Consider the following 72,089-nt stretch of genomic DNA (forward strand, 5'->3'; position numbering starts at 1 on the left):
GAGGAGAAGGAGACGACAGAGAAGAAGGAACCCGCCGAAGGAACCAAGACCCCGAGAGAGAGAGGAGAGCCCCGGGGCTCTCCCGCCCCCGTCGGAGAGAAGCCGGGAGGCTGCCAAAGTGCCGGCCACGTCCCAGGAGGGGCGTGGTCACCTCAGGTACGTTCGTACCACAGCTGGGGGTTTGCTAGAGGGTGGTTGTTAGGGAAAAGGGGAGCCAAGGGAAAGGAAGGGAGGTCCTGCCGGGAAGGGGAGGCCATATAACAAAGGCCCCTAAAATAAAACCTAACCCCACAAAAACCACCCACCAGAGGATTTCTACAAGGAGGAGAAGGTCTGAGAACACCCATAAGGGGGGGGAATCACAAACCAACAGGCAGTTAAACCCTTACTTCCCTTCACTTATACCAACCCCCCCCCTCACCGCCCTACTAACCCTATATACTTACTTTATATATATATCCCACTTACCTGTTTTGTTATCCTCCTTTCTATTTTCTTTGGAGAGCCGGGCCCCTGACGAAGAGGAGGACCGGAGACCTTCCCAAGGCTGGACCGCGTTACTCACGGACTACCACCAAAACCCTGAAAGAGAAAAAACAAGGGGGAACTTTTTTTTTTTGTTAATTATTTCTGGATTGCAAGTGCGTTATCCGTGTGAACAAAACAAGGGATAAAAAGCCATCCTTAAAAACCAAAACACGAATAAAATAACTAAAACCTACCTTCTACGCCTGTTATCTTATTCCAATATCCCTTTTATGTGCTTCAGGGATAAAGAACCCATTACAGTGGTGTCAGAAGTGGGATATTGGAATAACTACAGGTAACCAAAGACGATGGAGGGCACACCCAGCCTATCGGAGATGATGCAGCAGCTAGCCGCAGGGCAGAGGCATCTGCAAGTAGTATGGGAAGAGCAGCAGAAGGAGGCTAAAGTGGAAAGGGAGGCCCTACAAAGCGCTCTGAAAAGTCAGGCCACTATCATGGCCAACAATCAGTTGGTCCATGAGACTGCAATCAAAAACCTCACGGACACTATTGCCACTACCCGGGTACATCCGAACGTACCCAGTTCGGTCCTGCAGCGATATCAGGAAGGCGAAGACCCGGATGCCTTTTTCACGAATTTCGAGCGGGTTGCTACTTCCGCCACCTGGCCCCCGGATAGGTGGGGCCAATACATCGCCCCGTTATTGACAGGAACTCTCCAAGCGGCTTATCAAGCGGTAAACCCCGGCGGAACGACACCCTATCAGGATATTAAGAAGAGTATCCTGGAGCGGGTGGGGTTTGATACAGAACATTATAGGGTCCGGTTTAGGAAAGCCAAGTGGGGACCCTCCGAGAATCCCCGGGCCCTATATTTTCGAATTAAGGACTTAGGACTCAAGTGGCTAGGTCCCATTGGGACCAATAGGGAGGATATCATTGAGGTTGTTCTCCTAGAACAATATCTAGATGCTCTACCTACCAATACCCGTAATTGGATCAAGCAACACCCAAGTCCAGACACTAACACCACTATTGAATTAGCCTGTGCCTTTCACCGCTCCCTCGAGTTCAAAATCCCTCCCGTACGGCCAACACTTAACCCCCTCCGACAGAACCTCGGACCCTCCCCATCCCTAGGGCGAAAACCAACCGAGGATCCGGGAAAATTACGAGGTCCAGAAAGACCCTATATGCAACAACCACAGTGTTTTAGCTGTGGAGAGTGGGGACATATCGCCCGGGTTTGCCCACTGAAGTCAGAAAAGTCAGAGCCGATGGAAATAGGAGTCACCAGGGGGAGAGTCTTCTATACAGGGGGAAAGGAAACCCGATACAAGAAGAGACTTGTTATCAATGGAAGAACCACAGTAGCGCTCATCGACTCAGGGTGCAGCCAATCTGTAATTCGTGCTGATTTATTGGAAAAACCCCTTTTTGCTTCAGGGCTTACAGTATCCATATGTTGTATTCATGGAGATACAAGAGAATACCCCCTAATCTGGACAACTTTGTCCTGGGATGGAAAAGAAGTCCCCATCAGGATGGGGGTGGTGGAACGATTAGTCGAAGAAGCTATCATAGGAACCGACTTCCCTGACTTTTCGGAACTTCTTGACAGTACAAAAGACTCTGAAAACATGAGCACGTGGTGGAAAAGAGCTCCTTTTTCTAGTACACCAATAACACCACCGGTGCTTAAATACCGACCCTCCCGAAAAGAAAAGAGAGAAACCCGAAGAGTCTTTGCCCAAGGAAACATGAGTCCAGATAGGGTAATTACAAAGGTCCTTACTCTTACTGACCTTCCCCCATTCCGTAGTTGTCAAAGGGAAGATCCGAGTTTGATCCATGCCTGGAAAAATGCCCGACCCCGGGAACCCCAAGACAAAAGCCCCTCTTTTACCATAATCAGAAACCTGTTGTACCGTGTCACTGGTAATAACCGAGAAGAAAAGAAGCAGCTATTAGTCCCCGAACCTTATAGACCCCAAGTCCTACACCTAGCCCATAGCCAGCCAGGGGGGGGTCACTATGGCAGGGAAAAAACGGAAGAATATCTGTTGAGGAAGTTTTACTGGCCGGGGGTCTTTTCACAGATTAGGAGGTTTTGTCAGCAATGTCCCAAATGCCAAATGATTGATCCTGGTCCCAAAAGAAGAGCCCCCTTACAACCGTTGCCCATTATAGACATCCCTTTTTCAAGAATAGGAATGGACATTGTAGGTCCTCTCCTACCTTCTTCTAGAGGATACCGTTATATACTGGTATTAGTGGATTATGCCACCAGATATCCAGAAGCCATCCCACTCAGCAGTATTAACTCCAAGAGCGTAGCTCATGCAATGATAGGGTTCTTCTCCCGAATAGGCTTTCCCCGAGAAATTTTAACAGACCAAGGTACCCAGTTCATGTCCAACTTGATGTCACAAATATGTCAACTTCTGGGGATCAAACAGTTACGGACAGCGGTTTATCATCCTCAAACGGATGGTTTGGTAGAAAGGTATAACCGCACTCTGAAAACTCTACTAAAGAAATCTATTTCAGAGACAGGTAAGGACTGGGATAGAAAACTCCCCTTAGTGTTATACGCTATCAGGACCCATGAACAAGCTTCCACGGGCCATAGTCCATTTGAATTATTGTTCGGACGACAGCCCAGGACCTTGTTAGATATGGCTGCCGAGTTGTGGGAGGAGGAGGACGGAGAAAAATCCCTCTTAGAATATACCCAGGAGTTAAAAACCAACATCCAAAATGTGTGGGAAAATGTAAGGGAGCATATGGAAAAGGCTCAAGAAAAGCAGAAAAGATATTACGACAGGAATACCCAATTAAGGACCTTTACCATAGGTGATAAGGTGTTAGTGCTTCTCCCTAGCTCAGACAACAAGTTGCTGGCAAAGTGGCAGGGACCTTATAAAGTGATAGGGGTAATAACCCCCGTGACCTATAAGATCCAGCTCACAGATAGTTCCAACCGGTCCCAGATCTTTCATGTCAATCTATTGAAAAAGTGGGAAGAGCCACAGGGAGAACCAACCAGGGGATGCCTAGTTAACACCGTTAAGGAGTTAGAGATAGGGTGGTGTCCCACTGAGCATCCTAGCGGAAACGAGGTGCCTCCCATAAATAGCGAAATCTCGATCCAACAGAGTGAGCAATTAAATCAGCTCCTCCATGTTCATGCCCATGTGTTCTCCTCGATACCAGGCAAGACCAAGCTGGTACATCATCAAATCATAACCCCACCTGGCAAGGTCATACGCTTACGACCATATCGTATCCCAGAAGCCAGAAAGATCCTGGTAGAAAACGAAATAGAAAAGATGTTAGACCTAGGCGTTATAGAGCCTTCCCAGAGTCCCTGGTGTTCCCCGGTGGTATTAGTGCCAAAGCCAGATGGGTCCATACGTTTCTGTATTGACTTTAGACAAGTCAATTCTATATCCCAGTTTGATACCTATCCCCTTCCAAGGGTAGACGAACTCTTAGAGAAGTTGGGAAAAGCTAGGTACATGTCTACACTCGACTTGACCAAAGGCTATTGGCAGATTCCTTTGACGCCAGAAGATAAAGAGAAAACGGCCTTCTCTACCCCCTCTGGGTTATACCATTTTAAGGTTCTCCCTTTCGGGTTACATGGGGCACCCGCCACCTTCCAACGTCTCATCGACACCATTCTACGACCTCATACCAGATACGCTGCCGCGTATCTGGATGATATCGTTATCCACAGCGAGACTTGGGAGGACCACTTGACACATTTAACCAAAATCTTTACAGCGTTACGAGGGGCTGGGTTAACAGCCAATGCCTCCAAAAGCCGATTGGCGTTCAATGAGATCTCTTATCTAGGATATCATATAGGGAAAGGTATACTTAGACCACAAATGAGTAAAGTTGAAGCCATCCTACGGATAGAGGCACCCACAACGAAAAAGGAGGTCCGCTCATTCTTAGGCTTAGTAGGCTACTACCGAAGATTTATACCCCATTATTCTACCGTGGCCGCTCCCCTAACCGATCTCCTGAGGAAAGGACAGAAAAAAAATATCACGAATTTAAACCCCGTACAATCCCATAGTTACCGTACCCTCCAAAGATACCTCACTACCCAACCGATTTTAAAATGTCCTGACTTCACTGTCCCCTTTCACCTCCAAACGGATGCCTCAGACGTGGGTCTGGGGGCCGTGCTTTTTCAGAAAGATGGGAAAGGTATTAGTCACCCCGTGGTCTTTATTAGCCGTAAACTGTTTCCCAGGGAGCGAAACTATCCCATTATTGAGCGAGAATGTCTCGCCATCAAGTGGGCACTTGAGAGCCTCCAATATTACCTCCTGGGAAGATCCTTTCTATTATATACGGACCACGCTCCCCTCACCTGGCTATCGAGGTATAAAGATACTAACAGTCGCATATTGAGATGGTTTATGGAGCTTCAACCTTTCTCCTTCCAGGTTTGCCATCTCCCTGGTGATCTTATGGGACAGGCTGACTATTTATCCCGGTTCCCGGGACCTTTGGGGCTCGCACAGCCCCATTCAAGGGAGGGGATGTGTAACCGGACGTCTCCGGACGCCGGTTTCCAGGACATTGTGCGGAACGGACGCGAGCCTGTGACGTCAGACGCCTTCGGCGTCTGGACGACAACCGAAAGAAAAGACGGACCAAAAGAGAACGAAGAGAGAGAGGAGACGGAAGTGGTGTCTCGACGTGCGCGACCGGAGGAGAAGGAGACGACAGAGAAGAAGGAACCCGCCGAAGGAACCAAGACCCCGAGAGAGAGAGGAGAGCCCCGGGGCTCTCCCGCCCCCGTCTGAGAGAAGCCGGGAGGCTGCCAAAGTGCCGGCCACGTCCCAGGAGGGGCGTGGTCACCTCAGGTACGTTCGTACCACAGCTGGGGGTTTGCTAGAGGGTGGTTGTTAGGGAAAAGGGGAGCCAAGGGAAAGGAAGGGAGGTCCTGCCGGGAAGGGGAGGCCATATAACAAAGGCCCCTAAAATAAAACCTAACCCCACAAAAACCACCCACCAGAGGATTTCTACAAGGAGGAGAAGGTCTGAGAACACCCATAAGGGGGGGGAATCACAAACCAACGGGCAGTTAAACCCTTACTTCCCTTCACTTATACCAACCCCCCCCCTCACCGCCCTACTAACCCTATATACTTACTTTATATATATATCCCACTTACCTGTTTTGTTATCCTCCTTTCTATTTTCTTTGGAGAGCCGGGCCCCTGACGAAGAGGAGGACCGGAGACCTTCCCAAGGCTGGACCGCGTTACTCACGGACTACCACCAAAACCCTGAAAGAGAAAAAACAAGGGGGAACTTTTTTTTTTTGTTAATTATTTCTGGATTGCAAGTGCGTTATCCGTGTGAACAAAACAAGGGATAAAAAGCCATCCTTAAAAACCAAAACACGAATAAAATAACTAAAACCTACCTTCTACGCCTGTTATCTTATTCCAATATCCCTTTTATGTGCTTCAGGGATAAAGAACCCATTACAGTAGGCCTAGCGCCCGCGACAGGAAACGCCCCAAAGCGCAACGTGGACACATCCAAAATTTTGGAAGAAAACAGAGGTGTTTTTTGCGAAGTGCCTACCTGTAGATTTTGGCCTCTAGCTCAGCCGGCACCTAGGGAAACCTACCAATCCTGTGCATTTCTGAAAACTAGAGACCTAGGGGAATCCAAGGAGGGGTGACTTGCGGGGCTCGGACCAGGTTCTGTTACCCAGAATCCTTTGCAAACCTCAAAATTTGGCTAAAAAAACACATGTTCCTCACATTTCTGTGGCAGAAAGTTCTGGAATCTGAGAGGAGCCACAAATTTCCTTCCACCCAGCGTTCCCCCAAGTCTTCCGATAAAAATGATACCTCACTTTGTGTGGGTAGGCCTAGCGCCCGCGACAGGAAACGCCCCATAGCGCAACGTGGACACATCCAAAATTTTGGAAGAAGTACCTACCTGTAGATTTTGGCCTCTAGCTCAGCCGGCACCTTGGGAAACCTACCAAACCTGTGCATTTCTGAAAACTAGAGACCTAGGGGAATCCAAGGAGGGGTGACTAGCGGGGCTCGGACCAGGTTCTGTTACCCAGAATCCTTTGCAAACCTCAAAATTTGGCTAAAATAACACATGTTCCTCACATTTCTGTGACAGAAAGTTCTGGAATCTGAGAGGAGCCACAAATTTCCTTCCACCCAGCGTTCCCCCAAGTCTCCCGATAAAAATGATACCTCACTTTGTGTGGGTAGGCCTAGCGCCCGCGACAGGAAACGCCCCAAAGCGCAACGTGGACACATCCAAAATTTTGGAAGAAGTACCTACCTGTAGATTTTGGCCTCTAGCTCAGCCGGCACCTAGGGAAACCTACCAAACCTGTGCATTTCTGAAAACTAGAGACCTAGGGAAATCCAAGGAGGGGTGACTTGCGGGGCTCGGACCAGGTTCTGTTACCCAGAATCCTTTGCAAACCTCAAAATTTGGCTAAAAAAACACATGTTCCTCACATTTCTGTGACAGAAAGTTCTGGAATCTGAGAGGAGCCACACATTTCCTTCCACCCAGCGTTCCCCCAAGTCTCCCGATAAAAATGATACCTCACTTTGTGTGGGTAGGCCTAGCGCCCGCGACAGGAAACGCCCCAAAGCGCAACGTGGACACATCCAAAATTTTGGAAGAAGTACCTACCTGTAGATTTTGGCCTCTAGCTCAGCCGGCACCTAGGGAAACCTACCAAACCTGTGCATTTCTGAAAACTAGAGACCTAGGGGAATCCAAGGAGGGGTGACTTGCGGGGCTCGGACCAGGTTCTGTTACCCAGAATCCTTTGCAAACCTCAAAATTTGGCTAAAAAAACACATGTTCCTCACATTTCTGTGACAGAAAGTTCTGGAATCTGAGAGGAGCCACATATTTCCTTCCACCCAGCGTTCCCCCAAGTCTCCCGATAAAAATGATACCTCACTTTGTGTGGGTAGGCCTAGCGCCCGCGACAGGAAACGCCCCATAGCGCAACGTGGACACATCCAAAATTTTGGAAGAAAACAGAGGTGTTTTTTGCGAAGTGCCTACCTGTAGATTTTGGCCTCTAGCTCAGCCGGCACCTAGAGAAACCTACCAAACCTGTGCATTTCTGAAAACTAGAGACCTAGGGGAATCCAAGGAGGGGTGACTTGCGGGGCTCGGACCAGGTTCTGTTACCCAGAATCCTTTGCAAACCTCAAAATTTGGCTAAAAAAACACATGTTCCTCACATTTCTGTGGCAGAAAGTTCTGGAATCTGAGAGGAGCCACAAATTTCCTTCCACCCAGTGTACCCCTAAGTCTCCCGATAAAAATGATACCTCACTTGTGTGGGTAGGCCTAGCGCCCGCGACAGGAAACGCCCCAAAGCGCAACGTGGACACATCCAAAATTTTGGAAGAAAACAGAGGTGTTTTTTGTGAAGTGCCTACCTGTAGATTTTGGCCTCTAGCTCAGCCGGCACCTAGGGAAACCTACCATACCTGTGCATTTCTGAAAACTAGAGACCTATGGGAATCCAAGGAGGGGTGACTTACGGGGTTCGGCCCAGGTTCTGTTACCCAGAATCCTTTGCAAACCTCAAAATGTGGCTAAAAAAACACATGTTCCTCACATTTCTGTGGCAGAAAGTTCTGGAATCTGAGAGGAGCCACAAATTTCCTTCCACCCAGCTTTCCCCAAGTCTTCCGATAAAAATGATACCTCACTTGTGTGGGTAGGCCTAGCGCCCGCGACAGGAAACGCCCCAAAGCGCAACGTGGACACATCCAAAATTTTGGAAGAAAACAGAGGTGTTTTTTGCGAAGTGCCTACCTGTAGATTTTGGCCTCTAGCTCAGCCGGCACCTAGGGAAACCTACCAATCCTGTGCATTTCTGAAAACTAGAGACCGAGGGGAATCCAAGGAGGGGTGACTTGCGGGGCTCGGACCAGGTTCTGTTACCCAGAATCCTTTGCAAACCTCAAAATTTGGCTAAAAAAACACATGTTCCTCACATTTCTGTGACAGAAAGTTCTGGAATCTGGGAGGAGCCACAAATTTCCTTCCACCCAGCGTTCCCCAAGTCTCCCGATAAAAAGTATACTTCACTTTGTGTGGGTAGGCCTAGCGCCCGCGACAGGAAACGCCCCAAAGCGCAACGTGGACACATCCAAAATTTTGGAAGAAGTACCTACCTGTAGATTTTGGCCTCTAGCTCAGCCGGCACCTAGGGAAACCTACCAAACCTGTGCATTTCTGAAAACTAGAGACCTAGGGGAATCCAAGGAGGGGTGACTTGCGGGGCTCGGACCAGGTTCTGTTACCCAGAATCCTTTGCAAACCTCAAAATTTGGCTAAAAAAACACATGTTCCTCACATTTCTGTGGCAGAAAGTTCTGGAATCTGAGAGGAGCCACAAATTTCCTTCCACCCAGCGTTCCCCCAAGTCTCCCGATAAAAATGATAGCTCACTTGCGTGGGTAGGCATAGCGCCCGTGACAGGAAACGCCCCAAAGCGCAACGTGGACACATCCAAAATTTTGGAAGAAAACAGAGGTGTTTTTTGTGAAGTGCCTACCTGTAGATTTTGGCCTCTAGCTCAGCCGGCACCTAGGGAAACCTACCAAACCTGTGCATTTCTGAAAACTAGAGACCTAGGGGAATCCAAGGAGGGGTGACTTGCGGGGCTCGGACCAGGTTCTGTTACCCAGAATCCTTTGCAAACCTCAAAATTTGGCTAAAAAAACACTTGTTCCTCACATTTCTGTGGCAGAAAGTTCTGTAATCTGAGAGGAGCCACAAATTTCCTTCCACCCAGCGTTCCCCCAAGTCTTCCGATAAAAATGATACCTCACTTGTGTGGGTAGGCCTAGCGCCCGCGACAGGAAACGCCCCAAAGCGCAACGTGGACACATCCAAAATTTTGGAAGAAAACAGAGGTGTTTTTTGCGAAGTGCCTACCTGTAGATTTTGGCCTCTAGCTCAGCCGGCACCTAGGGAAACCTACCAATCCTGTGCATTTCTGAAAACTAGAGACCTAGGGGAATCCAAGGAGGGGTGACTTGCGGGGCTCGGACCAGGTTCTGTTACCCAGAATCCTTTGCAAACCTCAAAATTTGGCTAAAAAAACACATGTTCCTCACATTTCTGTGGCAGAAAGTTCTGGAATCTGAGAGGAGCCACAAATTTCCTTCCACCCAGCGTTCCCCCAAGTCTTCCGATAAAAATGATACCTCACTTTGTGTGGGTAGGCCTAGCGCCCGCGACAGGAAACGCCCCATAGCGCAACGTGGACACATCCAAAATTTTGGAAGAAAACAGAGGTGTTTTTTGCGAAGTGCCTACCTGTAGATTGTGGCCTCTAGCTAAACCGGCACCTAGGGAAACCTACCAAACCTGTGCATTTCTGAAAACTAGAGACCTAGGGGAATCCAAGGAGGGGTGACTTGCGGGGCTCGGACCAGGTTCTGTTACCCAGAATCCTTTGCAAACCTCAAAATTTGGCTAAAAAAACACATGTTCCTCACATTTCTGTGGCAGAAAGTTCTGGAATCTGAGAGGAGCCACAAATTTCCTTCCACCCAGCGTTCCCCCAAGTCTCCCTATAAAAATGATACCTCACTTGTGTGGGTAGGCCTAGCGCCCGCGACAGGAAACGCCCCAAAACGCAACGTGGACCCATCACATTTTTTGAAAGAAAACAGAGGTGTTTTTTGCAAAGTGACTACCTGTAGATTTTGGCCTCTAGCTCAGCCGGCACCTAGGGAAACCTACCTAACCTGTGCATTTCTGAAAACTAGAGACCTATGGGAATCCAAGGAGGGGTGACTTACGGGGTTCGGACCAGGTTCTGTTACCCAGAATCCTTTGCAAACCTCAAAATTTGGCTAAAAAAACACATGTTCCTCACATTTCTGTGGCAGAAAGTTCTGGAATCTGAGAGGAGCCACAAATTTCCTTCCACCCATCGTTCCCCCAAGTCTTCCGATAAAAATGATACCTCACTTGTGTGGGTAGGCCTAGCGCCCGCGACAGGAAACGCCCCAAAGCGCAACGTGGACACATCCAAAATTTTGGAAGAAAACAGAGGTGTTTTTTGCGAAGTGCCTACCTGTAGATTTTGGCCTCTAGCTCAGCCGGCACCTAGGGAAAACTACCAAACCTGTGCATTTCTGGAAACTAGAGACCTAGGGGAATCCAAGGAGGGGTGACTTGCGGGGCTCGGACCAGGTTCTGTTACCCAGAATCCTTTGCAAACCTCAAAATTTGGCTAAAAAAACACATGTTCCTCACATTTCTGTGGCAGAAAGTTCTGGAATCTGAGAGGAGCCACAAATTTCCTTCCACCCAGCGTTCCCCCAAGTCTTCCTATAAAAATGATACCTCACTTGTGTGGGTAGGCCTAGCGCCCGCGACAGGAAACGCCCCAAAGCGCAACGTGGACACATCCAAAATTTTGGAAGAAAACAGAGGTGTTTTTTGCGAAGTGCCTACCTGTAGATTTTGGCCTCTAGCTCAGCCGGCACCTAGGGAAACCTACCAAACCTGTGCATTTCTGAAAACTAGAGACCTAGGGGAATCCAAGGAGGGGTGACTTACGGGGTTCGGACCAGGTTCTGTTACCCAGAATCCTTTGCAAACCTCAAAATTTGGCTAAAAAAACACATGTTCCTCACATTTCTGTGGCAGAAAGTTCTGGAATTTGAGAGGAGCCACAAATTTCCTTCCACCCAGCGTTCCCCCAAGTCTTCCGATAAAAATGATACCTCACTTGTGTGGGTAGGCCTAGCGCCCGCGACAGGAAACGCCCCAAAGCGCAACGTGGACACATCCAAAATTTTGGAAGAAAACAGAGGTGTTTTTTGCGAAGTGCCTACCTGTAGATTTTGGCCTCTAGCTCAGCCGGCACCTAGGGAAACCTACCAATCCTGTGCATTTCTGAAAACTAGAGACCTAGGGGAATCCAAGGAGGGGTGACTTGCGGGGCTCGGACCAGGTTCTGTTACCCAGAATCCTTTGCAAACCTCAAAATTTGGCTAAAAAAACACATGTTCCTCACATTTCTGTGGCAGAAAGTTCTGGAATCTGAGAGGAGCCACAAATTTCCTTCCACCCAGCGTTCCCCCAAGTCTTCCGATAAAAATGATACCTCACTTTGTGTGGGTAGGCCTAGCGCCCGCGACAGGAAACGCCCCATAGCGCAACGTGGACACATCCAAAATTTTGGAAGAAAACAGAGGTGTTTTTTGCGAAGTGCCTACCTGTAGATTGTGGCCTCTAGCTAAACCGGCACCTAGGGAAACCTACCAAACCTGTGCATTTCTGAAAACTAGAGACCTAGGGGAATCCAAGGAGGGGTGACTTGCGGGGCTCGGACCAGGTTCTGTTACCCAGAATCCTTTGCAAACCTCAAAATTTGGCTAAAAAAACACATGTTCCTCACATTTCTGTGGCAGAAAGTTCTGGAATCTGAGAGGAGCCACAAATTTCCTTCCACCCAGCGTTCCCCCAAGTCTCCCTATAAAAATGATACCTCACTTGTGTGGGTAGGCCTAGCTCCTCCGACAGGAAACACCCCAAAGCGCAACGTGGACACATCCAAAATTTTGGAAGAAAACAGAGGTGTTTTTTGTGAAGTGCCTACCTGTAGATTTTGGCCTCTAGCTCAGCCGGCACCTTGGGAAACCTACCAAACCTGTGCATTTCTGAAAACTAGAGACCTATGGGAATCCAAGGAGGGGTGACTTACGGGGTTCGGACCAGGTTCTGTTACCCAGAATCCTTTGCAAACCTCAAAATATGGCTTAAAAAACACATGTTCCTCTCATTTCTGTGGCAGAAAGTTCTGGAATCTGAGAGGAGCCACAAATTTCCTTCCACCCAGCGTTCCCCCAAGTCTTCCGATAAAAATGATACCTCACTTATGTGGGTAGGCCTAGCGCCCGCGACAGGAAACGCCCCAAAGCGCAACGTGGACACATCCAAAATTTTGGAAGAAAACAGAGGTGTTTTTTGCGAAGTGCCTACCTGTAGATTTTGGCCTCTAGCTCAGCCGGCACCTAGGGAAAACTACCAAACCTGTGCATTTCTGGAAACTAGAGACCTAGGGGAATCCAAGGAGGGGTGACTTGCGGGGCTCGGACCAGGTTCTGTTACCCAGAATCCTTTGCAAACCTCAAAATTTGGCTAAAAAAACACATGTTCCTCACATTTCTGTGGCAGAAAGTTCTGGAATCTGAGAGGAGCCACAAATTTCCTTCCACCCAGCGTTCCCCCAAGTCTTCCTATAAAAATGATACCTCACTTGTGTGGGTAGGCCTAGCGCCCGCGACAGGAAACGCCCCAAAGCGCAACGTGGACACATCCAAAATTTTGGAAGAAAACAGAGGTGTTTTTTGCGAAGTGCCTACCTGTAGATTTTGGCCTCTAACTCAGCCGGCACCTAGGGAAACCTACCAATCCTGTGCATTTCTGAAAACTAGAGACCTAGGGGAATCCAAGGAGGGGTGACTTGCGGGGCTCGGACCAGGTTCTGTTACCCAGAATCCTTTGCAAACCTCAAAATTTGGCTAAAAAAACACATGTTCCTCACATTTCTGTGACAGAAAGTTCTGGAATCTGAGAGGAGCCACAAATTTCCTTCCACCCAGCGTTCCCCCAAGTCTCCCGATAAAAATGATACCTCACTTTGTGTGGGTAGGCCTAGCGCCCGCGACAGGAAACGCCCCAAAGCGCAACGTGGACACATCCAAAATTTTGGAAGAAGTACCTACCTGTAGATTTTGGCCTCTAGCTCAGCCGGCACCTAGGGAAACCTACCAAACCTGTGCATTTCTGAAAACTAGAGACCTAGGGGAATCCAAGGAGGGGTGACTTGCGGGGCTCGGACCAGGTTCTGTTACCCAGAATCCTTTGGAAACCTCAAAATTTGGCTAAAAAAACACATGTTCCTCACATTTCTGTGACAGAAAGTTCTGGAATCTGAGAGGAGCCACATATTTCCTTCCACCCAGCGTTCCCCCAAGTCTCCCGATAAAAATGATACCTCACTTTGTGTGGGTAGGCCTAGCGCCCGCGACAGGAAACGCCCCATAGCGCAACGTGGACACATCCAAAATTTTGGAAGAAAACAGAGGTGTTTTTTGCGAAGTGCCTACCTGTAGATTTTGGCCTCTAGCTCAGCCGGCACCTAGAGAAACCTACCAAACCTGTGCATTTCTGAAAACTAGAGACCTAGGGGAATCCATGGAGGGGTGACTTGCGGGGCTCGGACCAGGTTCTGTTACCCAGAATCCTTTGCAAACCTCAAAATTTGGCTAAAAAAACACATGTTCCTCACATTTCTGTGGCAGAAAGTTCTGGAATCTGAGAGGAGCCACAAATTTCCTTCCACCCAGTGTTCCCCTAAGTCTCCCGATAAAAATGATACCTCACTTGTGTGGGTAGGCCTAGCGCCCGCGACAGGAAACGCCCCAAAGCGCAACGTGGACACATCCAAAATTTTGGAAGAAAACAGAGGTGTTTTTTGTGAAGTGCCTACCTGTAGATTTTGGCCTCTAGCTCAGCCGGCAACCTAGGGAAACCTACCATACCTGTGCATTTCTGAAAACTAGAGACCTATGGGAATCCAAGGAGGGGTGACTTACGGGGTTCGGCCCAGGTTCTGTTACCCAGAATCCTTTGCAAACCTCAAAATTTGGCTAAAAAAACACATGTTCCTCACATTTCTGTGGCAGAAAGTTCTGGAATCTGAGAGGAGCCACAAATTTCCTTCCACCCAGCTTTCCCCAAGTCTTCCGATTAAAAATGATACCTCACTTGTGTGGGTAGGCCTAGCGCCCGCGACAGGAAACGCCCCAAAGCGCAACGTGGACACATCCAAAATTTTGGAAGAAAACAGAGGTGTTTTTTGCGAAGTGCCTACCTGTAGATTTTGGCCACTAGCTCAGCCGGCACCTAGGGAAACCTACCAATCCTGTGCATTTCTGAAAACTAGAGACCGAGGGGAATCCAAGGAGGGGTGACTTGCGGGGCTCGGACCAGGTTCTGTTACCCAGAATCCTTTGCAAACCTCAAAATTTGGCTAAAAAAACACATGTTCCTCACATTTCTGTGACAGAAAGTTCTGGAATCTGGGAGGAGCCACAAATTTCCTTCCACCCAGCGTTCCCCAAGTCTCCCGATAAAAATTATACCTCACTTTGTGTGGGTAGGCCTAGCGCCCGCGACAGGAAACGCCCCAAAGCGCAACGTGGACACATCCAAAATTTTGGAAGAAGTACCTACCTGTAGATTTTGGCCTCTAGCTCAGCCGGCACCTAGGGAAACCTACCAAACCTGTGCATTTCTGAAAACTAGAGACCTAGGGGAATCCAAGGAGGGGTGACTTGCGGGGCTCGGACCAGGTTCTGTTACCCAGAATCCTTTGCAAACCTCAAAATTTGGCTAAAAAAACACATGTTCCTCACATTTCTGTGACAGAAAGTTCTGGAATCTGAGAGGAGCCACAAATTTCCTTCCACCCAGCGTTCCCCCAAGTCTCCCGATAAAAATGATACCTCACTTTGTGTGGGTAGGCCTAGCGCCCGCGACAGGAAACGCCCCAAAGCGCAACGTGGACACATCCAAAATTTTGGAAGAAGTACCTACCTGTAGATTTTGGCCTCTAGCTCAGCCGGCACCTAGGGAAACCTACCAAACCTGTGCATTTCTGAAAACTAGAGACCTATGGGAATCCAAGGAGGGGTGACTTACGGGGTTCGGACCAGGTTCTGTTACCCAGAATCCTTTGCAAACCTCAAAATTTGGCTAAAAAAAACACATGTTCCTCACATTTCTGTGGCAGAAAGTTCTGGAATCTGAGAGGAGCCACAAATTTCCTTCCACCCAGCGTTCCCCCAAGTCTTCCGATAAAAATGATACCTCACTTGTGTGGGTAGGCCTAGCGCCCGCGACAGGAAACGCCCCAAAGCGCAACGTGGACACATCCAAAATTTTGGAAGAAAACAGAGGTGTTTTTTGTGAAGTGCCTACCTGTAGATTTTGGCCTCTAGCTCAGCCGGCACCTAGGGAAACCTACCAATCCTGTGCATTTCTGAAAACTAGAGACCTAGGGGAATCCAATGAGGGGTGACTTGCGGGGCTCGGACCAGGTTCTGTTACCCAGAATCCTTTGCAAACCTCAAAGTTTGGCTAAAAAAACACATGTTCCTCACATTTCTGTGACAGAAAGTTCTGGAATATGAGAGGAGCCACAAATTTCCTTCCACCCAGCGTTCCCCCAAGTCTCCCGATAAAAATGATACCTCACTTTGTGTGGGTAGGCCTAGCGCCCGCGACAGGAAACGCCCCAAAGCGCAACGTGGACACATCCAAAATTTTGGAAGAAGTACCTACCTGTAGATTTTGGCCTCTAGCTCAGCCGGCACCTAGGGAACCCTACCAAACCTCTCCATTTCTGAAAACTAGAGACCTAGGGGAATCCAAGGAGGGGTGACTTGCGGGGCTCGGACCAGGTTCTGTTACCCAGAATCCTTTGCAAACCTCAAAATTTGCCTAAAAAAACACATGTTCCTCACATTTCTGTGACAGAAAGTTCTGGAATCTGAGAGGAGCCACAAATTTCCTTCCACCCAGTCTTCCCCCAAGTCTCCCGATAAAAATGATACCTCACTTTGTGTGGGTAGGCCTAGCGCCCGCGACAGGAAACGCCCCAAAGCGCAACGTGGACACATCCAAAATTTTGGAAGAAAACAGAGGTGTTTTTTGCGAAGTGCCTACCTGTAGATTTTGGCCTCTAGCTAAACCGGCACCTAGGGAAACCTACCAAACCTGTGCATTTCTGAAAACTAGAGACCTAGGGGAATCCAAGGAGGGGTGACTTGCGGGGCTCGGACCAGGTTCTGTTACCCAGAATCCTTTGCAAACCTCAAAATTTGGCTAAAAAAACACATGTTCCTCACATTTCTGTGGCAGAAAGTTCTGGAATCTGAGAGGAGCCACAAATTTCCTTCCACCCAGCGTTCCCCCAAGTCTCCCTATAAAAATGATACCTCACTTGCGTGGGTAGGCCTAGCGCCCGCGACAGGAAACGCCCCAAAGCGCAACGTGGACACATCCAAAATTTTGTAAGAAAACACAGGTGTTTTTTGCGAAGTGCCTACCTGTAGATATTGGCCTCTAGCTCAGCCGGCACCTAGGGAAACCTACCAAACCTGTGCATTTCTGAAAACTAGAGACCTATGGGAATCCAAGGAGGGGTGACTTACGGGGTTCGGACCAGGATCTGTTACCCAGAATCCTTTGCAAACCTCAAAATTTGGCTAAAAAAACACATGTTCCTCACATTTCTGTGGCAGAAAGTTCTGGAATCTGAGAGGAGCCACAAATTTCCTTCCACCCATCGTTCCCCCAAGTCTTCCGATAAAAATGATACCTCACTTGTGTGGGAAGGCCTAGCGCCCGCGACAGGAAACGCCCCAAAGCGCAACGTGGACACATCCAAAAGTTTGGAAGAAAACAGAGGTGTTTTTTGCGAAGTGCCTACCTGTAGATTTTGGCCTCTAGCTCAGCCGGCACCCAGGGAAACCTACCAAACCTGTGCATTTCTGAAAACTAGAAACCTAGGGGAATCCAAGGAGGGGTGACTTGCGGGGCTCGGACCAGGTTCTGTTACCCAGAATCCTTTGGAAACCTAAAAATTTGGCTAAAAAAACACATGTTCCTCACATTTCTGTGACAGAAAGTTCTGGAATCTGAGAGGAGCCACAAATTTCCTTCCACCCAGCGTTCCCCCAAGTCTCCCGATAAAAATGATACCTCACTTTGTGTGGGTAGGCCTAGCGCCCGCGACAGGAAACGCCCCAAAGCGCAACGTGGACACATCCAAAATTTTGGAAGAAAACAGAGGTGTTTTTTGCGAAGTGCCTACCTGTAGATTTTGGCCTCTAGCTAAACCGGCACCTAGGGAAACCTACCAAACCTGTGCATTTCTGAAAACTAGAGACCTAGGGGAATCCAAGGAGGGGTGACTTGCGGGGCTCGGACCAGGTTCTGTTACCCAGAATCCTTTGCAAACCTCAAAATTTGCCTAAAAAAACACATGTTCCTCACATTTCTGTGACAGAAAGTTCTGGAATCTGAGAGGAGCCACAAATTTCCTTCCACCCAGCGTTCCCCCAAGTCTCCCGATAAAAATGATACCTCACTTTGTGTGGGTAGGCCTAGCGCCCGCGACAGGAAACGCCCCAAAGCGCAACGTGGACACATCCAAAATTTTGGAAGAAAACAGAGGTGTTTTTTGCGAAGTGCCTACCTGTAGATTTTGGCCTCTAGCTAAACCGGCACCTAGGGAAACCTACCAAACCTGTGCATTTCTGAAAACTAGAGACCTAGGGGAATCCAAGGAGGGGTGACTTGCGGGGCTCGGACCAGGTTCTGTTACCCAGAATCCTTTGCAAACCTCAAAATTTGGCAAAAAAAACACATGTTCCTCACATTTCTTAGGCAGAAAGTTCTGGAATCTGAGAGGAGCCACAAATTTCCTTCCACCCAGCGTTCCCCCAAGTCTCCCTATAACAATGATACCTCACTTGCGTGGGTAGGCCTAGCGCCCGCGACAGGAAACGCCCCAAAGAGCAACGTGGACACATCCAAAATTTAGGAAGAAAACAGAGGTGTTTTTTGCAAAGTGCCTACCTGTAGATTTTGGCCTCTAGCTCAGCCGCCACCTAGAGAAACCTACCAAACCTGTGCATTTCTGAAAACTAGAGACCTAGGGGAATCCAAGGAGGGGTGACTTGCGGGGCTCGGACCAGGTTCTGTTACCCAGAATCCTTTGCAAACCTCAAAATTTGGCTAAAAAAACACATGTTCCTCACATTTCTGTGGCAGAAATTTCTGGAATCTGAGAGGAGCCACAAATTTACTTCCACCCAGCGTTCCCCTAAGTCTCCAGATAAAAATGATACCTCACTTGTGTGGGTAGGCCTAGTGCCTGCGACAGGAAACGCCCCAAAGCGCAACGTGGACACATCCAAAATTTTGGAAGAAAACAGAGATGTTTTTTGCGAAGTGCCTACCTGTATATTTTGGCCTCTAGCTCAGCCGGCACCTAGGGAAACCTACCAAACCTGTGTATTTCTGAAAACTAGAGACCTAGGGGAATCCAAGGAGGGGTGACTTGCGGGGCTCGGACCAGGTTCTGTTACCCACAATCCTTTGCAAACCTCAAAATTTGGCTAACAAAACACATGTTCCTCACATTTCTGTGACAGAAAGTCCTGGAATCTGAGAGGAGCCACAAATTTCCTTCCACCCAGCGTTCCCCCAAGTCTCCCGATAAAAATGATACCTCACTTTGTGTGGGTAGGCCTACCGCCCGCGACAGGAAACGCCCCAAACCGCAACGTGGACACATCCAAAATTTTGGAAGAAAACACAGGTGTTTTTTGTGAAGTGCCTACCTGTAGATTTTGGCCTCTAGCTCAGCCGGCACCTAGGGAACCCTACCAAACCTGTGCATTTCTGAAAACTAGAGACCTAGGGGAATCCAAGGAGGGGTGACTTGCGGGGCTCGGACCAGGTTCTGTTACCCAGAATCCTTTGCAAACCTCAAAATTTGGCTAAAAAAACACATGTTCCTCACATTTCTGTGGCAGAAACTTCTGGAATCTGAGAGGAGCCACAAATTTCCTTCCACCCAGCGTTCCCCCAAGTCTCCCGATAAAAATGATACCTTACTTGTGTGGGTAGGCCTAGCGCCCGCGACAGGAAACGCCCCAAAGCGCAACGTGGACACATCCAAAATTTTGGAAGAAAACAGAGGTGTTTTTTGCGAAGTACCTACCTGTAGATTTTGGCCTCTAGCTCAGCCGGCACCTAGGGAAACCTACCAAACCTGTGCATTTCTGAGAACTAGAGACCTAGGGGAATCCAAGGAGGGGTGACTTGCGGGGTTCGGACCAGGTTCTGTTACCCAGAATCCTTTGCAAACCTCAAAATTTGGCTAAAAAAACACATGTTCCTCACATTTCTGTGGCAGAAAGTTCTGGAATCTGAGAGGAGCCACAAATTTCCTTCCACCCAGCGTTCCCCCAAGTTTCCCGATAAAAATTATACCTCACTTGTGTGGGTAGGCCTAGCGCCCGCGACAGGAAACGCCCCAAAGCGCAACGTGGACACATCCAAAATTTTGGAAGAAAACAGAGGTGTTTTTTGCGAAGTGCCTACCTGTAGATTTTGGCCTCTAGCTCAGCCGGCACCTAGAAAAACCTACCAAACCTGTGCATTTCTGAAAACTAGAGACCTAGGGGAATCCAAGGAGGGGTGACTTGCGGGGCTCGGACCAGGTTCTGTTACCCAGAATCCTTTGCAAACCTCAAAATTTGGCTAAAAAAACACATGTTCCTCACATTTCTGTGGCTGAAATTTCTGGAATCTGAGAGGAGCCACAAATTTCCTTCCACCCAGCGTTCCCCTAAGTCTCCAGATAAAAATGATACCTCACTTGTGTGGGTAGGCCTAGTGCCTGCGACAGGAAACGCCCCAAAGCGCAACGTGGACACATCCAAAATTTTGGAAGAAAACAGAGGTGTTTTTTGCGAAGTGCCTACCTGTAGATTTTGGCCTCTAGCTCAGCCGGCACCTAGGGAAACCTACCAAACCTGTGCATTTCTGAAAACTAGAGACCTAGGGGAATCCAAGGAGGGGTGACTTGCGGGACTCGGACCAGGTTCTGTTACCCAGAATCCTTTGCAAACATCAGAATTTGGCTAAAAAAACACATGTTCCTCACATTTCTGTGGCAGAAAGTTCTGGAATCTGAGAGGAGCCACAAATTTCCTTCCACCCAGCGTTCCCCCAAGTCTCCTGATAAAAATGATACCTCACTTTGTGTGGGTAGGCCTAGCGCCCGCGACAGGAAACGCCCCAAAGCGCAACGTGGACACATCCAAAATTTTGGAAGAAGTACCTACCTGTAGATTTTGGCCTCTAGCTCAGCCGGCACCTAGGGAAACCTACCAAACCTGTGCATTTCTGAAAACTGGAGACCTAGGGGAATCCAAGGAGGGGTGACTTGCTGGGCTCGGACCAGGTTCTGTTACCCAGAATCCTTTGCAAACCTCAAAATTTGGCTAAAAAAACACATGTTCCTCACATTTCTGTGACAGAAAGTTCTGGAATCTGAGAGGAGCCACAAATTTCCTTCCACCCAGCGTTCCCCCAAGTCTCCCGATAAAAATGATACCTCACTTTGTGTGGGTAGGCCTAGCGCCCGCGACAGGAAACGCCCCAAAGCGCAACGTGGACACATCCAAAATTTTGGAAGAAGTACCTACCTGTAGATTTTGGCCTCTAGCTCAGCCGGCACCTAGGGAAACCTACCAAACCTGTGCATTTCTGAAAACTAGAGACCTAGGGGAATCCAAGGAGGGGTGACTTGCGGGGCTCGGACCAGGTTCTGTTACCCAGAATCCTTTGCAAACCTCAAAATTTGGCTAAAAAAACACATGTTCCTCACATTTCTGTGACAGAAAGTTCTGGAATCTGAGAGGAGCCACAAATTTCCTTCCACCCAGCGTTCCCCCAAGTCTCCCGATAAAAATGATACCTCACTTTGTGTGGGTAGGCCTAGCGCCCGCGACAGGAAACGCCCCAAAGCGCAACGTGGACACATCCAAAATTTTGGAAGAAAACAGAGGTGTTTTTTGCGAAGTGCCTACCTGTAGATTTTGGCCTCTAGCTAAACCGGCACCTAGGGAAACCTACCAAACCTGTGCATTTCTGAAAACTAGAGACCTAGGGGAATCCAAGGAGGGGTGACTTGCGGGGCTCGGACCAGGTTCTGTTACCCAGAATCCTTTGCAAACCTCAAAATTTGGCTAAAAAAACACATGTTCCTCACATTTCTTAGGCAGAAAGTTCTGGAATCTGAGAGGAGCCACAAATTTCCTTCCACCCAGCGTTCCCCCAAGTCTCCCTATAACAATGATACCTCACTTGCGTGGGTAGGCCTAGCGCCCGCGACAGGAAACGCCCCAAAGAGCAACGTGGACACATCCAAAATTTAGGAAGAAAACAGAGGTGTTTTTTGCGAAGTGCCTACCTGTAGATTTTGGCCTCTAGCTCAGCCGCCACCTAGAGAAACCTACCAAACCTGTGCATTTCTGAAAACTAGAGACCTAGGGGAATCCAAGGAGGGGTGACTTGCGGGGCTCGGACCAGGTTCTGTTACCCACAATCCTTTGCAAACCTCAAAATTTGGCTAACAAAACACATGTTCCTCACATTTCTGTGACAGAAAGTCCTGGAATCTGAGAGGAGCCACAAATTTCCTTCCACCCAGCGTTCCCCCAAGTCTCCCGATAAAAATGATACCTCACTTTGTGTGGGTAGGCCTACCGCCCGCGACAGGAAACGCCCCAAAGCGCAACGTGGACACATCCAAAATTTTGGAAGAAAACACAGGTGTTTTTTGTGAAGTGCCTACCTGTAGATTTTGGCCTCTAGCTCAGCCGGCACCTAGGGAACCCTACCAAACCTGTGCATTTCTGAAAACTAGAGACCTAGGGGAATCCAAGGAGGGGTGACTTGCGGGGCTCGGACCAGGTTCTGTTACCCAGAATCCTTTGCAAACCTCATAATTTGGCTAAAAAAAACACATGTTCCTCACATTTCTGTGGCAGAAAGTTCTGGAATCTGAGAGGAGCCACAAATTTCTTCCACCCAGCGTTCCCCCAAGTCTTCCGATAAAAATGATACCTCACTTGTGTGGGTAGGCCTAGCGCCCGCGACATGAAACGCCCCAAAGCGCAACGTGGACACATCCAAAATTTTTGAAGAAGTACCTACCTGTAGATTTTGGCCTCTAGCTCAGCCGGCACCTAGGGAACCCTACCAAACCTGTGCATTTCTGAAAACTAGAGACCTAGGGGAATCCAAGGAGGGGTGACTTGCGGGGCTCGGACCAGGTTCTGTTACCCAGAATCCTTTGCAAACCTCAAAATTTGGCTAAACAAACACATGTTCCTCACATTTATGTGACAGAAAGTTCTGGAATCTGAGAGGAGCCACAAATTTCCTTCCACCCAGCGTTCCCCCAAGTCTCCCGATAAAAATGATACCTCACTTTGTGTGGGTAGGCCTAGCGCCCGCGACAGGAAACGCCCCAAAGCGCAACGCGGACACATCCAAAATTTTGGAAGAAAACAGAGGTGTTTTTTGCGAAGTGCCTACCTGTAGATTTTGGCCTCTAGCTCAGCCGGCACCCAGGGAAACCTACCAATCCTGTGCATTTCTGAAAACTAGAGACCTAGGGGAATCCAAGGAGGGGTGACTTGCGGGGCTCGGACCAGGTTCTGTTACCCAGAATCCTTTGCAAACCTCAAAATTTGGCTAAAAAAACACATGTTCCTCACATTTCTGTGGCAGAAAGTTCTGGAATATGAGAGGAGCCACAAATCTCCTTCCACCCAGCGTTCCCCCAAGTCTCCCGATAAAAATGATACCTCACTTGTGTGGGTAGGCCTAGCGCCCGCGACAGGAAACGCCCCAAAGCGCAACGTGGACACATCCAAAATTTTGGAAGAAAACACAGGTGTTTTTTGCGAAGTGCCTACCTGTAGATTTTGGCCTCTAGCTCAGCCGGCACCTAGGGAAACCTACCAAACCTGTGCATTTCTGAAAACTAGAGACCTATGGGAATCCAAGGAGGGGTGACTTACGGGGTTCGGACCAGGTTCTGTTACCCAGAATCCTTTGCAAACCTCAAAATTTGGCTAAAAAAACACATGTTCCTCATATTTCTGTGGCAGAAAGTTCTGGAATCTGAGAGGAGCCACAAATTTCCTTCCTCCCAGCGTTCCCCCAAGTCTTCCGATAAAAATGATACCTCACTTGCGTGGGTAGGCCTAGCGCCCGCGACAGGAAACGCCCCAAAGAGCAACGTGGACACATCCAAAATTTAGGAAGAAAACAGAGGTGTTTTTTGCGAAGTGCCTACCTGTAGATTTTGGCCTCTAGCTCAGCCGCCACCTAGAGAAACCTACCAAACCTGTGCATTTCTGAAAACTAGAGACCAAGGGGAATCCAAGGAGGGGTGACTTGCGGGGCTCGGACCAGGTTCTGTTACCCAGAATCCTTTGCAAACCTCAAAATTTGGCTAACAAAACACATGTTCCTCACATTTCTGTGACAGAAAGTCCTGGAATCTGAGAGGAGCCACAAATTTCCTTCCACCCAGCGTTCCCCCAAGTCTCCCGATAAAAATGATACCTCACTTTGTGTGGGTAGGCCTAGCGCCCGCGACAGGAAACGCCCCAAAGCGCAACGTGGACACATCCAAAATTTTGGAAGAAAACACAGGTGTTTTTTGCGAAGTGCCTACCTGTAGATTTTGGCCTCTAGCTCAGCCGGCACCTAGGGAAACCTACCAAACCTGTGCATTTCTGAAAACTAGAGACCTTGGGGAATCTAAGGAGGGGTGACTTGCGGGGCTCGGACCAGGTTCTGTTACCCAGAATCCTTTGCAAATCTCAAAATTTGGCTAAAAAAACACATGTTCCTCACATTTCTGTGGCAGAAAGTTCTGGAATCTGAGAGGAGCCACAAATTTCCTTCCACCCAGCGTTCCCCCAAGTCTCCCGATAAAAATGATACCTCACTTGTGTGGGTAGGCCTAGCGCCCCCGACAGGAAACACCCCAAAGCGCAACGTGGACACATCCAAAATTTTGGAAGAAAACAGAGGTGTTTTTTGTGAAGTGCCTACCTGTAGATTTTGGCCTCTAGCTCAGCCGGCACCTAGGGAAACCTACCAAACCTGTGCATTTCTGAAAACTAGAGACCTATGGGAATCCAAGGAGGGGTGACTTACGGGGTTCGGACCAGGTTCTGTTACCCAGAATCCTTTGCAAACCTCAAAATTTGGCTAAAAAAACACATGTTCCTCACATTTCTGTGGCAGAAAGTTCTGGAATCTGAGAGGAGCCACAAATTTCCTTCCACCCAGCGTTCCCCCAAGTCTTCCGATAAAAATGATACCTCACTTGTGTGGGTAGGCCTAGCGCCCGCGACATGAAACGCCCCAAAGCGCAACGTGGACACATCCAAAATTTTTGAAGAAGTACCTACCTGTAGATTTTGGCCTCTAGCTCAGCCGGCACCTAGGGAACCCTACCAAACCTGTGCATTTCTGAAAACTAGAGACCTAGGGGAATCCAAGGAGCGGTGACTTGCGGGGCTTTGACCAGGTTCTGTTACCCAGAATCCTTTGCAAACCTCAAAATTTGGCTAAAAAAACACATGTTCCTCACATTTCTGTGACAGAAAGTTCTGGAATCTGAGAGGAGCCACAAATTTCCTTCCACCCAGCGTTCCCCCAAGTCTCCCGATAAAAATGATACCTCACTTTGTGTGGGTAGGCCTAGCGCCCGCGACAGGAAACGCCCCAAAGCGCAACGCGGACACATCCAAAATTTTGGAAGAAAACAGAGGTGTTTTTTGCGAAGTGCCTACCTGTAGATTTTGGCCTCTAGCTAAACCGGCACCTAGGGAAACCTACCAAACCTGTGCATTTCTGAAAACTAGAGACCTAGGGGAATCCAAGGAGGGGTGACTTGCGGGGCTCGGACCAGGTTCTGTTACCCAGAATCCTTTGCAAACCTCAAAATTTGGCTAAAAAAACACATGTTCCTCACATTTCTGTGGCAGAAAGTTCTGGAATCTGAGAGGAGCCACAAATTTCCTTCCACCCAGCGTTCCCCCAAGTCTCCCTATAAAAATGATACCTCACTTGCTTGGGTAGGCCTAGCGCCCGCGAGAGGAAACGCCCCAAAGCGCAACGTGGACACATCCAAAATTTTGGAAGAAAACACAGGTGTTTTTTGCGAAGTGCCTACCTGTAGATTTTGGCCTCTAGCTCAGCCGGCACCTAGGGAAACCTACCAAACTTGTGCATTTCTGAAAACTAGAGACCTATGGGAATCGAAGGAGGTGTGACTTACGGGGTTCGGACCAGGTTCTGTTACCCAGAATCCTTTGCAAACCTCAAAATTTGGCTAATAATAAACACATGTTCCTCACATTTCTGTGGCAGAAAGTTCTGGAATCTGAGAGGAGCCACAAATTTCCTTCCACCCAGCGTTCCCCCAAGTCTTCCGATAAAAATGATACCTCACTTGTGTGGGTAGGCCTAGCGCCCGCGACAGGAAACGCCCCAAAGCGCAACGTGGACACATCCAAAATTTTGGAAGAAAACAGAGGTGTTTTTTGCGAAGTGCCTACCTGTAGATTTTGGCCTCTAGCTCAGCCGGCACCCAGGGAAACCTACCAATCCTGTGCATTTCTGAAAACTAGAGACCTAGGGGAATCCAAGGAGGGGTGACTTGCGGGGCTCGGACCAGGTTCTGTTACCCAGAATCCTTTGCAAACCTCAAAATTTGGCTAAAAAAACACATGTTCCTCACATTTCTGTGGCAGAAAGTTCTGGAATCTGAGAGGAGCCACAAATTTCCTTCCACCCAGCGTTCCCCCTAGTCTCCCGATAAAAATGATACCTCACTTGTGTGGGTAGGCCTAGCCGCCGCGACAGGAAACGCCCCAAAGCGCAACGTGGACACATCCAAAATTTTGGAAGAAAACAGAGGTGTTTTTTGCGAAGTGCCTACCTGTAGATTTTGGCCTCTAGCTCAGCCGGCACCTAGGGAAACCTACCAAACCTTTGCATTTCTGAAAACTAGAGACCTAGGGGAATCCAAGGAGGGGTGACTTGCGGGGCTCGGACCAGGTTCTGTTACCCAGAATCCTTTGCAAACCTCAAAATTTGGCTAAAAAAACACATGTTCCTCACATTTCTGTGGCAGAAAGTTCTGTAATCTGAGAGGAGCCACAAATTTCCTTCCACCCAGCGTTCCCCCAAGTCTCCCGATCAAAATGATACCTCACTTGTGTGGGTAGGCCTAGCCCCCGCGACAGGATATGCCCCAAAACGCACCGTGGACACATCCCATTTTTTGAAAGAAAACAGTGCCTACCTGTGTATTTTGGCCTGTAGCTCAGCCGGCACCTAGGGAAACCTACCAACCCTGTGCATTTTTGAAAACTAAAGACCTTGGGGAATCCAAGATGGGGTGACTTGTGGGGCTCGGACCAGGTTCTGTTACCCAGAATCCTTTGCAAACCTCAAACTTTGGCTAAAAAAACACATTTTCCTCACATTTCTGTGGCAGAAAGTTCTGGAATCTGAGAGGAGCCACAAATTTCCTTCCACCCAGCGTTCCCCCAAGTCTCCCGATCAAAATGATACCTCACTTGTGTGGGTGGGCCAGGTGCCTGCAACAGAATAAGGCCCAAAACTTGAAGAGATAGAAGGGATAGCACAGCGAGTTTATAAGGGCATATTGTTTTATACATCCTTAGACGGACTCTGCTTTGGGGACCCACATAAGTGAGGTGTCATTTTACTTGGGAGACTGAGGGGAAAACTGGGGAGTAGGAATTTTCTGCTGGAGCGGTGATCCTACTAAGAAAAGTCAGCAAAATATGCTTTTTTATGCAAATATTTAGGTTTACAGAGGAGTCTGGGTAAGAAAATGTTGAGGGAGCCACGCAAGCAACACCTCCCTGGACTCCTTGGGGTGTCTAGTTTAAAAAAAATTCTGGGTTTTGTTGGTTTCCCTAGATGAAGGCCGCACCCAGGACCAAAAACATAGTTGGGGGCCCTCCCCCCAAAAAAACAGGTATTTTTGTAATATATCATATTGATATGTGCACATACGTCCGTGATGTGCCAAACACTAAAATTGTGAAAAGAAACACCCTTAGGTTATGTGAAGAAGACCCCTCACCCACCAACAAAGTTGGTGGCATGCTTCATCATTGGGGTCCCACCCGAGGCACCTAGCGTGTCACAGGTGTGCTGCGACACCTGATTACAGCGGAGCAGGTTTTGTCATTTTTACCACACATACTGGTTGGATTTGGCACGAGGGTGAGTGATGGTTCAGTGGATCAAATTTTATTAACAAGAGATTTCACAAAAATGAAATGCACTGCTAATAACTGAAAGGCAAAAAACTGAACCAATGACTCGCAGCTCGTGAGCTGTAAAGCCGCGACAAGGCACCAACCGCTTTACAGTCCATTCACACACCTTTCATACATGACACGCACAAGACCATTCACACCGCCAGCCACGGGCCCAGCACATTACAACACTCACATCGACAGACCTCGCCACTCAAGGGCCCATCACTTACATATGCCCACATGCCTGATACAAGAATCACACCAGGTGATGGGAGTGTGGACTGGCGTTTGTCTGGCACCGCCAGCCAAGCGCCACCCCACGCACACCGCCAGCCAAGCGCCACCCCACGCACACTGCCAGCCAAGCGCCACCCCACGCACACCGCCAGCCAAGCGCCACCCCACGCACACCGCCAGCCAAGCGCCACCCCAAGCACACCGCCAGCCAAGCGCCACCCCAAGCACACCGCCAGCCAAGCGCCACCCCAAGCACACCGCCAGCCAAGCGCCACCCCACGCACACCGCCAGCCAAGCGCCACCCCACGCACACCGCCAGCCAAGCGCCACCCCACGCACACCGCCAGCCAAGCGCCACCCCACGCACACCGCCAGCCAAGCGCCACCCCACGCACACCGCCAGCCAAGCGCCACCCTACGCACACCGCCAGCCAAGCGCCACCCCAAGCACACCGCCAGCCAAGCGCCACCCCAAGCACACCGCCAGCCAAGCTCCACCCCAAGCACACCACCATCACTTTTTTTGTTTATTAACAACAAAGAAACCACTAATTATAAAATAAGCACAAAACTACAAACACAAAAGCTCTAACTAAATACATGACAGAGATGCCAACCGTGAAACATATGAAAATATAAAACAGACAGCTTACGCTCAAGGTATTTCCCATTTTTTTTTTTGGGTATGGTAACTTCTGGAACATCCGGGAACACACAGCCCAGGCTTTGAAGGGCATTCGGGGCAGTACATCCGGCTCTCCCTCCGGATTAATCTCCGGGCACATACTCTACATTTCTTTGTGAGCATGTCTTTTTTGGGAGTGGGAGGAATGTGATCTGGAAAGTGCCGATCTTTCAATCTAGCCACATCCTCCACCACTTCTACTCTAGGAACTCTTGCCGGTTCAACCACAATAAGGCTTTCTATCACAGACTCCTGAAATTTAACAAATGTCATCCTTGACTCAGGTGAACAATCCTTGTATACAATAAAGGCATTAAAAGTTGCCAAATGTAATAAATATAGGGCCAACTTTTTATACCACACATAAGACTTACGAAGAGCAGTGTAAGGTTCCAACCTCTGATTTACTCTATCAACACCACCCATGTGCCTGTTGTAGTCCAAAATGCACGCAGGTTTGCGCACTTCCGCAACCTGACCCCAAACAGCCACAGGGGAAGTACTCTCATCATGGATGGTCGATAGCATGTACACATCCCTCCTGTCTGAAAATTTCAGAGCTAGCAGCTCATTATTCCGCAAGGCACTGCACTGTCCCCTCTCAAGTTTTTTACCGACAAGCTCCCTTGGATAGCCTTTCCGGTTAGAACGGATTGTGCCACAAGCTACAGTGTCCACCCTAAACAACTCCTTGAACAACTGCACTCCAGTGTAGAAATTATCTACGTACAAATGGTGACCTTTGTTAAACAGCCGTCTAGCAAGTTCCCACACAATTTTTTCGCTAACTCCAAAAGTGGCCGGACAACCAGGAGGGTCAATACTGGAATCCCTACCAGTGTAGACCCAGAAATTATACACGTATCCTGTACTGCTTTCTGACAGCATATACAATTTAATCCCATACCGTGCCCTCTTACTAGGAATGTACTGCTTAAAAACTAAACGCCCCTTGAAAAGGACCAAAGACTCGTCCACACTTATCTCTTTGACTGGAACATAGACCTCTGAAAACCGATCTACAAAATGATCAAGGACAGGCCTAATCTTAAAAAGGCGGTCACAATCAGGGTGATCTCGTGGCAAGGCTAAAGCATTGTCTACAAAATGCAGCATACGAAGAAGAAGCAAATACCGATTACGTGTCATAGTTGCAGGAAATATAGCAGTTGCAATCAAGGGACTAGTAGATCAATAAGAAGCCAGTGACGGCTTCCTGATCAACCCCATCAAAAAAGAAAAACCTAAAAACCTTTTCATCTCTTCCAGATATGTGGGAAACCAATGAGTAGCTCTAGACTGAGGCTTAAGTCTGGCAGCGTTGTCCCGCAAATATTGCTCTGCATACACATTTGTCTGCTCCACAATCTCTTCCAAAAATACATCGTCCATAAACAAGTGAAAGAAATGGACAGGCAGAAAGTTTTCCGTATACACTCTACACCCTGGGAGACCAGTAAATGCAGGTAACTGTGGCTGCTCCATGTTTGGGGCAATCCAGGTGTCAGGTCTTCCAATGGGAAACCCTTCAGCCCCAGGCTGCTGCACTCTTGGCACATCAATGTCCTCCTCTAACACAGGCCCTTCATCTGCACTGAGAGTAGCTTCCTCATCAGAAGAATACTCTCGGACAGAAAACTCACTTCCAGAATCTCCTGCTTCCTCCTCTGCCTCAGATGCAGAGTCAGTGTCGTAATCATGGTCTGAAGACGACTCAAAGAGCATGCGAACAACCTGCTGAGCGGTCACTTTGCGGCTAGCCATGATCCTAACAACAAATGGATTGCCAACAACAACTAGCACTAAAATAAGTAATAAACAAAGTGTAGCTTTATCACAAAGAGTTATGTACTACAAAAAACTATACCACTCAGTTGCCTGAAATAGCTACTCACCAAGCAACTACTCTGCACAGACAAAGCAATCACCAATGATATCCCACTAAAAATAAAAAATAAAAAAGCAAATTAGACATATGACAACACAAACATCACTGTGCTCAAATCTAAGGACAATGTCAAACACACAATACTGCATTTAGTACACCACCTACAAACATGTCATTCATGCATGTCAACAATACTCCTTTGGAGTAAATTGCTTTCACTTACCTAAAACATGCAACTATGCAAACCACAGGACAACTACTGCCAAAACCGCAAAGATCCACAGCAAAGGAAGCAAAAGCGTTGAACTAGAAGAAAAAGAAGAAATACATTGTTATAATCACAAATACAAATACTTTGCCAGTTGACAAACACCCCACCACCAAGAACTTAGAAGTTGTCCCTGGTACCTAAGTGGATCCTGCCCCCCTCGGGGGTAGATGGGCGTAAACAAATTGGCCAATCTGCCCCCAAGGGGGGCAGAAATGGGCAACACCTCTGTGCCCCCTTTTAGGGGGCGACCCTTCCCAAAGGGGGCACCCCCAGCACAAAACAAAAAAATCCCTGCCGTATTGGTGGTTTCTGCCTTGGGGGCAGATGGACTTACAAAATTAGGGGCTGAGATGGCCAATACGATTTTTCCCCACCTTAGGGGGGCGACCGTTGCCCAAGGGGTGCCCCCAAACACATAACACACACACACACACACACACCACACAATCCCTGGCGCCTAGTGTGCTTCCACACCCCCGGGGCCAGATCGTCCAAAAAATGGCTGGTCTGCCATCGGGGGGGCCGAAACAGAAAAAAAAAATAGCTCCCCAGGGGAGAGACCCTTGCCCAAGGGGTTGCCCCCAAAATAAACAATAAAAACAAAATCCCTGGTGTCTAGTAGATTTCGCCCCCCCCCCCCTCCCCCCTGGCGGCACATCAGCCCAAAAATTGCCAATCTGCCCCCGGGGGGGGGGCGAAATACTAAAAAATAGCCCCCCAGTGGGGCGCCCCTTGCCCAAGGGGTCGCCCCCCAAAAAAACTTTACAATAAAAATAAATCCCTGGTGTCTAGTGGTTTTCGCCCCCCCTGGGGGCGAAATACAAAAATAAATTGCCCCCGGAGGGCGACCCTTGCCCAAGGGGTCGCCCCCCAAAATACACACAAATAATAAATTCCCTGGTGTCTAGTGGTTTTTGCCCCCCCCCCCGGGGGCAGATCCACCAAAAAATCGGCAGATTTGCCCCCAGGGGGGGGGCGAAATACAAAAAAAAAATTGCCCAAGGGGTCGCCCCCAAAATAAACATAAAAAACAATATCCCTGGTGTCTAGTAGTTTTCGCCCCCCCCCCGGGGGCAGATCCACAAAAAAATCGGCAGATCTGCCCCCAGGGGGGGGAGGGGGGCGAAATACTAAAAATAATTGCCCCGGGGGGGCGACCCTTGCCCAAGGGGTCGCCCCCAAAATAAACAAAAAAGAAAATCCCTGGTGGCTAGTGGAGATTCCTGCTCCACGATCGCGGGCCCTGCCCGCGATCGTGGAGCAGGAATCTTATGAAAACAGGCACAGGGGGAAAGGAAAAACCCTTTCCTTTCCCCCGTGTCTGTTTTCACCAACCCCCGCCCCCTAAAAACGGAGAGGACTCACCTGAGACGTCCTTCTCCGAAGACGCGCTGGAAGCAAATGGCTTCCAGCGCGCCCGGCAACACTAGATGACGTCAGCACGCATCGGATTGCCGTGGGGGGGGCGGGGGTGGAAGGGGAAGGTCTTCCTCCTCCATCCCCGCCTGAGGGGGGAGGGGGGTGCACAGGGGGAGCGCGCTAGCGCTCCCCCAAGTTCCACTGTGCCTAGGACGAGATGATCTCGTCCAAGGCACAGGGGAACTGTAGCCTTGGACGAGATCATCTCGTCCAAGGCACAGAACCGGTTAACATTTCAACCAATTTTCTGTTAGCACTCCAGCCAGTCAACACGTTTCGTCTTGCGAAAAATAATCGCTATGACTTCATCAAGGCTGTAAAGTAACATATATAATCACCACTGTAATCCTAATTTGAACTAAATTCCATACAATATATAATCCATCCCCATGTCATAGTTAGTTATATATCCGTGATATTTAATCACATGCTCTATCATCCAAACTGTGCTTTAGTCATGTAAAAAAAATGGTGGTCAAGCGCAAGCAATTCGCTCATCAATGTCATCTCACGAGAAACACTATTCAAAAAGAAAGAAAGAAAGCTCAATTTGTACTGAACCCATATAAATAACAGTGTCCAATCCAATCACCAGATATTAACTTCTATAGGTTATAAGTGCCTACTGTATCATGCGTGTCAAACTATTACTTGCCCTTTCAGGAAAGTTCCAAGAATTGATAGTCACAATTCGTCAGTAACCGCATTTAGATTCTTCTATGTTCCTTAAATTGGATTGTGATAAAAATAAAATAAAAGGAAACAATGATAGTCTAAACTGAATAACTACGCTTATCCTAACAAGTGGCTTACAATGGCCCATACGCGCTGTGACCTATGCATGTTGTATACAAATTTAATAGGAGTCATAAGAAACAAATTCAATTCATCCTGAACTCACCAGTGTCATGATTCTTATTCCTGCCGGTGTTCCAGTACAGGCGTGTACGCTTACAAATCGTCTACTTCAGCGCCACATTTATACATACAAAAATAGAAGAGAGACTACAGAACCCCGTATTATCTGCCATATTGGAAAGGTATTCCAAACACTGTTTGTTCATTTATGATTGGAAAAAGAATGAAGTGTATATAACATATATAAAATGTACACAAAACCAGTATTACAAGTCAAATTATCCCAACTAGCTTTCTAAAGAATATTTGGACAAAAATCTCAGTGCAAACATGTATATTTAAAACGTTAGTCTAAACATCATCAACTGAGTCCATATCTTCGTACTCAAATAAATGAAGGATCGCATATTGTCAACATTATCCACCATAATGGAAGTATCTAATAATCTATAATCGTGTACCCCAAAATTCAAGAAAGAACCTCATTCTAACAATATGATCTGTCTTAGTAAGAAATAACCCAAAATAACTGCGGCATCTTTGGCATCATTCATAAATACAAAGATGAGGACAAGAACTACAAAACCCCATATTATCCACCATTTTGGAAAGGTATTTCAAGTATTTTCATGTATAAATGGGGTCAAAGATGGCGCCCAAGTAGACGATTTGCAAGCGTACACACCTGTACTGGAATGCCATCAGACAGAAGAGAGAATCATGACACTGGTGAGTTCAGGATGGATTGAATTTGTTTCTTATGACTCCTATTGAATTTGTATACAATGCGTATAGGTTGCAGCGCGTATAGGCCTTTGTAAGCCACTTGTTGTTAGGATAAGCTTGGTTATTCAGTTTAGATTATCATTGTTTACTTTTATTTCTTTTTTTTATTACCATCTAATCTAAGGAAGAAAAAAGAGGACTAAACGCGTTTTCTGATGAATTGTGACAATTCATTCTTGGAAATTTCCTGAAAGGGCAAGTAATAGTTTTGGACACGCATGATATAGAAGGCAGTTAGAACCTATAGAGGTTAGTATCTGGTGATTAGATTGGACACTTTTATTTATATGTGTTCAGCACAAATGGAACTTTTTTTCTTTCTTTTTGAATAGTGTTTCTCGTGAGATGACATTAATGAGTGAATTGCTTGCGCTTGACCCACCATTTTTTTTACAATCTCAGTTTGGATGATAGAGCATGTGATTAAATATCACGGATATATTACTAACTCTAACATGGGGATGGGTTATATATTGTATGGAATTTAGTTACAAATTAGGATTACAATGGCGATTACATATGTTACTTTACAGCCTTGATGAAGTCACCGTGATTATTTTTCGCAAGACGAAGCACGTGTTGGCTGGCTGGGGTGCCAATGGAAAATTGGCTGAAATGATAACGGATATCTTGGGACAATTGAAATGTTGACAAACATTGTGAAGAACCATGATTCTGTCTCAAAAAGTAGACCTGAAAAGCATGAAATAAAAAGAAGTAGAATTTGTGAACACACAGGATATTGATATTGACTTTTAATTGACTTGAGACGTGTGCCTTGGACTGCATTTAATCAGAGGCAGAAGTCTGTTAGAACAAAAACATGATCCTTCAGCAAGCAAACAAGAAATATACAAGAATTGCTCTGCCATCCTATTCTCACTTTTAAGTGCATCAATGTTCTACATGTGGATGAACGAACCTGTCAGGCAGCATTCAACATTGTTGTGTGAACAAAATGTCCATAGCCATCCACACCTGCATATTCTATCAGCCCCAAGGAGTCATACTGCTCATTCAAATCAGCTTATTGTGGGATCACATGAGGAATTTCACACCTTTTTCACACACTTTTCCTGGGCTGAGCTGAAGAGTTAATGCAAATTAGCCTAAAAAATGTAAGGTCGGGAAAGGTAACTTTCTAATAGATACTCTTCCTTAATATTCAGTCCAAATCCAACTTCAACACTGAGCTGTATTTTAATAACTATTAAAAACAGTGGGTTCATTATTTTAATCCCTATTTCCTTCCCTGAGGTATCAGTATTAGTATTTTAATCTGCACTTTGGTTTTCTACATAGGACAGCTAGGCCTGCCACAGTGAAAATAGCGTTTTCAGCCTTGTCACTATAGGGATATGATAATACAAATTTTCTACCTGTCCCATTTTTTAATACCATGCACCCTGGCTTGTGGGTTACAATGTCCTACGTAGCGGTAACTAATAGTATTTTAAAGGCACATTTGTACCTGTCAAAAGTATTTATTTTGACAGCTTGCACTGCAGGTTTTGCACTGCAGTAGTCAGGCTACAGAGGGTAGCCTGAGATACTTAACATCCAGGCCCTGGGTGCACTTTCTGCACCATATGCTTACAGACAAGTTAAATGTGCCAATCAGGAATGAGATAATTTAACCATGCTTAGAGGGCGAGTACAGGCACTTTAGTCCTGGTTAGCAGGGATAAAGTGCACAGAGCTCTAAAGCCAGCAAAAATAGGGTCCAGATAAAGGCAACATATCTGGGGGTGACCATGCAGAAAAGGTAGACTTCTTGCACAAACATATATTACAACTTTTACTTGATCAGTAGAAACTGTCTACTGTCTGCATGAGCATTATACAACAGAGAGGATATGTACATTTTTCTTGATGGGTAATTCATTCAAGTAGAAAGGGTGAATGCTTGAGTGGTTCTTTGAATGGACCATTTTCAGTAAGTACAAAATGTTCTGCATGGATTTTTCAGAGTGAAAATGAATTGGTGTTAATGCTAACATACGGATTGAAGTGAATGCGCACCACCCTCTTCACCTTACTGCACATCGCTTGTGCACATTAACAGGTTGCTCCTGACTTAAATATCATCCAGTGCACTCATGTGGCAAAACACTCAATGCTCAAAGGGGAACATCACTCAGTGGTCCCAACATCTCACCTCGTGCTCCTCTGGATCACTTCACCTGGTGTCTCAAGCTGAACTCCAAAATGTATTATACCCCTTAGTTTCCACCCTTAAGAGCTAACTTACTTGTGTCTTTTAGTTTGGGACCATTAATACCAGCATGTCCGTCTGACATTTTGAAAATAGGGGTAGTTTGTGTGTCGACCTTGCTGTGGCGGTCCGTGTTTGCCAATATGCTATGTGCCAAAAGGTTAATGAGTAGCTAACGTCATTCCCTTCAGGTTTTTGCACACTAAAGTTATTAGCATTGTTCAGGTATTTTCAATACTTGAAAATAATGTGTTTTTTTATTTAAAAGCTATAATGTGCCCTTTTTAATACACACGTTTTAGCTCCTCTCAGTTTTGCACCTCTGAAATTACCTTCTTTAATGCAAGCAAGGATACAGGCATTCCACTTTGATGGTATGTCTAGAAGTACCAGCCAATGGAATTCTATTTTCACCGGATCTCAGCTTTTTGCTCCGATACGTTTTTCTGCAATCTGTATGCATCTGACATTGGCAGGAGCTGTCAGAGTTAAATATTTGGTGAATATTCTGTTCTCCTCTTTTCAAATTCCATTTAGCACTCTGTATTTGAAAGGAACGTCAAATCATTTAAAGTATTTTAACAATCCGAAGCTCTAAGTTAAGAACAAATACTGCAGTGTGCTTAGGATTTCTACAGGCAGTGACAGCACTTTTTCCTTTTGACACATTTTGCCGCAGGTCATTTTTTGTTAGTTATCTCTTAAGTTCTTTTGCATTTTTTCCAGTAAGCAAACTTCTTACTGAGCAGAGGTTTAAAGGCTTGTCTTGTTTCTCTTACAGCTCTGCCTCTCCTCTTCTCAGCTCACAGTACAGGAGGACATCCCTACTTCCCCCTCAATCGTTCCAAAATGTTTGTTTATTCAGAATTTTTTTTTAAAAACGGTACTTACAAAGTGAAAACTGGAAGGCCGGAAAATTAATCTCAGCAATGCGAATCGTAATAGTTGCCGCCCGCACCAGACTCTGCCTTTAAAAACAAGAGAGATGTGTTGTCATTACCCATATATAGCATAACTTTTTAAAAGGGCAGCTGTTAGCAAATACAATATTTTTCACCTCCGGTATCAAAGTGATATCACAAAGACGTGGGCTTAAGTATCTCTGTCTAATGTGTCACTCTTAATGTCTTACTGAAAAAACAGTCATATTCCTATTAGTCTGCAAATGTACACATTGGAGCTGAATTTCTCTGAGAAGAACAAATTCATTTTAATAGACAGGAAGGACAAGGTGCATCGTTTGCAGATGTATATTATTTGTAAAACAGTTGCAGGAGAATATATACTTGTTAAGAGAAAAAAAAAACATGCACATTGGTTTTTGTGAAGCTGTCACCAAAAGAGAGAAGCCAGCTTAAGGGCACATTCACTTGTTTTTTTTTTCTCTGAAAAGAACAGTCAAAATAAGTTTCTCTGAAATAAAAGAGAAAAACTCTTAACAAAGAATTCACCCGAGGGCTTAATGGAAAAAAAAATGTAGACATATCCATTTTGGCGGATGGTTAAATTATTATTTTCTCTTAATGCCATTGGTGAAAACAACTGTTTTACTCTTCCAATATGACTCTTTTGCCCACTCACTTTTGGGAGAAAGACTATTTAAATATTAACATTGCTCCGGGTGCTTGATCCATACAGAAAAGACTTACATTGAGGATATGCTTATACATCGTCAAGATTCATGTATTTGGAGGTATGGTTAGTTACCTATTTATATTCATCATAATAATATTTTGAGTCCGCATTTAGGTCACTATGGGGGTCATTTTGACCCTGGCGGTATGGGACCGCCAGGGCTAAAACGACGGAAGCACCGACAACAGGCTGGCGGTGCTTCCAGGCATATTACGACTGCGGCACTTCCGCCGGGGCCGGCGGTATTCTGCCACTTTTGCCCCGGCGGTGTTAATCCGCCTGGGCAGCGCTGCCCAGGGGATTACGAGTCCCCGACCGCCAGCCTTTTTCTGGCGGTATGCACCGCCAGGAAAAGGCTGCGGAACGGGCAGTCGTGGGGCCCCTGGGGGCCCCTGCACTGCCCATGCCACAGGCATGGGCAGTGCAGGGGCCCCCTGACAGGGGCCATGCAGCTTTTCACTGTCTGCTATGCAGACAGTGAAAAGCGCGACGGGTGCAACTGCACCCGTCGCACGGCCACAACACCGCCGGCTCCTATGTTGCGGCCGTGATCCCCGCTGGGCCGGCGGGCGGAAACCAGGTTTCCGCCCGCCGGCCCAGCGGGGATCTCCAAATGCCCGGGGCGGGGGTGTGGCCGCATGGCGGTTAGATCTTGGCGGGGGGCAAGGTCGTAATGACCCCCATAATGTTTGTTTGATGGCATTTTTTTATGATAATGCGGTACAGTACCATAGGGATGTACCATGTTGAAGATTGTTCTTTAGGGGCAGGAATGTCAGTACAATTAATTTCCTTTGCACACGTCTCACACACACTCGCACACCTACACTCCGACACATATACTCCCACACAACCAATGAAACATACCAACACACACTGCAGTTACACACACTTCCACACATATTCTCTAACCCATGCATAGAGTTGTTGTCAATGATGTCAGTTTATTTGTCATCAGTAATGTTATCAATGATGTCCCAGAATATTTAATTGTCACAATAGGTGTGCTCTTACACAAATGCACTGACTCTAATTACATCATTAAATTACTTTGTTCCTCCATTTATCACTGTGACCATCCAGTGTTTTAAAATCTGCAGTGGATATTGCCTATTGAAGAGGCTCAATCACATATGTCCAACAACAAGTAGCCTAGCTATATGCCTTTTCCTTTATTAATAAGGGAAAAGCTGGATAATTCTGTTTTCAATGAATGTGCCCTGAAAAAAAGTGTATATGATATCTTAGGAATGTGCAACTGCAACTGGAGAGACATATGTGAGGATTTGAGTGTTGTACAGTACACTTGTAAATACCGTCTTGGGTCCAGTTAGGTATGTTTACTTAACCTTAAGCTCGATGGGTGACAGGTGTGGTTGCGAGCAGTAAGGCTTAGCTAAGGAACAATGTGTAAAGCATTTAAAAGTGCCATACAACGAAATAAGAAAGTCACATAACACAGAAGAAATGAGACACAATTTATAAAAATATTGCTAATTTTTATGAATTTTTTATTACGTTTTTATGAATTTTTATAGACCTTGATCAAAATTCACCAGAATGTTCTGGAGATACAGATTTTATAAACAATAAATAATTTTATATCAACAGCAAACAAGCATTGGCCCAAAAAAAGTTTGGAAACTTTTGAAAAATTTGAAATAGTAGTTTGACAACTCCAACCTGGGTTTGGGTGACCAAGTCCAACAGGACAGAGGTTGAGGGAGCCAGAAAGGATACTTCGGACAGTTATCTGACCACCAGAGCATTTTTAAAGCAAGATCCAAACTTTACAGAATGACCGCCATAGACAACAATAAAGTGGTCCTGATTCTGAAGGAGACAGGCTTAAAGATGCTCCTGATGCTGCAGTCCACAGGGGTGAAGTTCAGTTGAGTCCTTGGTCCACATGTGAGTGGGAGCAACTGTCCATGGAGCTTGGACCTTGCACTTTTACAACAGAGCAGTCACGGGACAAATCTTTAATGGATGCTGGTGTCCACTTTGTGTGACAAGTCTAGTCACAACTAGCACTCATGGGTCCAGCAGCCACAGGTGCACCTTTTAGATATTTTTGAATTGCCCTTTGGGGTGCCCATTTTCTGATAATGGCAAGTCTTTTGTGGTCGCTACCAGGGGTGCAACTTGGGCTCCTTCCGCTTTGATGTTCCCAGTGCCATTGTGTGGGGCCAGCCAACTGACTCTTTGAACCTCTTCTTTGGATTGGGGCTGGGAGCCAACTTTCCCTCAAGCCAGGCACGCAGAACAGGGTCCAAACACCGCTAGCCCAAAGTGCAGCAGGTGCAGTTGCTCCAGCATCGCAGCCTCGCTTTATGTGCTTTCGACGGGTGCTAAGTGGTCTTCTCGTCCTTCTCCCAAGTTTAGTGAGTACTGAGGTTCAACGTGCCAAAGGTGCAATATTTATGCCAGGAACATTCCACAAAGGGGATCAGTCGTTCACTAGCCAATGGGGTACTGGGTCCCTTCCTACCTAGTGATGAAGTTCCTGTGATGTGTAGCATCTGACTATCCAAAAATGCCACATCCTTGCCCCTTTAGAGATGATATGACCCTTCCTCGGTTGTGAGTAGCAAGGTAGCTCATCCTAGAGGTGTGGCTACCTGAGGACAACACTCCCTGGTAAAACCAGTTTGGGGGTGCATTTTCCCTCTCCAGCCCTATCTCCATACCGTCTACACAACAAAAGGCATCCTGCTCATGGGTGTTGGGCCAGGCAACCCATCAAAGGTGGTTTCTCCTTTGAAGCTTGCCTCTGGGATAACCCCCTGAGTGGCTGCAAAGGCAGAGGAGGTGACACCTTGCTGCTGGGGCACTGCCCTTTGTTCCTGAGCCTAGGAGTTGTCTGAGTGTGTCTGCCTTTGTGAGGCAAGCAGAGGGGAATCTTTCAAAAAGTTGCCCACCATTAATAGTGACATTAATTTCGACTAGGGTATCGGGCCACATTAAATGCCACAAGTCATTTGATATCCACATGACCCAGTCTGGTAGTCCTATTCAAAAGTTAGTTGGGTGGGGATGCCACATGGGAACACTATATTAGCCAAACGGGCTACCAACTTTACCTGCACCTAAGCAACAATTTAGAAATGTTGCTGATAAGACATATCGCAAAACATATGGCTAATGTAGCAAAATATTGCTCCCTGCCATAGACTAAATAGGCCTTTCTTATGGGAGACTCACATATAATGTTATGGGATAGGTTGGCTTTGCCATTGGTTGAAAGGGCAAAGTCGAACAGTCAATGAAAGCACTCCCCTTCCAGTCTACAGTTGCAGGCTGGGAGCCATTTTGTCGCACAAAGGGTGGCACAAGCAGTCCTGCAGTCTTGTGTGAACACTCTGTAGGAGGCTGGCCTGGCTTCTAGTGGGTACCAGAGGTACTTACACAGTGTGCCAGGTCCAGTTATCCCTTATTAGTGTAGAAGAGGTGTTTCTAGCAGCTTAGGCTGATAAAAGGTAGCTATGGCAAAGCAGCTTAGGCTGAACTAGGAGACATGTAAAGCTCCTACTATACCACTGGTATCATATGCACAATATCATAAGAAAACACAATACACAGAAGTACTAAAAATAAAGGTACTTTATTTTTTATGACAAAATGCCAAAAGTATCTCAGTGAGTACCCTTAGTATGAGGATAAGTTATATAAACAAGATATATGTACACAAACCAAACTTAGGTAAGTAATAGCAAGAAAAGTAATGCAGACAGTGTAGAATTACAATAGATTGCAATAGGAGCACATAGGTATAGGGGCAACACAAACCATATACTCCAAAAGTGGAATGCGAATCACGAATGGACCCCAAACCTATGTGAGCTTGTAGAGGGTCGCTGGGACTGTAAGAAAAGAGTGAGGGTTAGAAAAATAACCCACCCCAAGACCCTGAAAGGTAGGTGTAGAGTGCACCTACTACCCCCAGAGAGCACAGAAGTCGTAATAGGGGGATTCTGCAGGAAGAACAAACACCAGCAATGCAACAACAGTGGATTTCCAGACCTGAGTACCTGTAAGACAAGGGGACCAAGTCCAATAGTTGCGACAGTGTCGAGAGTGGGCAGGAGCCCAGGAAATTCCAGCTGAGGGTGCAAGGAAGCTGCCACCAGATGGAAGAAGCTTGGAGTTCTGCAAGAAAGAAGAGAGCTAGGGACTTCTCCTTTGGAATATGGATGTCGCACGTTGCGATGAAGCTTGCAGAGGTATTCCCATGCAGAAACACCACAAACAAGCCTTGCTAGCTGCAAGGGTTGTGGTAGAAGTTTTTGGGTACTGCTGTGGCCCAGGAGGGACCAGAATATCGTCACTTGGAGGAAGAGACAGAGGGGGCACCCAGCAACTCAGGGAGTCCTCACAGAAGCAGGCAGCACCCGCAAAAGTGCCTGAACAGGCACTTGGAAGAAGAGTGAACCGGAGTCCACGCGAAGTCACAAAAGGGAGTCCCACAACACCGGAGGACAACTCAGAAGGTTGTGCACTGCAGGATAGAGTGTCGGGGACCCAGGTTTGGCTGTGCATGAAGGAAATCCTGGAAGAGTGCACAGGAGCCGGAGCAGCTGCAAATCACGTGGTATCCAGCAATTCAGTCTAGCGTGGGGAAGCAAGGACTTACCTCCACCAAACTTGGACTGAAGAGTCACTGGACTGAGGGAGTCACTTGGACAGAGTTGCTGAGTTCCAGGGACCACGTTCGTCAGGCTGAGAGGGGACCCATAGGACCAGTGATGCAGTCTTTTGGTGCCTGAGTTAGCAGGGGGAAGATTCCGTCGACCCACAGGAGATTTCTTCAGAGCTCCTGGTTAAGGGAGGAGGCAGGCTACCCCCAGAGTATGTACCACCTGGAAACAGTCGAGAAAGCCAGCAGGATGAGGTGATAGAAGGTTGCTAGTAGTCGTCTTGCTACTTTGTTGCGGTTTTGCATGCATCCTGAGAAGTCAGCGGTCGATCCTTTGGCAGAAGGTGAAGAGGGAGATGCAGAGGAACTCTGGTGAGCTATTGCATTCGATATCTGAAGAACTCCCCAAAGCAGAGACCATAAATAGCCAGAAAAGGAGGTTTGGCTACCAAGGAAGGAGGATTGGCTACCAAGAGAGGTAAGAGCCTATCAGAAGGAGCCTCTGAAGTCAGCTGCTGGCACTGGCCACTCAGAGCAGTCCTGTGAGCCCCCAACACCTCTGTTTCCAAGATGGCAGAGGTCTGGTACACACTGGAGGAGCTCTGGGCACCTCCCCTGGGAGGTGCAGGTCAGGGGTGGTCACTCCCCTTTCCTTTGTCCAGTTTCGTGCCAGAGCACGGCTGGGGGATCCCTGAACCGGTGTAGACTGGCTTATGCAGAGATGGGCACCATCTGTGCCCATCAAAGCATTTCCAGAGGATGGGGGAGACTACTCATCCCCAGCCTTCACACCTATTTCCAAAGGGAGAGGGTGTTACACCCTCTCTCAGAGGAAGTCCTTTGTTCTGCCTTCCTGGGCCAGGGCTGCCTGGACCCCTGGAGGGCAGAACCCTGTCTGTGGGGTTGGCAGCAGCAGCAGCTGCAGTGGAGACCCCGGAAAGGCAGTTTGGCAGTACCCGGGTACTGTGATAGAGACCCAGGGGATCATGGAATTGTCCCCCCAATACCAGAATGGTATTGGGGGGACAATTCCATGATCTTAGACATGTTACATGGCCATGTTCGGAGTTACCATTGTGACGCTATACATAGGTAGTGACCTATGTATAGTGCACACGTGTAATGGTGTCCCTGCACTCACAAAGTCCGGGGAATTTGCCCTGAACGATGTGGGGGCACCTTGGCTAGTGCCAGGGTGCCCACACACTAAGTAACTTTGCACCCAACCTTCACCAGGTGAAGGTTAGACATATAGGTGACTTATAAGTTACTTAAGTGCAGTGGTAAATGGCTGTGAAATAACGTGGACGTTATTTCACGCAGGCTGCAATGGCAGGCCTGTGTAAGAATTGTCAGAGCTCCCTATGGGCGGCAAAAGAAATGCTGCAGCCCATAGGGATCTCCTGGAACCCCAATACCCTGGCTACCTCAGTACTATATACTAGGGAATTATATGGGTGTACCAGTATGCCAATGTGAATTGGTAAATTTAGTCACTAGCCTGTTAGTGACAAATTTGGAAGTAAAGAGAGAGCATAACCACTGAGGTTCTGATTAGCAGAGCCTCAGTGAGACAGTTAGGCATCACACAGGGAAGACATATAGGTCACAAACTTAAGAGCACTGGGGTCCTGGCTAGCAGGGTCCCAGTGACACATAAAAAACATACTGACAACATTGGGTTTTTCACTATGAGCACTGGGTCCTGGCTAGCAGGGTCCTAGTGAGACAGTGAAAACACCCTGACATATGCTCACAAACAGGCCAAAAGTGGGGGTAACAAGGCTAGAAAGAGGCTACTTTCTCAGACAACCCCCCCCAAACGAAGGACAATAAGGCTAGCCTTGGCCAGTTGAGTCTTTATTGTCTAAGTGGTGATAAGTGGAGAGTAGCTCTGTAATAGACTGGTCACTCCCTTTATCATCTACTATATGGTTACTTCCCTGTGGGGATATAAACCACCCTGTTTGAAGTTTTTTTAGCTAACCAACAATGTGAAGATATATTCTCAGAGTTCCTATCAGTAAGTTTTAGTTTAGAACAGTGGGAATTTTCCACTGGACCTATTTCTAGTGATGAGAATGCCAGACAGAAATGCTGTCTCAGTAAAGCCATAGCTGGGCAAAAACTTTGTCCATATGGCTGTAAGAGAGGACAGGGATGCTGTTTCTCTTGTTTTGGAGCAGGGCAGGGATGCTGTCCTATGAGCTCCACACTAGGGCAGGGCTGCTGTCCTAAGTGTTTTGAGGCAGTGCAGGGTTGCTGCACTAAAGTTTCTCTGGGAGGGTTGGAGGGATGCTCCATGTTAACTAAAATGGTGGACTTTTTCTCACCAATGTTAGTTATCCCACAGAGAGGTATTTTTACCTCAGGGAGTTCAGCTGTGCCAGCTGATGGTTCCCTTGGTACAGGTGCCACCCCAAGAGAGGTTTCTCCCACCACAGGAATGGTATCCTGAATGGCAGGGTGGGTAGGGGAGACTGCGATTCCCTTTTTACCTGTTTTTGAAAAAGGATCCTGAGTTTTCAGGCCTGTTCCTCTCCTTTGCTTTTTCATTTCCGTAGAAATGAGAGGAAGCAATTCCTCAGGGATATCCAGCATGGCTGCATGGGTATAAAACTCTACCTCAGCCCAACCTGAGGTCTCCAGGTCATTACCTAAGAGACAGTCTACAGGTAAGCTAGGTGACACTACCACCTGCTTAGGGCCAGTAACTCCACCCCAACTAAGCTGAACTATAGCTAAGGGAAGAAACATAGTGGAGTTATGGACATCAATAATCTTGTACTGTTTTCCAATGATGTGTTGTTCAGGAGGCACTAGGTTTTCAGTCACCAAAGTGATACTGGCACCTGTGTCCCTGTAGGCCTGGGCCTCAACACCATTTATTGAAACTGTCTGCCTGTACTTATCCATTGTAAGGGGACAAGCAGCCAGTGTGGCAAGGCCAATGCCACTAGGTGTGACAGAAACTGTCTTGGGACTGACTACCCCAGTTTCCATGATGGACCCATAAGTGAATGCAACTACACCCTTACTTTGACTGTTGCCAGCAGTCCCACCACTATTACCACTACTGCTAGGGGCACTAGAGTTTGATGTATTAGTGGTGATTGGCTCAGGGGGTTTACCTGGACAGGACTTATCCCCTTGCCAATGGCCTTTATTTTTACAAACATAGCACCAAGGCTTTGTAATGTGTGTATGTTGTGAAGAAGAGGAATAATTTGATTTATCCCCACCCCCTGAAGAGTGTTTAGTATGTGAAGAAGGATCTTTGGTTTTACCCTTATCCCCATGCTTATCCTGAGATTTTTCACCATCTTTCTTCTTGCCATCCTTGTCACCCCCTGCATGAACTTTTCTGTTCACTCTTGTTCTGACCCATTTGTCTGCCTTCTTTCCCAATTTTTGGGGAGAGGTCAGATCTGAGTCTATCAAGTACTGGTGTAACAAATCAGACACACAATTGTTAAGAATATGCTCTCTTAGAATAAGATTATACAGGATTTCATAGTCAGAAACTCTACTGCCATGTAACCACCCCTCCAAGGCCTTAATTGAACAATCTACAAAGTCTGTCCAGTCTTGTGATGACTCTTTTCTGGTGTCTCTGAACTTAATCCTGTATTGTTCAGTGGTTAAGCCAAATCCACCCAAGAGTGCATCCTTCAAAACTGCAAAATTGTTAGCATCACTTTCTCTAACAGGAAGGAGCATATCCCTACCCTTTCCAGTGAAAGATAGCCACAACAATAGCAGCCCACTGCCTTTGAGGGACCCCCTGTACCATACAGGCCCTCTCAAGTGCAGCAAACCACTTGTTGATGTCATCCCCCTCCTTGTAAGGGGGAACTATCTTGTGCAGATTCCTGGAATCATGCTCTCTAACAGGATTACTATCAGGAATACTGCTGTTGCTGCCACCATGAGGTCCTAACCCCAACCTCTGCCTCTCCTTCTCAATGTCTAGGGATTCCATATCTAAGGCCAGCTGTTGCTGTTTAAGCTTCAGTCTGGTCTCTTCAACCCTCAACTTTTTGAGTTCCCTTTCTAACAAGTTATCCTCAGGGTGGGTGTGTTGGGAATGCTTGGACACAGAAGACACGTTTGAAACAACAGAGGGGGATCTATCCCTAACTGACTGGACCCTAGCAACTTGGCTTCTAGGAATAAAGACTTCCCTACTGTGATGGAAACCATTACTACCAAAATTACTGGGTGTCCTGCTAGGGGGCAGATCCTGATCAGAGCCCTCCCTACCGCCCTCAAAGAGATCCCCTGAGTCAGATTGGGAACCTTCTATTAACTTCTCATTTGATGTGCCTGCTTGGGACACATCATTCACAATAAGCATGTTAAATAGAAATTCTTTGGTAGGGTTCTTTCCTATCACTTAACCTCTCTCTAAGCAGAGACTCCTTAGGCTCTTGTAATTCAAATTGTCATAAGTTGTATTGACCATTTTATGAGCTGACTCTACTTCAGACATGATAGCAAAAGGTTTAGAGACAGTGAGAAGGAAGAAAAAGTTTCAGAACTTTTTAAAGAACAGGGAAAAAACTTTAGAAAACTTTTAGAAGTTTTAGAATACTTTTCAGAACTTTGTAAAAAGTTTAAGAGGAGAAAAGCCAAACTTTTTGGTTAGGTGTACATATACTGAACTGTTTTGTATAGTATTCTCTTATGAAAAGTACACAATGACAAAGTGGTAAGTAGTTACAAGTACTTATCCCACCGCCTCACAACCAATGTAGGAGGCTGGCCTGGCTTCTAGTGGGTACCAGAGGTACTTACACCTTGTGCCAGGTCCAGTTATCCCTTATTAGTGAAGAAGAGGTGTTTCTAGCAGCTTAGGCTGATAGACGGTAGCTATGGCAAAGCAGCTTAGGCTGAACTAGGAGACATGTAAAGCTCCTACTATACCACTGGTGTCATATGCACAATATCATAAGAAAACACAATACACAGAAGTACTAAAAATAAAGGTACTTTATTTTTTATGACAATATGCCAAATGTATCTCAGTGAGTACCCTCAGTATGAGGATAAGTTATATACACTAGATATATGTACACAAACCAAACTTAGGTAAGTAATAGCAAGAAAAGTAATGCAAACAGTGTAGAATTACAATAGATTGCAATAGGAGCACATAGGTATAGGGGCAACACAAACCATATACTCCAAAAGTGGAATGCGAACCACGAATGGACCCCAAACCTATGTGAGCTTGTAGAGGGCTGCTGGGACTGTAAGAAAACAGTGAGGGTTAGAAAAATAGCCCACCCCAAGACCCTGAAAGGAAGGTGTAAAGTGCACCTACTACCCCCAGAGAGCACAGAAGTCGTGATAGGGGGATTCTGCAGGAAGAACAAACGCCAGCAATGCAACAACAGTGGATTTCCAGACCTGAGTACCTGTAAGACAAGGGGACCAAGTCCAATAGTCACGACAGTGTCGAGAGTGGGCAGGAGCCCAGGAAATGCCAGCTGAGGGTGCAAGGAAGCTGTCACCGGATGGAAGAAGCTTGGAGTTCTTCAAGAAAGAAGAGAGCTAGGTACTTCTCCTTTGGAAGACGGATGTCCCACATCGTGATGAAGCTTGCAAAGATGTTCACACGCAGAAAGACTGCAAACAAGCCTTGCTAGCTTCAAGGGTCACAGTAGAGGTTTTTGGGTGCTGCTGTGGCCCAGGAGGGACCAGGATATCGCCACTTGGAGGAGGAGACAGAGGGGGCGCCCAGCAACTCAGAAAGCCCTCACAGAAGCAGGCAGTACCCGCAAAAGTACCTGAACAGGCACTTGGAAGGAAAGTGAACCAGAGTCCACGCGAAGTCACAAAAGGGAGTCCCACGATGCCGGAGGACAACTCAGAAGGGTGTGCGCTGCAGGACAGAGTGTCGGTGACCCAGGCTTGACTGTGCATGAAGGAAATCCTGGAAGAGTGCACAGGAGCCGGAGCAGCTGCAAATCAAGTGGTATCCAGCAATGCAGTCTAGCGTGGGGATGCAGGGACTTACCTCCACCAAACTTGGACTGAAGAGTCACTGGACTGTGGGAGTCACTTGGACAGAGTTGCTGAGTTCCAGGGACCATGCTCGTCAGGCTGAGAGGGGACCCAGAGGACCACTGATGCAGTCTTTTGGTGCCTGCGTTAGCAGGGGGAAGATTCCGTCGACCCACAGGAGATTTCTTCAGAGCTCCTGGTGCAGGGAGGAGGCAGGCTACCCCCAGAGCATGCACCACCTGGAAACAGTCAAGAAAGCCGGCAGGATGAGGCGATACGAGGTTGCTAGCAGTCGTCTTGCTACTTTGTTGCGGTTTTGCAGGTGTCCTGAGCAATCAGCGGTCGATCCTTTGGCAGAAGGTGAAGAGGGAGATGCAGAGGAACTCTGGTGAGCTCTTGCATTCGTTATCTGAAGAATTCCCCAAAGCAGAGACCCTAAATAGCCAGAAAAGGGGGTTTGGCTTCCAAGGAAGGAGGATTGGCTACCAAGAGCGGTAAGAGCCTATCAGAAGGAGCCTCTGACGTCACCTGCTGGCATTGGCCACTCAGAGCAGTCCAGTGAGCCCCCAACACCTCTGTTTCTAATATGGCAGAGGTCTGGGACACACTGGAGGAGCTCTGGGCACCTCCCCTGGGAGGTGCAGGGGAGTGACCTTTCCTTTGTCCAGTTTTGTGCCAGAGCGGGGCTGGGGGATCCCTGAACCGGTGTAGACTGGCTTATGCAGAGATTGGCACCATCTGTGCCCATCAAAGCATTTCCAGAGGCTGGGGGAGGCTACTCATCCCCAGCCTTCACACTTATTTCCAAAGGGAGAGGGTGTTACACCCTCTCTCAGAGGAAGTCCTTTGTTCTGCCTTCCTGGGCCAGGGCGGCCTGGACCCCATGAGGGCAGAAACCCGTCTGAGGGGTTGGCACCAGCTGCAGTGGAGACCCCGGAAAGGCAGTTTGGAGGTACCCGGGTACTGTGCTAGAGACCCAGGGGATCATGGAATTGTCCGTCCAATACCAGAATGGTATTGGGGGGACAATCCCATGATCTTAGACATGTTACATGGCCATGTTCGGAGTTACCATTGTGACGCTATACATAGGTAGTGACCTATGTATAGTGCACACGTGTAATGGTGTCCCCGTACTCACAAAGTCCGGGGAATTTGCCCTGAATGATGTGGGGGCACCTTGGCAAGTGCCAGGGTGCCCACACACTAAGTAACTTTGCACCCAACCTTCACCAGGTGAAGGTTAGACATATAGGTGACTTATAAGTTACTTAAGTGCAGTGGTAAATGGCTGTGAAATAACGTGGACGTTATTTCACGCAGGCTGCAATGGCAGGCCTGTGTAAGAATTGTCAGAGCTCCCTAAGGGTGGCAAAAGAAATGCTGCAGCCCATAGGGATCTCCTGGAACCCCAATACCCTGGGTACCTCAGTACCATATACTAGGGAATTATATGGGTGTACCAGTATGCCAACGTGAATTGGTAAATTTAGACACTAGCCTGTTAGTGACAAATTTGGAAGTAAAGAGAGAGCATAACCACTGAGGTTCTGATTAGCAGAGCCTCAGAGAGACAGTTAGGCATCACACAGGGAACACATATAGGCCACAAACTTATGAGCACTGGGGTCCTGGCTAGCAGTGGCCCAGTGACACATAACAAACATACTGACAACATAGGGTTTTTCACTATGAGCACTGGGCCCTGGCTAGCAGGGTCCTAGTGAGACAGTGAAAACACCCTGACATATACTCACAAACAGGCCAAAAGTGGGGGTAACAAGGCTAGAAAGAGGCTACTTTCTCACACACTCTGGACCTGATTAGGATTTTGGTGGTCAGACGAGCTGACCACCAAACTTGAAGAGAGGACACCACCCTCATACTGGTGGTGTCCCACCAGAGTGTATTACAATGTCCCCGCTGGGCTGATCAGCGGGAACATAGTATTATACGTTACCCCCTGGGCTGAGGGTTGGGAACAGTGCTACTATATTGGCCTAGGCTCCTTTAAGGGAGTCGAGACAGCACACGAGCACCATCGGAATGTGCACCTTCTGCAGAGTGGTGCTGGGTAGAGGGGCCCCTGTTGCCCCCGGTACTGGCTTTCTGCCAGCCTTTCCATGGCAGTCTCTGCCATGGAGAGGCTGGCAGAAAGCTGAGTTATAATCAGCCAGGCAGCTCTGAGTTCAGCGCCGCCCTGGCTGAGTAATGAGGCCCTTTGTCTTACGTGTTATGGGTAACCTGCGTACCATACACTAGGGACTGATAAGTAAGTCAGGTCTTGCTAATTGGGTGTATCCAATTCGACATGCAATTTGCATAGCGTAAAACACTGGCACTGAGGTCTGGTTAGCAGGCCTCAGTGCACTCTCAGAGTTAAAAAACCTGCAGCATCAGTTCAAAAATGTGGGGGTGAATATGCAAAAAGAGGCATTTCCTTATGACATATATGATAGATTTTATGTTTCTTTTTAAATTTGTCAGTACTCAAGAGGTCACATGTCATTGTCTACAGTAATAACACGGTGGCAATAGTGGCATGCTGGCAAAAGTTATTTGGTGAACTATGAATATATGAATCTAAACTTCTATAATAATTGTAGTCTGTGAGCACTTTTTCAAAATAGTTTTACTGCAAGTTAGATTCAAGAATTTAAGGGCAAGAATGCTGGTAGATTTTCTTCCTGTAATGATTCTACAAAATTACTGCCTTATTACCATTTCTTATGGTATTCATTTACATTGTTTTGCTTAATGTTGCTCAGTTGACATTTAGAGAATTAAGAGTAAAGGAGGTTCTTTATGCATTATTATTCAAAATCTACATCATGCATTTGATACTTAGCTTCTCAACGTTCATTTGGAAATATTGAGCTCAGAGTATAAGATGTCATTTTACATCTATAAATGTTAGAATAAATGAATTGATAGTGACACATGCACATTATTAAAATGCAAAGAATACTTTTGCTTTATTACAGTCGGACTTCCTTACGGTGGAATAAGGCTTTAATTTTACTCTGCCTCCATTAAAAGGTGTCAATTTACATTAAAAGGTCTGACAAAAAGATATTTTAGCCGTGATGGGTAGTACCCCAACAGCAGAATGATAGTTTTCTGAAAGGCTGGACAGACTTGAACCATGTATGCTCTGATTGCATGCGGGTGTAGGTTTGAAGTTGTATATGTGTATATATATATATATATATATATATATATATATATATATATTTTTATTTTTTTATTTCTATTTAGAAAATGTATTTTCTTTGTAAGCGAGAATTTAATAGCTGTAGACTGTATATAAATATGTCTGCGGGGACATACTAAGATGACAGTACTGTGAATTTATGAAAGTACGCTTTCGAAATAAATCTACATGACTGCCTTACTGAATCGATGTCAACATTTCAGATGGTGATATTGTCCCATATGACCTGACATATCTTTAATATCATAAACGTCTTCTATGATAAAGATCTGTCAGCAAGCTGAATAGGCCCCAAATGTAGTGAGTTTGGAAAAGTAAAAAAGAATAATCTAATTGTAAGACAGCTGCTGAAAGAACTTGCAGTTTAGGTTCATTGATGAAGAACAAGGAACAAATCGGTACTTAAAATCACTCGTTATACAGATATGTTGGCGCCAATGCACTTATGAGTAATACAGCAAGGGAGCTGATGGTAATCTTTGGCCATTTTGTGATGATATGAAAAACTGACATGATGGCGCAAAGTACCCTGGACTACACGCAGTCATAATACCTACCCAAGCTGGTGTCCCGCATATGCAACACGTGAGCCCAGTCTGTTGTAATGCACCAAAACGGCTGCTGTGAGTAAAATATCCTCTTGCAGTTATGGAGTATATATCCAATCAACAAATAAATGAATATTCCTTATTAAGGTCTCATTATAGATAGGTTGTAATGTAGGTAGCAAGAGCTAATACCATCAACACATTAAATAGAAGTATTAAGATACAAAGGGAGAGACGTTAGGCTTTGGATCATTCATTTTTAGCCATCAACTCTGATTTTTCATAGTTTCCCATTACTTGGATGGGCTATCTATCAAATCCATGTAATTCTGAGGATGGTTACATTGTCCTATTTGTATTCCCATTAGACAATGGCGAGGCATTTAAGTAGCACTTTTGTTAACTGCAGATGCAAATTGATATGTAGCTTGAAACTGAGAGCAAATAAGTGTTCATTAACAAATTGAATGCTAACACAACACCAATGGTGATTTGTGGCTTTACTACTTCGTTTTTAAATATGTAGGCCTTTTCATAAAATAAAAAAGGTAAATAACTATTCAGTATTCATTGTAAGACATTGGGTTATTAATTGATGGGGATGAAAGCTCCACCTAAGTAACCACCACAATCCTTGTCAATGTGGGCCACAAACAGTCACTAAATAAACCTGTGCTTATCCCTGTTGTAGATTGGCACAAAGAAGCCTGGCAAAGTGCAAAGTATTTCTGCAGCATGCAAACAGTAACAACGTGAAATTGCAACATGAGAAAACTCCCGAACCAATTTATAGAAATATAGTGCATTTTAATAAATAGAATAACACCAAAACAAACAAGGTCTAATAATTAAACCAGAGATATTGGATTTTACATTTTTCATGAAAATGTCCCCAGGAACCATAAAATGCTCCCTGGGGTTATCTGGAAGTGCTGAACTGAGGGGAAGTCACCAGTTTATGCTAACGGCGTTGGAGTGCAGGCCAGGCAAAGTGACCAAGTTAGTCCTGCTGAAGAGTTACCTTCTCAAGTCCAACAAAAAAGAGTTCTGTTCACATTGGAGGGGGCCACAGGGAATGTCGTCATTGCTGTAGTGTGAAAATCCAGTCATCACTGGAGCTTCGTGGTGGTGGATCATTGTGGAAGATGCTGTTGGCGTGAACTGCAGGTCTTGTGTTGTCAGTCATCACAGATGGTTGATGTCTGCATGAAGACTAAGGCCCTCATTCCTAGTGTTGCGGTTCCGGCGGTAGAGACCGCCGCATTACGAGTTTGGCGGTTTTGCCGAAGCCAGTCTGCCACAACACCACTAGTCCCGCCGGTGCGGTCGGACCGGCGCAGCTGACGGTGAGCTCTTCCAGGCCAGTGGCATGCCTAAGACTGCCAGGCATAATAGGAGGCAGCAAACCGTCAGGCTTTTCGCGGTGGTCTCCCTGCCAGTAACACACCCGGTGACAGGAATCCCCATTCCTCAGCACACTTATTCCCACACGTCCACACACTTGCAGAAACACCCCCCAGATGTCCACACACTTCCTGACACACACCCCCCCACCTGACCGCACGCATACATACAAACCCCCCCACCCAAACGAACAAAAAGAAAAAAAAATGCACCCCCACTCTCTCGCATACATACAGATACACACCCTCACTCACTTGCACGCAAACAGACATGTACCCCCTACTCGCTGTCACACATACAGACATGCAACCCCACTCCCCACTCTCTCGCACACATATAGACATGCACCTCGACTTGCTCAGATACAGACATGCACCCTCACTCGCTCACACATAGTGAGTGTGCATACATTCACACACACGCACGCACCCTCAGCATACATTCACACACACACATACTCGCCCTCCGCATACATTCACACACACCACCATGCATGCATACAGTCACACACACGTCCCTCATCATACATTCTTACACCCCCCACTCATGCATACAGTCACGCACACACGCACACTCATTCCAACACACACACACACATGCTCACATACATACATGCACACACCACACACAATCACCTACCACACACCCCCCTTCCAGTCGGTCCACCTACCAGTCTGGGCAGCACAGCAGCCCACGTTGAGGTGGTCTTCCGGGAGGGGGTGGTTGTCAGCGGCTCCGCCGCCAGTGCCGCACCGCCGTGCAAGGACCGCAGTGCCATGTTACTGCTCATAATATGATGGACGGAGTACCTCTAGCATGGCGGTGCTGGTGTTGGAACTGCCCTTCACCCGCCCTCGGTCAGTAAAACTGTCTCGGCTTTCCACCTATTTATGGGCCGAAATCCATAGGTGACACGTAACACTATGGTCTTTGGACCCCACTTGAACGGCGGTCTTCGCAAAAGATGGCCAAAGTCGAAATGAGGGCCTTAGTCTCACGGTAACTGCACTGGTGGTCATTGTTAGTGGCAAGGTTTTGATGGGAACAGTCCACTTCATGGTTGTAACAAGCCCAAACTTCAGGATTTTCAACTTTTCGTTTAGGAGGAGCTCTCACTGATGCCAGTCAAGGGTCCGGGACCTGGGGACACCTTTTGGGTATTAGGACTCAGTCTAACAGAGGCCAGCAGGAAGACTCAGGCAGGTCCAGCTGCAGCTAGTCAGTTGGATAGTTGCAGGTAGGCCTCTGTAAGTTTGTTGTGTCCCTGTAGCTCACACAGGTCAGACAGATGACCCTTGGAGTTACTCTGGGTAGCCTAGGATCACAGCAACCTGTTTTCAATCTTGTTTCTTCAGACAGCAAGGCAATCCTTCAAGGAGCAAGGCAGTCCTTCAAGGAGCAAGGAAGTCCTTTAAGCTGCAAGGCAGAATCAGCAAGACAGTCCTTCTGAATCATTCACAAGTCTAGGAGTGTTCTGGAGGACTCTTTTTAATACCAGGTGCTATCATTTGAGTGGGTGAACTCTCTGACATACACCCAAAACTGGTTCTGGTGGGTTATTCTCCTTTTCCTAGTTCTGGCCCCAAATTGTCTAGGGTGACAACAGGCAGTGCAGGGCTGGTGTCATGTCCCTGTGTGTGTGCTGTGGGCAAGCTTCTTTGAAATGTAATTAGGGGATGGTACAGCGCCTCCTCAGCCATTCTGCCAGGAACACCATCTCCCAACTACAACCAGGTCCCATTGTTCACTGTCTGGGCCCAATACACATTTTTGAGGTAGGGACCTCAAAAAGCCTAGGCATCTGGAATCCCCTAGAAAGTCTTCAGGAACCTTTCGGCAGGGAATGCCAACTTTCTAAAAGTGGTATTTTCAACACTATAATCTAGTATCTGACTTTATCATAAATTGGATTTTAAAATGCAATTCATTTGAATGTTAAAAGCTTATCTCTCTCTGCTCCTGATCTAAAGTTAGCACTTATTAAATGTACCATGGTAACCCAGTGTTAGCCTTTGGGGGAGACAGGCCCACAACAGTGAAAAATATCTTTAGGAGTTTTTCAAAAGTCTGAAGCATTTGAGTACGGAGTTGACAGGTCCAGAACAAAGATAAAAGGCCCTTAGGGGCTGATTTTGTTATTGGCCAAAACATGAAGCAACTAGAATTAGTAGTTGTATATATCAACTATTGTGTTTCAGAAGACATTCTCTGTTTTTGTTTTTAAACCGTGACCTGGCAATCATCTAAATAAAATCTTCGGGTATACCCATATTCATTTAAAAAAAAAAAAACTGGATCTGTGAACTTGTCTCTAAGGGACACTTTGGAACAAGCTGACATCCAGTGGTTAAGCCCATGCAGGTGGTATTTATTTACCCAGATGAGAGGAAACACCTATGATGAAGCATGTCACTATTACTTGTGGGTGAGATTTCTTACCCTAATATCTAAATATTTCTGTGAAATAGGAGACTGGTCCATAAATAAGGATTCCCACTGTTAGAGCCTGTTAGAAATAGGGTCTCTGGTTGGCAATCAGGTTACCCCCTGTCCAAGCAAGGACCCTCACTCTAGTCAGGGTAAAAGAGAATCACCCTCAGCTAACCCCCGCTCACACCTTTGGAAGCTTGGCACGAGGAGGAAGTCTTAACTTCAGAGTGCTAGGTGTAATGTATTTGTACCAACACACACAGTAACTCAATGAAAACACTTCAAAATGCACAAAACAGTTTTAGAACAATATAAAATATGCATCTAAACAAAACAAGACCAAAATGACAAAAATCCACAATACACAAGTCAAGTTATCAATACAAATGCCAAAAGAGTCTTCATGTAATTTTAATCACAGCGCTAATGCTGTTAGCGTGAAAAGGTGCCTTGGGTGCTTCAAAACTAACCCTGCATGGGTGAGTGAGAGTCAAAAAGGGCTTGCGATACATCAATATTGCTTATGAGCGAGACCTTGCGTCATTTCTCCTTCAGACTGGTCGGTGTGCGTTGTTTCTTCTCACTGCAGGAGAGTGATGCGTCGATCCGGTCAGCACTCTTGGGTCCAGGCAGGCCTTGCATCGTTTTTACACACCCAGCGGTGTTTGCGTCAGAAATCCAGCAGCACGAAGATCCGAAAACCACGCACCACGGGTTGTGATCTCACCACCCTCCGACAGAAATGCTGAGCATCATTTCTCCACCTGCAGGTGTCGATCTTCCGGTCGCATTGCAGGCGAGCGACGATTTTCAGCCGCGAAGCTGGCAGCGTGTTGATTTTTCAGCCACAGATCGGAGTTGCGTTGATCTTTTCCCCGCACGGCAGTCGGTGCGTGGATTTCTCACTCTTGGTCTGCCAGCTTCTCCTTTCAGGGTCCCAGGAACTGGATTGGCACCACTTGGCAGAGTAGACGTCTCAGCAGAGGCTCCAGGTGCTGGCAGAGAAAAGTCTTTGCTGTCCCTGAGACTTCAAACAACAGGAGGCAAGCTCTAAATCAAGCCCTTGGAGAGTTCTTCACAAGAAGGAAGGCAACATAAAGTCCAGTCTTTGTCCTCTAGCACAGGCAGAAGCAGCAATTGCACAATAGCTCCACAAAGCATAGTCACAGGCAGGGCAGCTCTTCTTCCTCAGCTCCTCAGCTCTTCTCCAGGCAGTGGTTCCTCTTGGTTTCCAGAAGTGTTTTAAAGTCTGTGGTTTTGAGTGCCCTTCTTATACCCATTTTGCCCTTTGAAGTAGGCCTACTTCAAAGAAAAGTCTCTCGTTTGTGAAATCCTACCTTGCCCAGGCCAGGCCCAAGACACACACCAGGTGGTTTGAGACTGCATTGCGTGAGGGCAGTCACAGCCCTTTCAGGTGTGAGTAACCAGTCCTCCCCTCCCTCCTAGCACAGATGGCTCATCAGAAAATGCAGACTACACCCCAGCTCCCTTTGTGTCACTGTCTAGTGAGAGGTGCAACCATACCAACTGTCAAACTGACCCAGACAGGGCATCCACAAACAGGCAGAGTCACAGAAATGGTTTAAGCAAGAAAATGCTCACTTTCTAAAAGTAGCATTTTCAAACACACAATCTTAAAATCAACTTTACTAAAAGATGTATTTTTAAACTGTGAGCTCAGAAACCCCAAACTCCACATGTCTATCCGCTCCCAAAGGGAATCTACACTTTAATCATATTTAAAGGTAGTCCCTGTAATAACCTATGAGAGGGACATGACTTGCAACAGTGAAAACCGAATTTAGCAGTATTTCACTGTCAGGACATATAAAACACATTATTCTATGTCCCACCTTAACCATACACTGCACCCTGCCCTTGGGGCTACCTAAGGCCTACCTTAGGGGTGCCTTGCATGTAAGAAAAGGGAAGGGTTAGGCCTGGCACGTGGGTACACTTGCCAAGTCGAATTTACAGTTAAACACTGCACACAAAGACACTGCAGTGGCAGGTCTGAGACATGATTACAGAGCTACTAATGTGGGTGGCACAACCAGTGCTGCAGGCCCACTAGTAGCATTTGATTTATAGGCCCTGGGTACCTTTAGTGATCTGTAATAGGAACTCACCAGTAAATCAAATATGCCAATCATGAATGAACCAATTACATACACATTTTGTGAAGGAGTGTAGGAGGCTGACCTGGCTTATAGTGGGTACCTGATGATACTTTCACCTTGTGCCATGTCCAGTTGTCCCTTATTAGTAGATTAGTAGTGTTCTAGCAGCATAGGCTGATAGAGGTAGCTATAGTAGAGCAGCTTAGGCTGAATTAGGAGACATGCAAAGATCCTACTATACCACTTATATTATATAGCACCATAACATGAGAAACACAATACTCAGAGTTACTAAAAATAAAGGTATTTTATTTTAGTGACAATATGCCAAAAGTATCTCAGAGGGTATACTCCCTTAGGAGGTAGGTAAAATACACAAAATATACACAGAAACCAAAATCAGGTAAGTAAACAGTTAGAAAAGTAGTGCAAACACTGTAGGACACAATAGAATGCAATAGGACACTATAGGCCTAGGGGCAACACAAACCATATACTCCAAAAGTGGAATGCGAACCACGAATGGACCCCAGGCCTAGTGTAGTGTGTAGAGGGTCGCTGGGAGTGTAAGAAAACACTAAGGGTGTCTAAGATACCCCACCCTAAGACCCTGAAAAGTAGGAGTAAAGTTACCCTACTACCCCAGAAAGACAGGAAAGTCAAGATAGGGGATTCCGCAAAGGCAACAACTGACTGCAAAGCACTGAAGATGGATTCCTGAACCTGAGGACCTGTAAAGGAAGGGGCCCAAGTCCAAGAGTCACACAAGTGTCCAGGGGCGGCAGGAGTCCACTAAACCCCGGATGAAGGTGCAAAAGTGCTGCCTCTGGGTGGAAGAAGCCAAAGATTCTGCAACAACAAAAGGTGCCAGGAACTTCTCCTTTGGTCAGATGATGTCCCACGGTGTGCTGGAGGATGTAGAGTTGTTTCCACACAGAAAGAATGCAAACAAGCCTTGCTAGCTGCAAGAGTCACAGTTGAAGATAATGGGTGCTGCTTCGGCCCAGGAAAGACCAAGAGGTCGCCCCTTGGAGGAGAAGACAGAGGGGGCGCTCAGCAACATAGAGAGCCCACGTAGAAGCAGGCAGTACCCACAGAAGCACTTGAACAGGCATTCAAGAAACCTGAGCACAGCAGTAATCTCAACACAACAAAAGAGGGTCCCACGAAGCCGGTGGTCAACTTAGCGAGTTGAGCAATGCAGGATGGAGTGCTGGGGACAGGGGCTGTGCTGTGCACAAAGAAATCCCCATTTCAGTATTACTGTCTAGCATGGGGAGGCAAGTACTTACCCCCTCCAAATTTGGACAGAATGACCGCTGAATTGTCGGGGTCACTTGGATCCGGCTCCTGTGTTCTAGGGACCACGCTCGTCAAGATGAGAGGAGACCCAGAGGACCGGTGATGCAGAGGTTTGGTGCCTGCGTTAGCAGGGGGAAGATTCCGTCGACCCACGGGAGATTTCTTCTTGGCTTCCAGTGCAGGATGAAGGCAAACATCCCTCAGAGCATGCACCACCAGGAAACAGTCGAGAAAGCCAGCAGGATTAGGCGCTACAATGTTGCTGGTAGTCGTCTTGCTACTTTGTTGTGGTTTTGCAGGTGTCCTGGAGCAGTCAGCGGTCGATCCTTGGCAGAAGTCAAAGAGGGAGATGCAGAGGAACTCTGGTGAACTCATGCATTCATTATCTGAAGAGAAGCCCACAGGAGAGAGCCTAAATAGTCCTCAGAGGAGGATTGGCTACCTAACCAGGTAAGAGCCTATCAGGAGGGGTCTCTGACATCACCTGCTGGCACTGGCCACTCAGAGGTCTCCATTGTGCCCTCACACCTCTGGATTCAAGATGGCAGAGGTCTGGGACGCACTGGAGGAGCTCTGGGCACCACCCCTGGGGTGGTGATGGACAGGGGAGTGGTCACTCCCCTTTCCTTTGTCCAGTTACGTGCCAGAGTAGGGGCTGGGGGATCCCTGAACCGGTGTAGAATGGCTTATGCAAGGAGGGCACCATCTGTGCCCTTCAAACCATTTCAAGAGGCTGGGGGAGGCTACTTCTCCCCAGCCCTTAACACCTATTTCCAAAGGGAGAGGGTGTAACACCCTCTCTCAGAGGAAGTCCTTTGTTCTGCCTTCCTGGGACTGGGCTGCCCAGACCCCAGGAGGGCAGAAACCTGTCTGAAGGTTGGCAGCAGCGGTAGCTGCAGAGAAAACCCCAGAGAGCTAGTTTGGCAGTACCCGGGGTCCCTCCTGGAGCCCCAGGGATGCATGGGATTGGCACCCCAATTCCAGGTTTGGCTTGGGGGGACAATTCCATGAGCTTAGACATGTTACATGGACATGTTAGGAGTTACCATTGTAAAGCTACATTTAGGTATTGACCTAAATGTAGTTCACCCATGTAATGGTGTCCCCGCACTCACAAAGTCCCGGGAAATTGCCCTGAAGAATGTGGGGGCACCTTGGCAAAAACAAACTGATACACAAGTAAAAATGGGGGTAACATGCCAGGCAAGATGGTACTTTCCTACAAGGAACACTTGCACTTTGGCACTGGTTAGCAGTGGTAAAGTGCCCAGAGTAACAAAAACAGCAAAATCAGAGTGAAGCACACATCAACAAACTTGGAAACAGAGGCAAAAAGTTAAGGGAGACCACGCCAAGGATGAAAAGTCTAACAGAGCCCTTGTGCCTTTTTTGTGTTTATTACTTTCTCACGGGAAAGATGTACAACATCCAATAAATTCTCTCTCACTCTCAGTTTTTGTGTAGGGAAATGGCTGTTGAAGAAAGCATTTAATGATTGATAGGAAGGGGATATGGATTCCCACATTGGCCAATTTTTCCACAATCTGAGTCTTGGTACTAGATTAGGAACAGATCCAGGAAAACTACATATGGTGGCATTTGTTTCACCACAATGTATTTGTGCACAAGGTGCAAGAAGACAAAAACGTGATCACCAATAGACAGCCGTTATCTGAAGTCTTCTTGGATTGGAATCACTATATCTTGCTCCTCTACCCAATCTTGCAAGGCCTTCAGTATTAGTTTGGAGTATAATTTCAGTCAATGTAAATAAGACTGATATAATTAGTCTCATTCTGAGTGAAGAAGGAAATAGCTAGTGCACTGAAGTGACTTTGACAAACATGTGTGAGTCAGTGGATAATCACAAGAACCCTCCCTTAGGAATATTAATGAATGGTTGCAATAGACAAGAGTTGTTGATTTTCTGCTTTTAGGCAGGGTTCGCTGATGATAGGATAGGATACAGGTTTCATACCTGTGACTTTCAATGGGAACATGGAACAACAGGGTAACAGCTTGCTGTTTGGCCTCTTGGGTTTAAGAAATGACTGCACCTCTTGGATTTTAACAGGGCTTTGTGCAGTTGCCTTCCTAGTTTCTTGAGTAGCGGAGAGAGGGATGGTGTTTTACCAACTGACAATAAGACTGTCCAACAAAACATGGCCCATATAGGCAGAGTGTCCACCAGAGGAGGCAGTATTACATTACTTATATGCTTGTCTCTCTGACTGTTTTTCAGAAGAGAAATGTCTTTAGATTCTGACACGACCATTCACAGTTTCATGAAGTAGTCATAAAATATATTGTGTTGATATACATGTAATGGCCTCCTTTTGTATAAGAATCAGAGAATGCGCTTATTGTACCATATACGTCTATCTGCACATAAGGTTGTTATAATGTTGAAAATGTTCCAGAATGCAATTGTTTCCTATGAGCTCTCTAGCAACCGCAATTGAGTACTATTGCATAGCAAAAGGTTATTTACATCCCTATTCAGAAATAACCTGGTTGGATTTAGAGTACTGTCCCATTAAAATTATGTCTTACTCTAGTAATTGTATTTGGTTGTAAGGTGCACACCAACATGAAATATTTATATTTTGTTTATTCCTTCTTAAATCTGCCTTTTGGCAATGTTACCCCAAGCCTGAGACTCCTCCACATGGATACCAATCTTAAGTGAATAATTCTTCTGCTGAAAGGATACAAATAGCCTTGTTGACATTATTATTTAGGGCCACACACCCCAAATTGGATTTAGAATATTGCGAATATTAGATCTATTTTCCCTGAACTTTTGTCGCCTTAAAAAGTCCAGAGGACAAAACGTGTGTAGATTTTTAATAGGAGCCAGGAGGTTGTTTAAACAACAATTTGCCTCAGTTGCCTCTGGACGTGCTTTGAAGGATTTTGTTGTTTGTCTGCATGTAAGCTAGGGTCCGTATGTGGAAGGTTGAGCATATTTACATCAGGAGCGAATAACATATATTGTGTTTAGATATATTTTCTTTCCGATGCAATGTCTCATTGCACTTTCTCCTAACAATTATTGTGCATAGACCTGCGTATATCAGCAGCATCCCGTTTTCATTCTCCGCGAAATAGGATGCAAGCATTTCAAAGTCTTAGATTCGCTCACTGAGGCCATGACAAACGGTTTGCATAAGATGTGTATATACACTTTTTCAGTTGTCTATCAATGTCCTTTTTACTTGTCAATTGACAGTCTGTAGAATATAACCCCGGCCCCTTCTCCTTCGCCACCACAAACTCAAAGTAATGCATTCAATACACTGATTTTTATGTTTGAAAGTTGGCAACAGATTATTGTATGCAGGGGCCCTTAGCTTCTGGAGCCAAGTGCCAGCATCCTGCAACCATAGGGGAGCACATCTAAAATAATGGTGGTAATTCGTAGCACTTTCTATGTCATCCAAGCCTGGAAAGGTAGTCAAGCAAATGAGGGACTAGTAGTACAAATCCTAGTCTCTAGTGGGGTTCATACCTTTGTCAAACCATTTGTAGAGAAAGAAAACAAACAATCATTGACGTTCACATTTCTCAGGAGTTCGTAAGTGTTGGAAGTAGATACAATCATCTTGGAACTACAGGTTTGGATTGGGTTAGTTAATCAAGAGGAAGTGGTGCAGTGCCTGTGTCGGGTCTGCGCTACAATGACAATGCCCTTAGAGTGTTCTTAGCATAAGAAGAATTGCTAGAATTGATAACTACACAGTCACCAGTCAAAGGTTTGAGGCCTTTACCCAGCCAGGTAACCCCTCCGACCATGTTAATCTGATTAAAGAGCGAATTCATGGAACCCAACTGACCATAAAGCCAGCGAACAACCTTATTTAGCAGTTGATACAAATCCTGCATTGAGCTAGCCTTCATCTTGGGGAAATTGGCCAAGAGCACAACAAGCAGTGCAGATGCCGGTGGGAGGCCTAAGCACAGGGAGTCAGAGTCAACAACAGCCTCCCTATTACCTATGCTACTGACCCCATAAGTAGGTATTTGCCCCATACTACTGTGCACAGAAACATCATATGCCCTCACACTAGAGAGACCGAGCACAGGAACACTTGACTTGGTATTTTGGCCCACACTCTCGTCCACAAGGGTAGCATCTGTGAACCCATTAAGAAGCGGCTTGGAAAACGATGGCACTTGGCAATGGAGAACACAGAGTACCAATCTATCCCCTTACGAGAAGGCTATTAGTCATAAGTTAGAACTGATAGTCTACATGCCTCTGCTGTCCAAATATTTTAATCAGTACATTAAACTGTCCTGAAAATGCATTTTTCAAAGTATTCTTAGGTAATTTTGGGACAGAAAAGTCCCTTGCATGCCTGAGAATTATGCTTGTTTACTGTGTGGCGTTTTTTTTTTTTTTTTTGCCACAGTACCTCTTATCAGTGTCCCTGATTTTGAGGGAGCAGTGAAGGTTCGGCTTTCTTTTTGAGATTTAATTTTGGTTTTCTACTCAGCCTTTTTGAGACTGGTGGTGGTTGCAGCATTCACTGCAATGCAGATTTCCACATGTTGATAGGTTTTGAAATAAAAGGCTCCAGACTCTCAACTACAGCTGGGCAGAGAGGAAAGAGAGTTTGAGCCTGGCATAAGAGCAAGATTGGCCAAACTGAAATAATCTTTGACTTGGAAGCATGTTTCAGCAACAGTAAGAGTTAATGAGAACTATGAAATGTTGCAAGAAAAAATAACTATAGCATCAGATAAAGTAATACCAATTAAAGAGGTTATATATGGGCGCAAACCGTCAGCATCTTGGTATACAAAATCATTGAGAGAGTCTAAAATAAAATTCAAACAATTAGTAAGAAAATGATGGAAGGTATATTTAGGAATAGATAAACAACAGTTAAAGAAAGCATTCAGTACTTACAAGGGAGAGATAAGGAAGGCGAAAGAAAGCTACTATTTACAAATAATTGCGGAAGCGACTAATGGGTCAAAAAGGGCTTTCAACATTGCTAAAGAACTGATGAATCCTGACCGCGCCAAAGAAACAATAATACATTAACAAGAACTTTTTGATAATTTATCCAACTTTTTTAACTATAAAACTGAGACGATTATTGCAGATATAAAATCCAACTCATCCAAAACAACCCAACTAACAAAAAATGGAAAAAGCAAAGAAGAGACAGGAATTCCATCTCAAGTAAAATTAGAGAGGGCTGAGCTATTGACTGAAGAAGCCTTCAAAACGTTACTGATGTCAATTTCTTTAGAAACTGTATTGGACCCGGTACCTCAAAAATTCTAAACAAAATATGGACAGCTGTTCAGTATATGGGGTTGCAAAAGATCTGTAACCAGGCTATAATGATAGGCATGGAAACAACATTAATTATAGCCATGGATGAATTCAAGATGATGGTTGACAGGAGTCAGATGGTGGTTCTGATATTGCTTGACTCATCAGCCGCATTTGACAGTGTCGACCATCAAGTACTTCTTACCAGAATAAAAGATTTAGGAGTAGCAGGGATCCTGCTACAATGGATAGAATCTTGCCTTTCAGAACTCAAGAGATTGTATTACCCCCCTTACTTATCCGATTAAAAAAAAAGTTTAATGTTCATATATGCGCCATGCTGAAAACCTTTCAATCATACAGCATTAGTTTTGTGAACTATGCTGATGATACTCAAATGATCTTTTCACTAAATAGAGATGGGCATACACCACTGGAAGCTTTTCATAACTGTATGAAGGAGGTAGCAGAGTGGCTGAATAGTGACAAAATGGAGTTTTTATGTTGTATGATATCAAAAAAGCTGTATCAGCTCCCAAATAATTTTTGGCTTTGGACTGATACTGGTGACTTAAAAACATCTAATTCAGTATGAAATTTAGGAATGTATTTCTGTGAGAAACTCTCGATGGAATTTCACCTTAACAAAATAACTGACACTTGTTTAGGATTACTCTGAAACCTGCGGAAAAGTGTTCCATTGCTGCCACAGCAGGCCAAAAAGTTAGTGGTTCAAAGCACAATTCTAAGTAGAATTGATTATTGTTCTGCCTTGCTGTGGGTGCACCTTAATATTTGTTTTAAAAGTTGTATAGAGTGCAAGCAGTGGCTACAAAACTCTCTTTAGAAAAACCTAGACATGCCTCTCTTCCAGTACACTAAGGGAACTTCATTGACTCCCTGTGACGGACAGGATCACATTCAAATCATTGTGCATTGTCTATAAGGCAATGAAAGGAACAGGTCCCAGGATATTGCAAAGTAAATATAAACATTACGGTCCTATGAGGAATCTGTTCTTCTACTGCTAATTTACTTTGCATTCCACAATTTCAAAAAGTGAGACAGGGTGGCCGAGCTTTTTCAGTAAAGGCGGCCCAGATTTGGAATAGGCTGCCAGCTCCTTTAAGAGCCAGTAAAAGTATTTTACAGTTTAGGAGTTTCAGATCTGGCTTCTGTTAGTTATGTCTGTCTATGTAAGTCAATTTGTTGGTAGACGTGTTCTTTTGGTTCTCTAAAAGACCACTGACAAGTTCATTTGATTGCCAGGATACCTTTTAGGTGAGTGTTGCACTATATAAATGTAATTAATATTAATTAATAATAGCCACTATTTTATCTGTCTCCTTCAAAGAGAGAGTTTACTGGTCTTCGATGTTTAAAAGATTATAAAAGCCCTCTTAGGGCCTTTTTCCTTGTTGTGAAAGAACATTTGCACAATATGCCTGGTGCAGAGTATGTGTTTAGAGGTTGTTTGTAAGTTTGGCTGGGAGTAGTAGGAAATAGATCCTTCATGCAGTGGAAAAGTAAATTTTTTTGGAAGAGTCTTGAAAGTAGGAACTTTGTCCAAAAGATGATTGGTCAGCCGGTGGATAAGTGCTAGGCAGCCTTAACTTAGAGTTCCAAATGTGGAGTGGAGCTGCACAGACTTGTGGATAGGAAAATTACTGAGCTGGAAAACTGGAAAACTATGTACACTTTTAGTTTGGAACTGAATCCAACATGAGAATCCTGCTTGGAGAGCCAGTAGGCCGCTTGGAAAAGTAGTGCATTGCCAATGAGGAGAAGAAGTAGCTGAGCTGCATACACACAGAGAAGAGCCTGCCTTTGTAGTTCATTAACCCAACTGCCTAAAGACCTGTGCAGGACTAGAAACAATCATCACCATCTACAGGGACTGGGGCCCAGGGAAAGAACTTCCTTGGTGAACCCTGTTTGACCCTGACTCTTCCAGTGTTTCTCTAGTTGTTTCTGCCATGGTCCTGAGGGTTGACATTGGCCTCCTCTTCTGGGTTGCTCACTTCCATCATTTTGTGCCATTTGTGTGGGTACCTAAACTGTTCCAAGACTTCACCAGCCTCCAATGTTCATGGCTGCCATTTACGTTATGTCTCCTCACTGCTATTGTCAACAGCAGAGATGACACCCCCTGAAAAGCATCGCCCCCCCAGCACGAAAACTGCCTATATGCTCAGCTACTTCTGTGTGACGTCATCACAACATATTTGGATGAAGCAGAAATGCTGGGATCAGGTGAGGGAATGAGACTGACAACTATTGTATATAGCTCTGTTCATTCTGAACGCACATGCTGTGTTCCACCGACACTCAAATGCAAAGCAGAAATATCCTTATACTTTCTGTGCAACAGAATTCGTGTAAAAAATGAACATTCCTTTAAGCGTAACCATTGCAACTGCACTGTAGGACAACATACTCTAAATTTGAAAATAAAGCTTTAGGTTAAGAGAGAATTACAGACAAGTAGCTGTGCTATTTCGTTATTGTTAAGTGTGGGTCATTACAAACATGTACTCGCATTGTCTGTATTTTAGATTCCAACGTGGGAATCCACACCTAAATAATATATGAAGTGACACTAAAGTAATGTAAAAATAAAAGTAAGTCTGGAAATGTTTGAGGATTTCCAGTACAATCATAGAACGCTTGACTACGAGGAGGGGCGGTCTCTATAGACGTGTTGAAAGCATATAAAATGTCAAGGACGTGGATGGAGTGCATTTGGCGTGGCTGGAGAAATTGAAGAAAGCACTCTCAGGAAATGGTGCCATTCTATTTAAAAAGTGTTTCTCAGAAGAAGAAATGACCAGGAATAGAAAATGAGTGGAAAAGTGGAATTCAATATTTTTCTTTGAGTAAAAATGAAGAGAATGGGCCAGAAATTGCAGAGACCGAGAGAAATGTTTTTTACGGAGTGTGCCGGAGTGGGTTGCCTTGACCTGTGAAACCATAACAGGATCCAGAGAGTTGAGAGAAAAGATTTAAACAAGGCGTACATTTGGCGAATGAAATACAGAAGGTAGGAAGGGAGAAGAGTTGGATGGAAAAATACGTTGGATATATTTTTTAGTAGACAACCATGACCGGTTCTTAGACGTGTACGGTGAGCAGCAAGGAAGGGACATGGATTAGAGAAAAAGAAGGACAAACAACAAGGTCAATGAAGATAAAACTGTTTAAGCAATGTGTGATTAATAAGAACCAAACTCATGGATCATTGGAGGAAAGGGAAAGGAGTCATATCAGAAAGTGAATTAGGGCAAGCAACAATTTCTAGAGTAGATGCAAGTATATTGTTCTGAGTTGTAAGCTGCTTGTGACATTCCTCATGAAACAGTAAGTGGGTTTCTCAGTTTCTATATTTTCCTGAGGTTGATACCTCTCTACCTATAATTTTCTTGCTAGTTTCCTGTTGTTGGTCTGGTGTTCTTGTTAGATTCTTTCCTGATATATGGACAAAGCAGATAAAATTACACTGCAGAAGTCAAAGTACAATTTCTGACCCCATGCAATGTAAATGGGTTTCTGACTCTGATTCTGTTTGTGTGACCTTCAATCTAAATGAGGTTGAAACTCTACCTCTCTGTTTGTGACTTTCTGTTGGACCATTGACCTAGAATGGTAAAACGTCTACCTTAGCCATGCTCAGTGTTAGGAATCAGCTTGGAAGACTGAGTGAAACCAAGTCAGACCTTTATGACCAAGAGTGGACACCCACAACAACCTACTTAACGGGATCTTACAAATGCAAGCCACTCTTTTCTAACTGTATACTTGGCTCACTTTTGAGTAGTGGGGCCTAGGTTTAATGGCTTAATATGACGTGCATAAGTATCAGGAATGCAACAGCAGAATAGATACATGTTCAAGAAAAAGAAGATGCAATCCAATCTAATTTTACTGCACATGGCTACAAATGAATTGAAGAAGTAAAAGACTGCCTCGTTAATATGGGCTCCCACAGAACCCAATGCAATGTCTGGTAAAAAATTAAAAAGTGGTCAAAGTATGATTGGTTTGCGGGGTCCTACTGGTTGTTCTAGCATGGGTCTGGCAAACGTTTACACCTCATGGATGCACGCAGTAAAAAAAGAGATCAACTGAATTGAGGTACGCAATAAAGATAAGTCAGATTGTGGTGAGATATTTACTACAGTCAGTGAATACTATTACCTTAAGGTAAGGTATTAAACTCATATGCCACCTTTTATCTCAGAAATGAGGCATAACATGGAACTCTTAGCCTTGCAGTCTGTTTACTGCAGGACCACCATATCAGGATTACAGTAGTCTGCCATATTTTGGACAGTGTTACTGTCACTGAATTTACATGCCAGGGAATGCCATGCCAGACGTGACAGTCCTGGGCAGGGAAAACATTCAAAGGCACTCACACAGGATAAAACTGCCAGGACCTTTTTGGAATAAAGCTGGGGTTTGGATTTTTTTTTCTGAAAAACGAAAAAAAAAGAATGCTGAATGTGGGCAAAAAATATTTTATCAGTCAGCATACCTAGTTGGTCTTCCTCTGGAGAAAGGAGGACAAAAGGTCAGCTTACCATATGTTCTCAAAGCTGACTTGTCCAAATATAGCACCTTTAGGGACCATTACAAGATCTCCTTTAGACACTGTGGTACTGGTAACATCTTGATTGGAATTACAAGTCCAAGGAAAAACCTCAGAGTCATCATAGAAAAACTGGACTTGAACACCCAAGTCATCCCATGGGCCTCAGTCACTTTAACACACTAAGGATGCTGTAGAATATCTTTCTTTGGCTACCAGAGAACACCAGAAACAAAATCAACCAAGCCCTTATCACGAGCAGACTAGACTATGGAAATACCCTTTAATCAGGGATTACCAACTAGTTCACAGGAACACTGCAGATCACCCAAAACGCAGCAGCCAGACTAGTCCTTAACCTCCCATGTTGAGCCCACATCAAACCGCACCTTAGGGACCTCCACGGGTTCCCGATATACAAGCATGCACTCTTTAAACTCCTCACCCACACCTGCAAAGCTCTCCACAACACTGATCCTGCCTATCCAAATAACTGCATTCACTTACACCAACCTTCCAGGAACCACTGCTCTGTCAGTCTCTCACTAGTACACAACAATGCATATATGAAAACCGAACAGGGGTTAGCACCCTTTCATACCTGTTTTCTTCAGGGACGACCCCCCCCTAAAAACACAACAGAGCCTTCACCTCTCTTTCGCAAGTAGCAGAAGACCTGGCTTTTCAAGTACGCCCCTGGGACTGGCCTCACACACCTGCTACAGAGCACTAGGATGCCCTCACATGTGATTGGAGCACTATAAAAATATAGATAACATGACATATAACAAAATCCACAAGGACACAGTAGAACACAATAACTCCATTAAGTTTCAGCCAGGAACCCTACGTGAAACAAGGGGAATGGGGGACTGAAGAATGGTCTATAATCAGAGGGATCAGACATGAAATTACCAATTGCTCCGGTATTCCTCCTTTTGCAAGGAAACCTCAGAGTTCAACAAGCAGTTCCTTTAATTTAACACAAGCAGATTTATTAGGACATTCAATATTTCTGGAGCTATGTAACTATCAGCTAATATGCGAGGGTACTCATAATAGGATGCCTCATAGTAAATACTAGTGGCTTCATTCATGATTGTATTTTACTGTAATTCCAATTTACATGTGGAAATAACTTACATGTGGAAATACTCTTTTAAAAACTCAAAATTAATTTTTGAATTAAAATAGAAAATTCAGTTTTACACTTGTAAAAGGATTTGTTCACAATGCATTTTCTTGTTAATACACGTGTGCCTAAGGGAAAGAAACTGGCTTTTAGAGGTTGAATGGCCAGGAAGATTGTGAACTCCCACAAACCCAAATACTTCTTGGTAGACACAACACATTTTCATGTGCCTTTCCCCGCTTCAGAAAGTTGCAGATTCACTCCTGTTAAGGACAAGAATAATGTCCTTTCCAGGGTTGGAAGGAGAATAGATCTCCTTCAAAATGGATTGTGGAATGAGATTGGGTAGCATGATTCTCCACAGGGAATTATACATTCCTTGTGCAGGAAAGCAACATTAAAATACTCGGTAGGTAGTCAACTCAACCCTGTTTTCTTAAGGTAAAAGTAAAATAAATATTTTACTATGGGTTTTTTAATTTGACCTGCATTATGCCAGGGGTGGTGGCACAGGTAAAATAATACATTCACTGCATGGGCATGTGTTTGACCCTGTTTTTCCAGGTTCCTATCTCAGCAGGCCCCCTGAGCCGTTCATCCTTCTGAGCTGGATAAAATAAAAACGATTTTTAGGTAATAATAAATATTCATTAGATGTCAATAGTTCAGAGAGACCCCACACAGTGAATTTGTATTCTACAAATAAGCCTGTTGTGTGCTTTTGTATTTTGATTATGTGCTGCAGTAGTTGTGGATTGTAGTCAATTAGATAAATTAGGTCACATGTCTGACTAGTCCCCAATTCTGTTTCCCTTTCTGATGCAAGATTGATGTATAGCTGTTTCTGCCTCAGCTGAGCCATAATCCCAGCCCCCTGATATATCTCCATAAAAAAATGTTGTCCAGAGACTTTAATTTTTGATTTGTGTTTTTGGATCATTAGAGAAGAGGAGACATTGCTGATCCAGGCAGACTTTTCCCGAAGGACATTTTTAAAAATGGCGGATGTGTTGCAGTGATGATGTAATATTTCAGGAGCCATAAGACCTATATACTTCATTTTGGTGTCAAAACATAGATTTTGGGGGTCACGTAGTCTTATAGAGACAGAAAATAACTCCAAAGGGCAACCCTTCCACCATTTTCCAAAATGGTGGCTATAGTAGAGGAATAGGAGACATATGTTGAAATGAAACAAACAATAATGGTTTGTAATCCTTTTGTGAATACACCAAACAATGTTTACAATCTGAATATGAACAAAAAAAAAAATGTTTCTCACTCCTGTTTTAGACACATTTTCATAGTTCACTTTAATTATTTGTTTTGACAATCGCTCGTAGTAAATTTGAAGAATGTTGAACATTTAAGAAGAGCATATTGACAGGGACATCTCTTTTTAGCGGAGGTTTTGCAAGTATATGGACTTGTAAGTTCTGTGGGTAGAGGCTTTAGAAATTTTGTAGGTTTTAGCACCCCATCAATATGTTCCCAACCAAATTTACATGGATCTTTCTCTACATATACATGATCCAAAAGATTTAGACATGTTCTTATCAAGTAGAACTCTCTTTTAACGTGTCCATGCACAGAATATGATGTCGGTGGAAGGTCACTTAGTGGGACTGATCTCTTGAACTCTCTGTACTGAAGATCGTCAAATGTGTAACAGTTAGAACTCATTTCCCACACAGGCCCAATTTATTTGTCAGTGTCTTTAAAGTCACATTCTTTGTCTGTTTTACAAATCCGTTTAATTTAATAACTTCACAGGTTCAGCTGTCAAAGCACCAAGCTTTGTTACAGTTTTGCTCATAGTGTCATTACCCATGAGAATATGTGCCTTGATAATAACACTGGGCATCTCTGAGTCAAGTGTCTT

Source organism: Pleurodeles waltl, chromosome 12 (genome assembly GCF_031143425.1).
Source record: "Pleurodeles waltl isolate 20211129_DDA chromosome 12, aPleWal1.hap1.20221129, whole genome shotgun sequence".
NCBI classification, from domain to species: domain Eukaryota; kingdom Metazoa; phylum Chordata; class Amphibia; order Caudata; family Salamandridae; genus Pleurodeles; species Pleurodeles waltl.